At 41.0% G+C, this 72089-nt stretch overlaps 1 protein-coding gene across 1 annotated transcript; it reads left to right on the top strand.

The window, feature by feature from the left end:
• Positions 1-13916: 13916 nt before the first annotated feature.
• Positions 13917-62933, top strand: sntg2 (syntrophin, gamma 2). Its single transcript, XM_042073394.1, has 17 exons — positions 13917-14312; positions 33620-33757; positions 34378-34434; positions 34720-34777; positions 35426-35469; positions 36020-36061; positions 37176-37263; positions 37666-37757; positions 41539-41666; positions 45779-45908; positions 47086-47124; positions 47921-48046; positions 49489-49560; positions 50050-50259; positions 58832-58924; positions 60250-60360; positions 60488-62933. The coding sequence occupies exons 1-17, from the start codon at positions 14244-14246 to the stop codon at positions 60617-60619; spliced, it is 1629 nt and encodes a 542-aa protein (XP_041929328.1). The 5' UTR covers positions 13917-14243; the 3' UTR covers positions 60620-62933.
• Positions 62934-72089: the final 9156 nt, after the last annotated feature.

The following is a 72089-nucleotide window of genomic DNA, read 5'->3' as shown; positions in this document are numbered from 1 at the left end:
AATGACTAGAAAAGGAAAGCAATTTCAACAAATTTCAACATATACTTCTATTTATTTTCAAAGTCATTCAAGAATCCGTCCTTTTACAGATTCTGACCTATCTTGGCCCTTACAAGAAACTGACAAATATTGCTACCTAACCTACTAATAAACAGACTCATAAATGAACATGAATAAATAAGTCCTGAACTCCATTTTCTTCTATTTTCAGTGTACACCAGTGTGATATGCAATGAGATAAACCTTTTACCCAGGCTGTTTAATTAAAAACATACTGTAACAGTAAGTATGGCATTCAACAGATCTCTGTCTAACTCCCTCCAAGAGTGTCATTATAACTCTAACACTCCAAACCACTCTGGCCATAACACCACAACCCTTCCTCAGTTCTTTTATATTGCTTGAACACTAATCAGACTGGCAGCTACACATCAAATATCATCTATTGGGATCAGCCTGTGAGATCTACATTTGAATGTCTGCTATGTACTCACCTATCTATGCAAATATCTCTTCTGTATCTCTTCTATATCCTACTAACACTGTAAGTCTATCGTGATGGAAAAGGATTGCACCAAGTTCTTGAATAAATATGACATTTAATGAAGAAAGAAATCTCATTCAATTTTATTCCAGTGCGGGGATCAGTCTTTTAAAATAAACTCCTGGTACACTTACTAAGTTATTGATGCTTCGTTTTATGTGTGGTGACCCTATTCATACTACTGCAGAAGTATGGTGCTATTTGGTGAGCATGATAAGTGGTTAATTGACTACATTTTATAGTTCATACAGTATTTGCTGATCTTTGCAGATATTTTTCTTTTATGCTAACATCATATTTTGTGCTATACTGTAGTGTATAGTGTGTTTTGTGCAAATTGTAGTTCATTATTCAAATGGAGGTGCCCTTTAGTGCTAAATTGATAAATACATCATGAGGTTCAGCAGGACTCATTGCAAAACTCACTGGACCACAACAATTGCTTATCACACTTGTGCATCAGACACCAAAACAAGAAAGCATATCACTCTGCCTCTTTGTGTACGTAAACGACATGTATACTGAGCCAAAGATACCTGGTCTTCACATTCACACAGAGAGAACACAGGACCACACAAATGCATTATTTAGATGGTGCTGAGAGAAAAGGTTGGTTAAATAAATAAATAAAGAAAGAAAGAAAGAAAGAAAGAAATCCAAACTCTAATGTAACTGTGTTTGCTGCCTTCCATACCAGAGCTGTTAGATGAGCTATGAGGATATTGACAAACCCATAACACACACACAGTTACTGTGACATAACTTATACAATTGACCTCTCCTGACAATTAAAGCTACCGATTCTAAGAGAGTTTTATTGCTTGTGGAGCCAATATCCCACTAATGCATGTTGGTGTACAACAGCACTAGGCTATTTATATCACTAAATATAAAGAAACCTTGAGATATTACGGACCCCTATGTACTCTATCAGCTGATACCTTTTCAACCCTTGGATCTGAAGAAGGCCTCACGGCCGAAACGTTATCCAATGTGTGTGACACACTCGTCTTATTTTTTCGTTTATCACCAAAGGGAGCACCTCCTTAATAGTGTTTTGGTGTGCGTTACTCTCTGTCTATACAGCCTGTCAAGACTTTACTGCTTCAGGCCTGTCTGATAGTCTGCAACCACAATCAACCAAACATGTATTGTCTCTCTAGATGCATAAGTATAAGTATATAGTATAAGTATATATACTCTTTTGATCCCGTGAGGGAAATTTGGTCTCTGCATTCATCCCAATCCGTGAATTAGTGAAACACACTCAGCACACAGTGAACACACAGGGAGGTGAAGCACACACTAATCCCGGCGCAGTGAGCTGCCTGCCTGTGGCGCTCGGGGAGCAGTGAGGGGTTAGGTGCCTTGCTCAAGGGCACTTCAGCTGTTCTTACTGGTCGGGGTTCAAACCGGCAACCCTCCGGTTACAAGTCCGAAGTGCTAACCAGTAGGCCACGGCTACCCAAGCATCACAGATTTAAAAGAGTACTGCTTTAAAGGTTTATCCCAGGACAGCACTAGCAGTAAACCTATAAGCTATATTCTTGCACACCATGATGCAAAGACAGACCCACTGATAGTAGTTTAAAGGCATAGATTGCAGCCAAGGGTATTTTTCTGAACAGGAATGCAAACAAGCGTTTTTGGTGTATTGTGAAGCCATTAGGCTGATAACGGAGTTTCTCATGGACTCCTCTTTTACATGGGGGGAGGATTTGCCCATTTGCTCCCATTTCAAATCTCAGTTGGAACAATGATACTTCTCAGCATCACAAGATAAGATAAGAAAAGATAACAAAGTTGTGTTTTTGTACTTTATTGACTTGTATTCACTCTTCCTTAAACCCATATAAAATTCATGAACAGCCTCCCACGTTCAACACAACAGAGAGAACACAGGAAATCAGGCGTCATCCCTCACAGCATGTGTATCAAAGTAAAATTTGACTTTGATGTGGATTTGAGGCTAGAGATCTAAAAGTGGCAAGTGTCACGTTAGGAGAACGTTGTGCCAAAGCTGGTCAATGGAACAATCATGAATGAACCCTTTTAAATTCACACTACAGGCCATTTTATGACACACAGGATTTATAAGACGTGTAAGTAATTATTGAGAAATGAAACCTGAAAACATCTTGCTTGGCACCAACAAAATATACAACCTCCCTGAAGACGAAAGCTATATGCACATGGCATACGCGTGCACATGCATTTTTGTTACACACTCCATATGCATCATGCTAGTTGGGCTTCAAATGTATAAGCCTCATTCCTATTCCAAATTGTGTGGGGGTTATATAGATTCATAAAATCTCTAAATTGAAGAGCTATGCCTGTTATGTGTAGCATGAAAACAGTGATAATGTGTCAGATGGAAATGTTGTGTCACCAAGCGAAGAGACCCGTACCATTGTTCACCTGTGCAGTAGTCACGAGGCTCGGCAGGTAGTCATGGGAGATTGGCTTCATCTTTCATCAGAGTGGAACAGCACTAGTAATCTGTCCATGTTTGGTGCTCCCCAGGCTTCAGGTCTCTGGACTGGGGGTCTTGTTTACCTCCTCAACAGCTCCTATTTACAATTGTGCTGAAAATTCATGGGTTCAATCCCAATCAACTGAGAACATTATGAGGGCCATGGAGAAAAATTGGCTAACAATCAACAATATTCAAAATCAACTACACTGTTCCAAAGTATTGGCAATCCATTAGGGTATATCACAATGCATTTTTACATCAAATTGTCTTATTCAGTAAAAAATACTCCCATATTCAAACAATGTGCACAATCAACATATATTAGCATTCATTAATGGATCATGCTGACTGAAATTTAACTTCACCAGGCCATTTTGCCTGAAGGGTTTAAGCAATGTTTTTTATTATAATTTTTAAAAAAAATTGTAAGCAGAAACAGATATTCTTTCCGTGAACTTTCTCAAATCTCAAGAACTCACAATAGTTTATTTGTTAAAGTTACTATTTAACAAACTGAATCTATTGCTACCCTGGTTGCCTGTTGAGCAGAACAGAGGCCTTCATGCGATTATAACACTGTGATCCATTAGGTGCCTCACAGAGGTGGAAAACTAGTTTGATGTTATCAGATGATGTTGGAGATATGCCTGAACGCAGCAAGCTGATGTGACTCCCACAAAAATGTACTTTGGAGGGATATTTCTGTAATCTTCTTTAATGGCCCTTCACAGGGGATCTTTAAACAGCTACAGTCTGAGCCTTCTGTTATCAGACAGTTGCAAGGGTATGTTTCTACCTCTCTTCTCTTCTGCGTGTAGGGTCTCAGAGATCAGTAGACTGACTTTTTGTGTTTGTCACCTGTGTGTTTGTGTGTGTGTGTGTGTGTGCATGTGTGTGTGTGTGTGTGTGTGTGTGTGTGTGTGTGTGTGTGTGTGTGTGTGTGTGTGTGTGTGTGTGTGTGTGTGCATGTGTGCGTGCATGCATGTGTGTGTGTGTGTATCTCAATACTATATTTGTGATGAAGGGGCACTGTCTGCATGGATGACATCATGACCTTCAAGGTTACATCACAGACTAAGGTGCTATTGTATTTCTTCCACAACTTATGCATAACATTTTTCCTAGAATACTCCAAAACGCAACAGGGCAGCAGTAAAAATTAGTCTTAAAAAATCTCCAGATGTGGTCTGAAGGTCAGTTTCCAATTTGCAGTACTTTCTGTGCAGTCTCCAAAGTAAACTCCAAAACACTACTTTTTGTCTGGAACAACCTCTTCAGCAGATGGAAAAATAAACAGGTGCAGTTACACATGCTGATAATGGTCTGGCTCCATGGTGGAATATTTCAGATCTTCAATTCTGCTTCTTATTAAATTGACCAATGTTGATAACAGAGAGGAACCTTGAAGTGACGGCCTGCTAAAGTGATTCGGTAACACTTTCCTTGAAGGTATCTACATAAGAGTGACATGACACTGTTATAACCCTAAGCCTAACCCTGACCCTAACCCTAACTTGTCATGACAAAAACCGAATGACACTTTGACCAAATTCGGAATGACAAAAACCTAATGATTATGTTTATTAATGTTTATGACTTGTTTATAATGTTTATGACACGTTCATGACAGTATCATGTCACTCTTATGTAGATACCTTCAAGTAAAGTGTAATCAGTGATTCTAGTAAAAGAATGCCTCAGCGAGAGATCTTATGACACATCAGTTCTGTGAAGCACATTAACACTGTTTGGCTGATGTGTCGAAGTTCCCCTAATTTGCCCTGACAAAAGAGCTCTGGGGCATTACATTCCTTTCTGCATACCAAATTTGCCCAGGCGAGCGCAGGCTAATTGATAGCATGTCTTTTGTTGTTAGGCATACAGCTGCAAACATAGTGACAGTCCTTTTCATATATCTAAGCATTTGCATAAGACACCACTAAAGGGGGAGTCTGTTCACTTCAGACAGTCCTTTGAGTCAACAGGAGCGAAACAAAGCCATCTTCAAAGGACTTTTGCTTGAAAGTTGTGTAGTTTAAAGGAGTTTTTGAAAATATAAATAGCCTCATTAACAAGTTAACGTGTTTGGCTCTCTGTTTCTGCCCATCAAGGGAATTTATTTACAGACAACCATTTTGCATTTTGGCATTTTGCAAAAGAAGGTTTGGTGAAAGTGATGAGACCTGAAAAAACTTTTAGTAACTTACTAAAATACTTTAGTACTAAAATACTTAAATACTTTAGTAAGTATTTATATACAGTTAAGGCATGCTACGTGCAAATTTAAACTCTAATATCAAGTAGAAGGCAATCACGCTACCTTTCCTCAAAGAATTTGCATAGATACTACTCAGCTTTCCAAAGTAACACTTCATTTTGCCATGACATGATCTTTGAACTAATGGCACCAGGCGGACACATTGATTGCAAAAAGGCATTTAACAACAATCACACTGAACACCTCGTGATGGAGATTGTGATTCAATGACGGGGTGAGGCACCCCAGTTCAGTTTGGCGGTGGGTCTTTGGTATTCATAATGAAGTCCTACTGTAGCTCTGCACAGTCATTATCCTTTGGTGCAGGCAGGCTTGTCAGATCCGCAGATTTCTCTCTTGTACGACCACTCATTCTTCAAAACCGCTCTCAAAAACCAGTAAAGGCAGCTTGTCAGCGCATTTCAATATGAAAGACAGATATGCAACATACCCAGAGTGATGGAAAGTAACCTTTTGCATTGTGAGGAAATAGACTGAAGGACTCTTTGACATCATTTGAATTTTTTTTTCAGGAGTTTACCTGAGCAGGGGGCTTGGACAGCAAGTCACAGGACCAATTGAGAGAGCATGGAGAACCTAATTTAATCCCCTGTGTTTTATCTCTTATGTGTGTGCTGACTCACAAAGTCATTCAAACTATGAGGAAAGGGTGCATGGTTGGTTTAATCTGAAAATTAGATTACGCCTGTGAGGACAACGAAATGGAAATGCATGGATTCCAAGCAGACTATTTATTTAAGGGATTGGTGATGACCAGAGTAAATGAGCTGTGCTGTGGGGAAGGGAAGGATCAGAGTGTCATTGGATAGCAAACAAGGATAAACAATTGGGGAGGGGGGGTGGGAGTGATATATTTTCAAAGGCCCCAAACTAAAACAGAACCACATGAAAGAGTAGTGAAAGCTTCCAAATGGCTGACGGGTAGAACATTAGGTAACCTCACGATTAGCATGCAAAGACACTCATCACCCAGTTCAACCTTCTCTTGGTGAAAGGAACCATGAAAGCATTTATTATTTTCATCTCTCTTCGCTGTTGGACACTGTCCAGTGCAGTTTATGTGAAAATCCTAGAAACTTGGAATCAAAGTCAACACCCTAGTGTGTGTCTCTCAAGCATTTTGAAATTCTGTCACACACTTTTTTCTGAAAAAAAGAGGAGGCTGTCCTGCTTCAGAGCGCTCAGGGATCAAAATTTCTGCGATAAACTGTTGGTCTGTTAAGGCTGAAGCACGACATAGCAATTTTACAGCAGGCATTAGTGAAGGAAACAGTCTCCATTCAATTTGGTGGTTGATTCACCAACATGAAAGGATGGAAATGCCAGGAATCATAAGCTGAGGAGAAAAACAAAGAATAGAAATATGTAAAATGAGACAGAGACAATGAAACAGAGACTAAGAAAGACTACTGACTTTAGAAAATGTGACGGTTTGAGCATTTTTCTGTAGAAATTATTATATGAATCACAACACAAAGTCATGTAGCCTCCAAATGAGGAATACTCGAGTGTTAACAAAAAAGTCTGTCAAAATGAGCATTAAAACTCTGCATTTCCATTTAAGCATGCACAGTATGGCAAGTGAAATAGTGCTCACGTTCTGACATTTTCAAAAGCTGAATATATTGATGGAGAAGGCATTTTTCATAACCTGGGAAACCCAGACGAACTTCCGTCTGGTGTCAACTAGGCTACATTTTTCAGTGAATGAATGGGCAATAACTACTGACCAATCATGCAGTAAATTTGACTGCTCTTGAATCAAAGAGCCAAAGAGATTCATCTGAGGCAACACCAGTGTGTACTGAGTTATCAATATTTTGACATGACGGGGGAAACACAGACCAATCTCATTCAGAAACAACTGCAACCCAACTTAATGAAATTTCATTACTCCTTAATTAATGTGATGTACTAGGAAAACCCATCACATGGTCAAATAAAAAATCCTTGATTTCTGCTCCATTTCAACCCTCTCTGATGAAATTTTACCAACTTAAGGTTCTGATACTAGTGTGGTGAACTGAGGGGGCAATGCCTGAAGATAATGAGGGAGCAGTGTTTGATGCCTAATTGCCCTAATTGGACTCACTTGGGTAGAAGACAATATGAGCATGCAGGTGAGCAACGTGCGAGAGAGAGAGGCCGAGATTGATCTGGAGCGTCCAGGTGGAACGCTGGGGGAGCATTGGTCAAAACCGGGTACGAATTGTGCTGGTCGCGGTCAGTAGGATCGCCGCCAGTGAAGATAGTTGTAGGTGGGAGGAAACCTTAGTATAGGCCTTTGTTAAAACCTAGACCAACGCCGCGACTGGCGGGCGAGTTGGACTACTGGACTCGTGAGCCCCTGCACGAACTCCCCAGAACTTTCATACTGTAATTACATACTAGAACTTTCATACTGGAACTTACACACTGGAATTTACATACTGGAACCTCGCTGGCCACCTGAAGGTTCGATTCGTTGTCCAATGCCATCAGGCCCCAGGGGAGGGTCTCGGGGAGCAGGGAGGTCTCCCTTTTAATAACTCATTTGACTAATATGTATCTGTGTCTGTTTTTATAGTTGAAAGTCGGGGAACTCTTGTGCAATATAATCTATTAGTGACGGGGGTGCGGGTAACCTTTTATTGAGAACACTGGAATGGTGTGCTGTGATACCCGAATGGAGATGTTTTCCTCTTTGTCGTGTTTATGAATTGCTGTTTTATTGGATTGCTGTTTTGCACGGATGGTGAGTAAGGATCCCCAAATCATCTGTCAGTTGATTAATTATAATGTCCGGAGCTGCCTGGCTGTGCCTGTGAAATAAATAAAGCTACTTTTGTACTGTCCGTGGTGGTGTGGGGTCTACCCATTCTCTGAGTTGTCTACCTGAGGGAAGGGACAAAGGGGGTCGCTAGAGGGGGACCTTTTTTCTACCCAGGAGATTCGTTACACTAGCAACATCCTGGATACCATCCTCGGAAAATCCTGTATGTTGCTACGTAGGATGGTATCAGAATCATATTTTGGTGAAATGTCACCAAGATCCATCACAATTTTCAAACTAAAAAAAAGGTTCAATGTTAAATAGTTACGGTTACATGCCGTACTTGGCATGTGGGTTACTTCCAGGCAGCCCTCTGTAGGGCCTGGGTGGTCACGTAAGCAAGCAATTTAGAAAATGATTCAAAGTCATTTGCAGATCCATTAGAGGAGTGACCTAATTCAGAAGAGGTGCTGAGTGTCTTACAGCTTCAAACCTGCAAATGTAACCATATGGATATCCCACAATGCTGTTTCTTTAACTGCATATCAGATCTGTTTGCATTAGCTAAACGATTTCCCTCCTAGACATGTTGACTCTACCTTTCATAAGCAAACAAAAAGGCTACTTCCCTACCCATGGAGACTTATAAACAACAGAGAAGTATTTGATATGCATGGACTTTTTGGGATGCTCGCTGCTTGCCCTACTCCAAGCTGACTCACACATATTTACATATTTTTCATTTACACAGCTGGATACACTGGGGGTATTTAGGTTCATTACCTTGCGTAAATGCTCATGGGTTTTGCCTCACACTCTAACCAACATTCAAGTAATTTTAAACAAAGCCAAAGTTTTGATTTCACTGCAGAAAAAATAAACCAGCCCACTGAATCTGTCACTTTGAGGTTATACTCATTTTTCTTCAGATCTGCTTTAACATAATATGACACTTTCTTAAAATATAATTTGATGCAATAATTATCTCTGCTTCCTTGAAATATTTCCAAAGAGTGACTTATAATTAAGCTCAGGGTGAATGCCATAAATCAACAGAGTCTCACCAAACTGGCACTTTGGTGGCCTATATTTAGAAACTGATGCTTCGTAGATGTCTCACATGTATACATTTCACATACTGTATATTTTAGGATGTATAAAACGTGAAAAATCTGCCAAATGCCGTCCCATTACTACAATAAAATCATTAATACACACCCATAAAAAGGGCACATGTATTGCAAGCTGATGTCAAATTCTTTCAAAACATAGCTATCAATAGATCCATCGTGCATTACATGGTAAGTGTAAACATGCGCACACACACACACACACACACACACACACACACACACACACACACACACACAGTGTTCAAGGTTGCACAGCTGCAGAAATGTGCAGTGCTCCGATGGCTCCAGCCATTCTGCTCTATAAAATCTCTCAGTGGATTATTGCACCTCTCACTCTGTCACAGAAGGAAGAAGCCTCTTGCCTGTCAGCACCTTGACGAGCACTGATCTGACTCAAGATCAATTATAGGAGACAGTGCTGAGGTTGCAAGGTGTTGCTGGTTAGTGGCTGATGATCGCTAGGCGTTGACACTCTAGCGGAGTGCCGCATTCATTTGCTCCTCTCCTTGCTGGCTCACCACGTCGTCTCTAGCCCTGGTGAGCTGTCGCCTAGGCTGCATGGCGATCAGCGGATGAATGGGATGCCAGAAGCGATGCTCATTCCCAAGGCTTAAGCAAGTCCTCTGCCCTGGTGTTGACACTCACACAGCTGGGGACAGGACTGACAAGCACTTTGATGTCTTTATTTATCCAGACCAGTGGAGATATTTATTTTCCCCATAGTCTCTCAACAGTCTATCACTTCCCAGGGCTGGGTTGTCTTACGTTATTTATTTATTTAGCTAAGGGTGTGTGTGGGGGGGGGGGGGTTGTTGGGGGTATGAGGGACACTTCTCAGCAATCAAAGTATCAGTCATTTTTTTTCATTATGTGCCTACAATTTTCTCTATGCTGTATGCTGTGGTCCCTGTAGGTCATATTTCATAACACATACCAATGCAGTCTGATTAACACTCGAGTATTAACTGAAACATTTCAATTTGAGGGAAAAAAGTCATTTTTACGGTTGATTAGTATTCGAGCTGTCATGTCTTGGTAGATTTATGTCAGAATATTTCTTGAGGGAATTTTAGATTTCAACTGACTTATATGAATAATATCAATCAAGAAAATAGTCAGCATTTGGGATGCTCCTTTAAATGAAATGAGTATTTTTTTATCTTGGTCAATAATAACTATCACAGAGTTGGATACCGGGTTTTAAATCTTAACAGATATCTCGTTCTTTGAAAAACTATAGCTGGCGCAGTCTGTCCACTGATGTATAGCTTGCAAATGGGTAGAAAATAGAGATGTTGTTTGCACTTTCGGGTCACTCCTCTGCTGGCTTGGCTGACTGCAGGCCCAATTGCTCATGACAGTCTCTGTGACATATACAGTAGGAGACAATCAGCCAGCACCCAACATAGCCTCTGGCCACACCGAAACAAACAGAGAGCAGACAGTAAAAGGTCACGTTGTGTACTTCATGTTTTCTACTTCATTTGCACATTATTTACAAATTACCATGTAATCTCTGTCTCTACCTTGCTTTATCTCGACAACAGAGAATGCTGGGTGGAAAATTCTATCCTATGGCTTACCTTAAACAATTTGGACAATCTTACATTCAGTTTATTTTCCATCACTATGTGGAAAGAGTCCCTGTTTTTAAATGGTGCACAGCCAGCCAGCCTTATCCGGAGTTTGGGTTGGAATCCTCTGAATTGTAATAATACCTTGGCTTATCATTTCAGAATAGAAATTATCCAACAGGTTTTGCTCCCAATTTTCTTTCACTGCCAATTCTCTGAGAAAGAGACACTAAGCCGTTTCTGTGTATAACATTTATTGTAGGTATCAGGCAACATTTTCTAATTAATTCAAGCTGACTACTAATATAAACTAACCACCAATAAAAAATCCTTTCATTTAAAATGATCTTGTGGCATGCATATTTTACCCTGAAATTTGGTCAAATGTAGCTCTACTCATCATTTACAATGCGACCATTAATATATCTGGAAAATGTCACAGCTTATGACCTGTTTCAAAATATAGGGTGATGGATTCCTTAGGGAGAAGAGAGAGTGAGAAAAGGAGAGGGAGAGAAGGAAGGAAGATGTGTGATCATGTCAGAGTGACATTTGGCTGCCAGTGTTTCATTTTCACTTCAGAAATCGAAAAATGAGCTTTCTCTACTTCATTACTTTGAGTGTCTTTCACAGCATTTCGATCCTTTATCAAATTGTTTGCCTTATATAGATAGCCCCCTGCTGACAGTGTAAATGAGAGCTTTGTTGCCGGAGTGCTGTTGGCTGTGTGAGGCAGGTCCAGTGTGTAAGACACTGTCTTCACTCCTTAACGTGTGAAAATGGTCGTTGGTCAAAAGGAGCAAAAGAGAACGAAAAACAAAATAAGGTTGGTTGTGTGTGTGTGTGTGTGTGTATGTGTGTGTGTGTGTGTGTGTGTGTATGTGCGTGTGTGTGTGTGTGTGTGTGTGTGTGTGTGTGTGTGCGCGCGCGCGTGCATGCGTATGTGTGTGTGTGTATGTCTGATTGGTAGCCTCTTCATCTGGAAACGCAGGTGTCACCTTTACCTCTAATGTGCACATCACAGAGTTAAACTTTACTGTTATTGGACACTACTTTTAAGCTAAATTTGGATCTTGTCATGATACTTATCCTACTTGCCAATCCAAATAAATAATTAAAATGTGTGTGTGTGTGTGTTTGTTGAAAACATGTGTGTGATGTAAGGGTACCCCAATCAGGGTAGGTAATGTGATGTAAGGGTGGTATACCCCAAGCAGGGTAGGTTATATGATGTAATGGTATACCCCAAGCAGGGTAGGTTATGTGATGTAATGGTACACCTCAAAAAGATCAAAACACATGGGAAGACACCATTCCCCACACAGATGTTGTCCTCTCACGGTGATATGAAAATAAGGTGAGGCTTATCAAGTTCCCAAAAACATGTAAACTTTAAGTGGCTGTCTCACATTCCTTCTGTCATGGTTGTTTTATTTTCCAAGACATACTTAAATACTATATTTATGTTTTAGGGTTTCCTAAAAAAAATGATTTGTCTAATTAATACTTATTCCAAACTAAAGCCTGAAGCAGCTGTTGTTTCAAAGTGTGACTGATGATGTTCTGTATTGTTGCTTTTTTAAAAGCTTTATTCAACAACTATACTTTGTCCTGATATGACTGCTAATATAAGGATAAATACATTTTTATCTTATCCCAGCACGATTTGAATAAAACTTGTCAATGTGCTGATCTAATTAATCAAACATGAAGAAGAATTTAAGCGTGAGGGGGATTGTGCTTTGATGCTAAATTGTTGATGCAGCTTTCCCTGCAAATGTGAAAATTCCTCCTCAGGGTGACCCGCATCATGACATGCGAGGAATAACAACCACATCAGAATGCAAGCGAACAAAGCTGCCTCTGAGATTTCTGGGAAGGTGTCATCCAGAACCTTGGGTAACTGCTTTGTCATGCTACATCCTATCGAGTAGATCTAGACTCGGGTGGTGCGACATGTCTCTCTGCCCCCACCTCCATTTTACTGAGTTGATGTCAGGCTCCTGTTGCGTTTAGCCGTCCCCCATGTGTAATGAATGCTTATCAGGGGGTCCATTTATGCGACGGTGACCAGCTCTGTCTACAGGAGCCTCTCTAGATGTGCTGCTGGCTCAGTGCCCAGACACTTTAGCTGCCTCCCCCATATCTCCAACCCCTAGGATCACTTCAGTCAGGCAGGCTTTGCCATGCCAAAAGGTTTAAATCAGCTACATTATTGTTTTTTTGTATTATATATTCAAATAGGCAGGGATTTTGACCTTGCTTATAATGTTTGTTTGAAAGGTAGAGGGCTGTTTCGCCATATCTTAAGGAAATGCCTATTGCATGGATGTAGCAATTGACTAATAATAAAAGTGTGACTTATTTTCTATTGTCAGATATTAGCACTTACAGATCATGTTTTTGAATAGAATCGTCCTCCACAATTGATGCCATTGAGAAAGACATGCTGGATATGAATATCCATGCAAAAGCAATATATTCTGAATACTTTTTGGTAGTACACAGCAGAAATGTCATATGGACTGCTGGACACTGGACAGATATCTGTATGGTTGACAGATTGGCAGTTTTGCAGAATGTTAATAGTTGATTACTTTATAATTTTCAAAAGAGGCTAGTTGGATAAAGAAATTATGTTGTCAGAGCGCCCACTGTGTTGCTGTAGTCTAGATATGTCAGTAAGGTGACTTAGCCTATAGAGATGTGTACAGTAAAATGCTGCAGCTTAAAATGAAATTTTCTTCAGGGGGCGGAGACAAATAACTACAGCGAGCTAACTAGTGCCCTCTAGCAAACTTAGTACTTTTGCCAAGGGGAGCATGGCATATCTGAAGACACCACCCCCTTCAAAACTAGAGAGAGAGAGAGAGAGAGAGAGAGAGAGAAATCTTACGAAAATGCATATACATTTTCTGTTGAAAGCATATGAAAGGGAAAAAAAGAATTCAACCCTTACGATACAATCAGATTGTGAACAACCGTGTTTTTCAGACATTTAACAGTTAAGCACTGACCTCGCCGGATTGCACTCGTCCTGGCGAATAGGAGGGGAGCGCGAGCGGCAGCAGGTGGAGGAGGCAACATGCTGCACAGATTGCGCTTCGCGCCTCTGCGACTACATCGTTTTCTACAGAGAGCAGCTGGCATCAGGGTGCAACGGTCACTTCAAAGCAGCCTCTTCCAGTTGTTTCTGCTCCACGACGACCATGCTCTGAAATATATATATTTTTTTCTACTTCATCGTTGTCTAACAATGGCAAAATATCGACAATGTTGAAGTATTGAGGACGTCTACCTGACAACTTGTGCTGACAGGGTAGGCTTCGTTTGAAGTATTTTTCGAAGAGTACAGAATGCGCGTCCCTCCGCCGTTGGACCACGGAGAGACATCGGCGGACTGAACTTACCAGTGACTGTTGGATAAATGACTGATCAAAGTCTCTTTGACTTCAGGGGACAGAGCCTGCGGCTGAATGGGCAATGAACGTGGCCGGCAAGCACCAACCTGATATTATTGAGCGACCAGCTAGTCTCTTAGTGCCAACATGGGTGAGCACAGCCCTTTCCTTCATCTCAGAGGCTACTGCCCCAGCTGTAACCACCGTAAACTCCTTGGGTTTGATTTATTGCGCTGCCCTATGCTTTAGTATGGCCTAGATTTCGTATTTATTTGACATAAATGGATAAATAAGGTAAATAGTGTCTTACCTTGTGGTCTTGAATGTTGATAGCCTACATTTTGTGGAATAGTTTCAAGCGACGGCACTTTATTAACATCCTCCTCACTAACACTGCTTTGGCAACTAACATTTCGCATTAGGTAAGCCAAATGACTGAACATATTCTCTCGAGTAGGATGCTGGTACTTAAACCTTTAATTTGATTTCACTAGCCAGCTGAAATAAAACTATTATAAATACTGATTTATAGCAATACCGTTTGGTAGCCTATGTCAATAACCAGATATGCATGCAGTTGCAAAGAAAAACATCTATTTGCTATGGCGTCTATAGCTATTATGCATGTCTTAGTGATAGAATGGGTTTATGTGATTTGACTTGACTCGATAAAGTAGACGACTGGCGGAATGACCTGCTCTGAAAGAGGTATTCACGCGAAGTTTGGGGCGTCTTATCTGAATTATAAAATGCTAACTATTTATCATTTATTCTGATGTCGTATATATTCCACGTAAAAGACCCAGACTCAACGGTGTTTGCAACTTGCTTGGTTAGGAAGAGCGGATACAGTATACAGTATGACTGAAGGCATATTTCTTTGGGCCATTTTAGGGCTTCGGGCTTCTTCTTTTTAGAGAACGGTTGGATACAATGCTTTATCACTCTGCTTCTCATGCCCTCTTCTCTCTCTCTCTCTCTCTCTCTCTCTCTCTCTCATTTTTGTATGTGCCTTTGCGCGCGCTCCTGTGTTTGCAAGTGGATAGTGTGTGTTGAAATAATGTCATCACATCTCTCTGAATCTATTTAAATATAGTATACATGTATGCGTTCTCTTCATTGTTAATTCAGTGCAGCAATAGGTGTGTGACCATGAACACTTACTAATATTAGAAAAAATAGCTGAAACATGATTAGTAGAATGTAAGTATGTGCTTAGGCAACTGGGTGATGCTTTCTGACTTCTTTCCTGTATTTACCTTTGGTATGTTTGTATTTCAGTTTGAGTATTGTGTAGTGAGATGTTTTGAATGAAAAATCTGTTGGCTTGGGGGATTTTATTCTTGAATTCTTCATACTGGTTTCTTCTGACTTTTTTCTCTTGCATTTTTTTTATTTCCCAAGTCAAGACCAAAGTGAGAGATTTGGCTTTGTATAACTATAAGAAAATCATTTGGTCTGATGCAGCTTCTTTCCACAATGGTATGATCATTGTACAACAGTGTTGACATCAGTGTCAAGTTCCTAGAAAAATCAGTCAATTCATTCTCTAGATTTTGTTTTTCATTGTATACTCTCACAATTTAACGATGGAGATAGGTAATTTTATCATACTGAAAGAATGTCCACTGAGCTGTTTTGTCCTTGGACACTGCCAAACTGAAGTTGCTATTTGAAAAAAAAAATAACAAAAGGAAAGATCACTCCTACCAAGATGAAAAGATAAATAGTGAAAATTGTATTAATCTGTCCTGTCAATTTCAGAGATTTAAATCAACACCAAAGTCAGGGCCATGTACAGGTTATTTTATGAATAAATCATACTGCTACATCAAAGCTGAATAATAACAAAACATTATACTCTACTTATACATAGCAAGAATCTATACTAGTGCTGCTTTAAGGTACACTGATAATGAACTAGTAGCGATAATGATCATAGACTGGTGATCAGGGAGGGTTTATTCTGCAACTTTACATTTAGTGCCTTGCAGAATATTATATATTATCTGATGGATATATGATTCAAAAAGGATGAAATTACAATGAACGCGACATCTAAATGAGTGCTGCTCTGATGCTGTATGTGTCACGTAATGGGATATGGTAAGCATGGGACCTTAAGACTCATTCAGTCACAAGCATAGCTTATTATTATAAACAACTGCATCAGTTGTTGTGCCGTCATGGCTTTGATTTTTAGACAGCAACAGCAGGCCAGCCAACGTTTGAGTATGTAAGTGAAATGAAGGACACTGGCTGTACCTGTTGCCTACTGAGGTGGTCACTTGAGACCAGATTGCCCGAGTTTCTTAAAGAAAAAATCAATGAATGCTTCAGTTTTAGAAGGCAGTAATGTATCAATATCCTCCTACCCCAAATGCACATTTAAACCTACCCTACTATTCCTCTGTATCTTTCTTTTACATTGATTTGTTTGCTCTTGGCAGGAAAAACACTCATCTTTAATTATTGACAGATGTAGCAAAGATGTTGTTCAAAGGTAAATTTGGTGTCCTGTAATATAATATTTATAAGAATGTATGGCTGTTTCTTCATTATCATGAACACACACATCTCTTTTAACAACATTGTCACTGAAGAGTGTGAAGGGGAGTGCTTCCTGGACTCAAAGCTGTATATTTGAGGTGCTCTTTGGATGGAAAACAGATTGTGTGTGATATCAGTTTACTGATAAGAAAGATTCAACAGGAATCAACAGTGGTATCTCCTGTGAGATGTTAACCAATGTCCCCTTCAGTTGTATTGTCTGGTGCTGTATTCCTATGAAATCCCATTCAAATTTAACATTGAATCAGATGCCACCACCAAGACATTGTTATTGAAACTGTGTCTATGAAGATCATAAACCCACCCATTTAACCCATCCATTCTTGAGAGTAGATTGGATACTGGATATGACTGTTAATCATTCATTCATTATTCATTTCATTTTCATTATTCAGACCATATCCTTTGAATGGAAGTGTCATGAGAATCTGTGTGGTCTATTCTTTCTATTGATTTTGGCATTTAGATGGTTGGACAGTGTTGATCCTGTGCCTCTCAATGTGCTAATTCGGAAAATATGTAATAGAAATTTAGTTTCAACAAAGAATGTATAAAGACAAACTTGTCAGACTTATTCATCAATTACTATTACCACAAGAGCACGTTCTTTCTATATACTGGTAAAGACTAAATTGAATTGTGTATTGTATTAGCCTGACGTAGCCATACTCAATTCTAGTCAGAATATGAGTCTGCTCTATTGGGACGTAATTATGGGGCGTGTTTCAACTGATACAGGGGGGGGGGGGGGGAATTCCTCTGCACTCAATTGGATAAACCTAACCAATCAGAGCAATGAAATAACTCACCGTGAGATGTAGGAAGAACACACAAACCATCCTTCTTCTCCACAAATGCCTTAACATTGTTTTCTGGTCTTTTGTAAAAGTTATTGTGCCGTCAATATCTCCTACATCACTCATTAGCGAAATCTAAGAGATACAGTACGTAGTAGTATAGGCTATTTAAGCAATATAGCACGAGTGAGAGTGGGATTGGTCATGGATATTCCCACGGGTGTTGTTCGGCAGTAGCCACGAGGCCGGAGGCAAAAAACAGAAACATAGTCTACATTGCAGAACCACTCAACTTTATTAATTTATGGTGATTTATGGTGAATAAATGTTACACTACTGTGCACAACCCCATATGCTTTTCTGACGTGACGCTGCTAGCACGTTAGCAGCGGTTAGCTAACTACGCTAACGTTAGTTATCTACAAGTCTCCTCCAAGTGACAATCATATTATATACAATGCTGGCAATGCTGAGAACAATTAGCATCCTCGTTTATCTTACTTACATTGAATTGACTGTGTGGCTTAATCCACAGATGTGGTGAAGACAAACCTGTTGAACAAACCCTACAAACATGTTATAAACAGCTGGCTGTCGCAAATCCCTCTAACAGGTGGTCAATCAGAGATTAACGAACGAGGGAACAACATGTCACAATGCAACATGCTGTTTTCCCATGATGAAAGTGAAACCATGAGTTTTCCCACATTTCAACTTTGGCCAAAGTTTTCAGAACTAATCGTTTTCAGTGATAAAACCTCATTGAAATAATATGCATTTTCCATATAGGTTCTTAGAAGCCATCTGTCTTTTTCTAGCCACAGCGTTTTTGTTGCAGACATAATCAACCTAAGCATGCTCGGATGACATGATAGACGAGGCGCTATTGCTCACCTGTCCATCATCGTAAAGTCCGATTTGATTGGTCCGCCAGATTTGGGGCGAGCATAGTTGCTCCACAACGGAGCAATGCCAGACCGACTTCCCGATCTCAAATGTTGTGGGCGGGACTAAGTTTGGCTGGCACCCAGGCTAGTATTGTTTGGTATTCTACTCAAAATCAAGTGAGTGGAACTTAGCAAACACTTAGCGATAGAGGCCTACAACATTTAGGTCTCACACCCGGGCCCACCATTCTTAGCAAGTGACACTACTGCTGTTCTTGCCTGTTTTTAAGTTCTGTCCTGATAATTATCATTTTTTCAGTAAAGCCATGTAAAACTTTTATGACATATCCTATTATGTTTTACCTACTTGAAATAGCATTTTTTGTCTGTATACAGCTGTTCTAGGGAAAAGTTGGAAGTGTTCTAATGTCGTGTCATATTTGCATTATACAAATAAAAGTGAATACTGAGGAACAATGAATGAAATCTGTAAAGGTCAGGGTGCAGGGTTAGGTGCATGCTTCTGTCAGAGGCATGCACAGAGGAGTGAGCAGAGAGTGGCAGAAGATGGATCATCTGAGTGGGCTTAATGAGGCAGTGAAAGGAAGTTATTGCACGTTGTTCATACAGTGAATATCATGGTTCTACCAATGAAAGTTGACTGTCTAAACAGTGGCTTGCCAGACACATCAGCGGTATAATGATGGCAGATTGTGAAACGTGTCCATAAATGCCGTCTTGTGATGACTGTAGATGGCTTTGCAATTTTCCCTTCTGTGTTGCTAATGTGCAGACACACAACTGCCTTGCACAGACTGGAAAAACAAGAGGCATTTAATTGTGCGTTATGTGTACCCTTTGATAGCAATTAAATGTTTTGTTCAGATATGCTTTTCTAGCCATGCCAATCTTATTATGCTTTAAGAGCAATTTCCTCTCAAGGTAAATGCACTTTTACAGTTTATTGTGTTTTATGCCTATAATTCATTGTTTTACCAAATCATTGGGTAATAATGGGTATGTATCTTTGAAGTATCATTAAATATAGTCTCTCACTAGGACATGTGTCATTGCAAAGACAACCAAATGGTACCTATCAGATTTAAAATGTGAAAATATAGTATCAGGTCCTTTGACTTAAAAGAGGAGTTTGTGGTTCTAACTCAATACTCTTTTGTGAAATTCAGCAAATTGTACAGCGCTGGCTCTTCAAATGGGAAACACATATAGTGGCTTGAAGTCTGAGCCGTAAACTATTCATGCCAATCAACACGTTGCTTCAGGAATACTGAAGTGAGGAGTGCTTGCATATCAACAAGGCTTTGTCAAAATCACTCACTGCACAGTGTTTCCCACAGAATTGGATTCAATTTGTGGTTGACTTGGACAATGGGGGGGGGGGGGGGGGGGGGGGGGGGGTGCCTGTCAAATTAAGGCGTTCGTGAGGGGACCCTTGCAAATTGCAATTGTAACACAGTTTAAAGGCTGCTGATGTGTGGATGCAATTCATAACGTTTTCTACATAGCCTTAGTTAAAATAAAGGTTCGTACTTCTCCTTGGGACAAGCACTTTTGAATTTTGGAAAACATAACTTAACTTAGTTTAGTCTCTTCAATGTAGCCTACTATGTTGTGATAAGATCTTAGCAGAGTTAACTTCAATGCAGCAGTTTTGAACAAATTTGCGCAGCATGATCACGATGCTAACCGGATTTAATAGCAATTTAGCCAGACGTCTTCTATGCAATGCACCTATGTGGCAACAACAATCCTTCAACAATCGTGAATATTTTGTTAAATGCACATGCAGATGGGCAGCGGGCTACGAGAGAGAGAGCAGGGCGGGACAAGGAAAGGCTGTGTGCGTAAAAAGCGCAGCTCAATGGCAATGCAAGGATTTGATCTTATATTTAATTTAAATTAAATTAAATTAAACATAGAATATTTATGTGTGGCGGCCGATTTTTATTTCGTGGCGCCCCGCCACAGATTAGTCAATGTATGGGAAACACTGCTGCATCTTCAACATTTAATGACGACCTCTACTTATCTGTATCCCTACGTATGTTCTTAAGTCTGTCCAGTAATTTGAAACTGTAGTCGTGACCATAAAAGACCATAAAAAATAGAGGGTGTGTTAGGTGTTTGATATAATTCACTGACAGAGGATAGACTTCAGCAATTTTTCTGAAATGCTGTCTTGTCAGTCACATGAGTCAGTGAAATTTTGAGCTTTGTCTACCTCCCCTGTTTCTTCTCAGTTATAACTTCCCTCCCAAACGAAAGGTCTACGATGTGGAGTACCTTTGGGATGTGTTGGCCGTTTATAAAAGGAAAGCAGTGCCCTCTATTATGGCTTAGAGAGACCTTTGTCTTTGTGAGGGAAAGTTTGTAAACTCTCCCAAGGGTTACCATCTGTGGTTGCTATGGTCACCGGAGTCCTTCATCTCCTGCGGATGCAGAGGGTATTCACTCAGGGGAAGAGAGGTTGTGAGAGTGAGAAGTTTGCAGTTCTCTCTCTCTCACTTTTAACCTGCTGCTGAAACACTAGTGCAGGTACAGCTTCTGCTCTTTGTGCTCTGAACAATGAGTGTGGACAGTGTTACTGAAACAACAGATTATTTGAGAGATCACTTATATTAGCAGTTAAACATGTAAAAGGGCTTTTTTTCCCACTTTGCCTGTTTTTATTTGGAGTCATCGTTCTGCAAAGAACACAGAAATATATTTATTCAAAATGTGCTGTAATTACATTATTTGTGAGTTATTTGGATCAGAATCGGAAAAGCAATCTGTTTGGTGTCAATCTGCATAATTAAGCGATAATGATGTGACATGACAAAGTCAGGAAACACTCTGTTGAATGCTCTGTTGAATGGAGTTGTCTTTGGAGGTCAAAGTTCAAGGTCACTGTGACCACATGTTTTCGTCCCGCTCTTGTAAATGCAATATCTCAAGAATGCCTTGTGAAACTTTCTTAAAATTTAGTATGAATGCTTACTTACGTAAGGGATAATGTATAGAACGCCAGTCATTATTGGGAAATTAAGTCCCAACAGGGCGAACCGGACCCCGAAGCGCAGCGGAGGGGTCTTGTTCTGCCCTGAAGTGGCATTTGCTGAGAAACATAGTTCGCAAAAACAAACGTTGAACTTGAATCAAACATTCTTTAGAACACAGTTAATCAACCGTCTGCTTTCACTTTTGAATGAAGTTCCAGTTCTTGCATAGTGATATGAAATACCTGAAGTAGAAGCACAAACTCCGTTGCCATTGACAGTGGTAATTATATGTTTGCAGCGGTAATTACATGAAAATATTTTACCGTAGAACTTTAGGAAAGCCCATTCAAGTCAATGGATCGTTCTATTTGCCTTGTGAAGAGCCATGTAATAATGAACGGTAAGATGATCTGATTTGATTTTGAAGTTCAAAAGTTAAAGTCACTGTGACCACATATACTGTATGTCTGTTTCTTGTGAATGAGTTATCTTGACAATGACTTGAGGCACGTTCTTCAAATCGGGTCAGGTCAACTGGTTAGATTATTTTCAACTCTATGATCTAACCTGCTTGAATCCAGACAAACCTGTGCAGGTTGTTCTGAAAAGGATGCCATTGACGTCTGTGTCCAAATCACCAAAAACTCAGGAATGTTTATTTTCTGTGGAATTGAGTAAACTACTGTATTTAAAACCTCTGATTACAAGAAAGATGTGTCTGCTGCACTTCTGAAACTGAAGAGTTTAATGCACCAGTTTTAGTTTAATTTCAGTGCTGGTTAGACCCTGGAAGTCGTAACGGGTTGGCAATGGGGGTCAATGGGGTCCTTTCCAGACAGACCTGCAGAGCAAATTGTGATTTGCTAACAGGTTTGTCTGGGTTCACCCAGGTTATGATCTACGTTTTACATGCCTCGCCACACAAATGTATGACAACCAGAAAATGAGTATTTATATGGAATGATTGAGCTTTTGTGGATCTATAGATATGGTTGGTAAGTTGGTCTTAATATCTGAAAATAGCACCAACAAGCAGTGAGAAATGAGTGTGATATTTTATTGCATACCAAACAGAATTATTACCTAATATGGAATTTAGTTTACAGAGATACACAACTGTGATTTACAAAGCTGAACAACCAAAAAGACCTTTATGTGTCAGATCTCTAATCAAGCTCAGACAAAGCGTTATTGCAAAGAGTATAATTTGATTGTGTTTCTTTGCTCCAGTAAATCAAAATAGTTTCTCTCACAGGCCCAGTACACAAACGAATTGGGGACTGGGACCCTAAAATAAAATTATGCCTTAAAACTTTGCAGTGCTTTTGGACTAAATATCCAAACTGATGGAAGGCATCTTGCAAACAAGATTTAGAGTTTTCCCATGACGATAGGTAGACTATATAAAATGTTGTCAGGAAGTAAAGTTTTATGGTAGGCACTAGGCAGATTAATTATATAGTTTGTGTGAATGGTGAAGCCATTCTGTTCAGGCAATTTGCACAGAGGGGAAACATTGTGTTTAGGCTGATGATTGAAGTGAAGACATTGCATTTACAGTAGGAATGAACCTGACATGAGGCCAAACCTACAGTATTTGCATTGTGGCCATCTGCATTGCTACAGCTTTACAGATTTACAGGTACCGTATTTGAGACAGTATTGTCTATTGTAGTGCGTAAGATAAACACTTCTTGAACAGGCCAGGCTGCAACATAATTTTTTAATCAACACATGGCATACAGTAGTGGACAGAGTCTAGATAGCCTATGCAAATGTTACCAGTTAAAATTCTGTTTTCAAGGGAAGTCATACTTCTGATTATGTGTATGCATAAGGGATGCAGCAGTTGGGTGTTGACACTTATGCGAATCTCCCTGTCAGACCACCAAAATGCAGTACAAAGTGGAGAAAAATACTTAAGAGACTGATATGATAGCATCCATAGTGTACTTTTCTACGGGGTTGATTAGCTTTTTGAAAACCTTATTGCACTTCAGAAGAAGGTATAGGAAATGTTATGTTTTCTGTAAACCTATAAGTTATAATAATGTGACAACAGAAACATTGGCTAAACCAAGTCTGAGAATATCCTCATCAGCATGGGATAAACATATGTTTAGCCAAGGCAATGTCAGGGAGTGATTTTGTTCTGGATCCAAAAAGCATGTCTTAGGAACATGTGTGCCATGACAGGTGTACTGTATGGACAGCTTAGTGTTTTAGCATGATGTTAGCATCAGGCAGTAAGATCAAATTGAACACTACTTATTGCCCAACATGAGCTGCATTTTACTATATTTACAATCATACCAATTGAACAAACAGGTTGGAAATATACTTGAATGACTAAATAATACTGAATGCATATTGTTTTTAAATTTGACTCAATCCAGATTATACTCAATCCTGAATAAATTGAGTTGAATTGAGAGAAAGAGATGAGAAGGGGGGGTACAGAGGAGAGAGAGAGAGAGAGAGAGCACAAAAGTAGAAGAGTAGTGTTAAAAAGATGTCTCGTTTTATACCTCAGTAGGTCATCTGGAGTTGAGTAGGACACAGATTAGTATGCAGAACTAAAGCAAGATTCTTGCGTATGAGACAATTATCAGACTGCTGACCACATCAGGGAGGTCATTTTTAAGACTGAACATTAATATGTTACATTACATTGCATGGCCAAACTCTGTGGTGTAACCTCATCAGTGCACCAGTGCAGAAAGCAAGTTGACTCCCTCACCATAGAGAATGTGGCCTATTTATCCAGATGTGTTAAGCCCTTTGCAGGGTTGTGGTCAGTGGCGTAACTATAGTAGGTGCAGCAAGTGCAGTCGCACCAGGGCCCGTGACCTCCCGGGGCCCGTCGCTACCCCCGCAATGCATTTGCTGGAAAATTCTATACAGGTCCTTTCTGACTACCGGCGTGCCTTTGACCAGGCCAAGGCTACAGCGCAGACGCTCGCAAATAAATGGGGGGTTCAGAGTACATTTGAAAATGTTAGAGCACGGAGAGTGAAGCGTCACTTTGACGAACTATCGGAAGATGAGCGCTTAACCGATGCAGAGAGATACTTCAAAGTGCAGGTATTTAATGCAACTCTGGACATCATAATCAGTCAGCTCTCCCAAAGATTTGCAAGTATGCGGGAAACTTGTCATGTGTTTGAGTCTTTATGTCCTATGACCCTTCAACTCGCAGGTGATGATGAACTGCTTGAAAAGGCAAGACGTTTGTCAGACCATTATAGCAGGGACATTGCACCGACATTCCCAACACAACTCCTCTCATTCAGGTCTTGCTTTAAAGCAGAGATTTCACAGAAGTCATCTATTTTTCAACTTGCCAAAATGCTGGTGGTAGATTATGACAGTGTAACATCCACATTCGGGAAAGTGTGTACTGCTCTCATGTTGTTTCTGACATTGGCTGTGACTGTGGCAACAGCTGAGCGATCTTTTCCCAAACTCAAACTTATTAAGGAGCAGCATGGGGCAGGAGAGGCTCAGTGGGTTAGCTATCCTGTCCATTGAAAATACGAGAGCCAGAGCATTAAATATTGGGAACATCGTTAACGATTTTGCACAACGAAAGGCTCGTAAGATGGCCTTCTTCTAATGGCCTAGTTCACGCATATTGGGGATTGTATGCATATAAATGATTTTATTTGGTTTCTGCACGGTTACATAAGTGAGGCTACATTAAGTTTTGTTTCTGCGCAGTGTGAGTTTATAAGCAAGCAATCTACGCTTGCAGTTTCAGCAGAGGGTTGAAGAGGCGCATTGAGTGTTCCGCATAAATGCGAGTTGATGTTAATGCAGTAATATTAGATTACCCTGGCCTGCAGGCTGTTAATAAAATTATTTTTAATGTTTTCACAAATAATGGATCCTATGTAGTCGTGTGTTACTACTACTAAACTACTTCGGTGCCTCAGGCCCTTTGCAGTAAACAATTGAAGTCACCCTTAATGTGTATTGCATGTATCAGAGTTAATTCATCCTGGGCCAATGAATGTCGGTATGGGGCCCGCATAGCACTCTCGCACCTGGGCCCACCATTGGGTTGTTACGCCACTGGTTGTGGTTGCTGCACACAGTGACAATTTTGTTGTGAAAAGATCAGGGAGTACTCTGTCTCTTTTGCCATCTGATGACATTGAAGTACAGCGTCTCAGTTTTCTCAATTTCATCATTCTCAGAGTGAAATTTCTTTCCGTAAAATATATGATTGAGAAATGGGGTGGAACATCATGGGTCCACATTAATTAAAAAAAAAAGACATGCATGCAATACTGATCCAGGGCTACTGACTAACTTTTTATATTGGTGCACCTAACTTAATGTCCATACAAAACAAATGTATTTTTTTGTGACTTTTGTGGCTTCACGTTTGATTGGTTGACAACAGTATGACTTTATTTGATTGGTTGACTACAGCACAACAGTATTTGATTGGTTGAATAACAGTACAACAGTATTTCTGATGCAGATTACGAAGCTGTTGTGTCCTATCTTGCAGTCCTGTTTTCAAAGCGCTTGTTTTGTGATAAATGCTTACAATGTTGTTGTTAAGTTCATGATCATGGGGCGGTGGTAGCGTAGTGGTTAAGGAGCTGGGCTAGCATGCAGTAGCTCTGTTTCCCTTGCCATAGCGTGAGGTATTGTTTCTGTTTGAACGTACCAATCCTTGTTAGAAGAAATAAGATTGTCCTTACTGTTCCGGCACCTGACTAGGATTTTTGGACTTGTGATTTTGGATTGTTTTCCTAACTCTGTAAGGCCCTGTATGACCTGGATTGTGTAACTGGATTTTTGCCACTGGATTTGCCCTTGATTTTGTCTGAAGTAAAAAGTCTGTTCTCCGCACCTGAGTCTAATTCACACATGCAGTCTTCAGTTGGCATGAAGACTGTAAGAGAGACCAGGTCAGAGTTGCAGTCTGAGCCTAAAGTGTTGAATGGATTTTGAAAGATGATGGGCTCTATTTTGACGATCAGAAACACGGCGCAAAGCCCGACGTAAAGCTTACATCCAGTCAGTGGTGGATTTTCGTGCCATGCGCTTCACTTTTAGCTTTCACTTTTCACTTTTATTAAGTCTTGTGGCCAGGGATTTGGCAGAAGGTGTGGTCTGGCGCATGATTCAAAAATCGCTATCTTACACCCTCTAAAAATCATTATGCCACTGACCAAGAAAAACCTTGTCTATAGCGAAAGGTGCATACAGTATAAAGCACAGCTGAAGACACACTGTCACGAGATGTAAGCAGCAACTCCTCTGCAGGATACATGTCCATAGGTTTTTTATTCAGTCATTCCAACACTCTGCTAGTCACAAACAGGTTTTAGTTAAACATGGTTTAGTGGAATACCTGTTCCATACGGTCTTGTGTGCAAGCTGATTCCTTCAAATGCGCCGCTGACTATCAAAATACAGATGCACTGTTTGAAGTTGCGCTGCTTGCTGTTAAAGAGAATGACAGATGTAATTCTCATTGGTTTAAAGGATGTTAAGCCCAAAACACACCCATGACTGATTAAGAAACATAAGAACAACCTTTGTTTACATTTTACATTATGCATTGCTGTTTGGTGTGTAATTTGTTTTTGTTTTATGTGAAAGCAATAAAAATATATTAACAAAAAAAAAGATCAACCTTTTTGCGCCAAGCGCCCGGCATTTGATAACAAATACACCCCTAAATGTATTTAAGCTTTTTGCCTCTGACCATCCGTTTCTGATCGTCAAGATAGAGCCCTACAGTATATGTCAATCAAAGCTTAACTGTTTTGAACATGGTATCCCTTGATTTCACTGACTGAACAGTTATCTTTTGAGATTCATTTCCACTTCTAATCAAGGCCATCGTATTGAAGTCATGCTAATCATGCCATGCTCTCACGCCAACCTGCATACTTTAACAACTCTACAATTATATTTTCTTTTTCTTCTGCTGTGTCCATTTATTGCAATAGAAAATGGCTAGGAAGAGAAAATGCCCTTCAGATACATAGGATAAAGGCCGAGCTGGCCCTCCATTTGGATTACAAAGATAATTGCGCTCTGGCGAAGAGTAAGCATCGACAAACTCATAGGCAGGCCATCAATCAGGCTTAGCACACAACGAAGCAGGTCCTCTCAGCTTCTGGCTTTATCTCCGATGCCTAATTCCCCACGTCCGGGCTGTGCGATTCCCTTTCTGGTGCCACCAACGACGAATTCCGTAGCACTCTGAGAGTGCCAGAAGAGATTCCGCAATTATTCCTCCAAATCAGTTGCACCCTTACAATATTAATCCTGGGCTGCTGGTGTTTACTCACCAGATAAACGGCTGTTCTTCCTCCCTCCATTATCGCCTGGCGCCCCACCCCTGCACAGACACCCCATTCATTCTCATCTCCATTCTGATTTAGGGCAGGTATGAATTTTAATGATGTCTCATACACAAAAAATGATGCTATTATATCTGTCTTCTTCAAGTGTCAGGGTGCAATACCACAGTGCTTTGGGCATAAAGCGAAGAATAGATACTCCCCATCCACTGCTAATGATGATGATGATGATGATGATGAGGTGGAGTAGAACTTGAAGTGAACTTGAAATTGGCTCTCAATATTGATGCACTGCCTCTGTGTAGTCATTGTGATTTGCAAATAAGTTTCAAAGCATGATAGAACAGGGGTGCCTAGAGAAGTCGGGGACTGTGATCTCATATTAAAATATACGTTATATATAAGTTGTTCCATTAGGGTTTATCTTTAATGGGATTATAACACTGTAATGATGTTTGATATCATAGTGTGAACCATTTTAACTTGATATGGCTGTTGTGGGCTGAGAGTCCATAGCAGCAGCATCTGTGACAAGCACAGCCAAGCAGATGCATCCAGAGAAGCTACAGCTGGGGGGGGGGGGGGTCAAGAATAAATAAATCTTTGCAGGTTTGTGTATGTGGATGGAGAAAGGACACGTCACTGAAAGGCTGGAGGATCCATCAGGGAAGGCTAAAATGCCTGGATATACAAGGACTCTGCATTGAGAACTACTTGGTAGAAACTAGCTGATATCAGTCTTTTATTGAGGGGCAGGTTGAGCAACAAAGACCGTAGGATATCAATACCCCTGCTACACTTGAAGGAGGAAATGGCATACTTGGCTTTGGATGGTGGGGATCATGCAGCTACTGAAGAGCAGCGACAAATCAAGCAGAACAAGAAACAGATATCTAGTGTGCAAAAGACCAAGGTCAAATGGCCTGAGGCCACAGACACCAGGAAATGAAGTTCCATCAATGATGATTTAAAGAGAAATTTAAGAAGGATCAAAAGGGACAACAAAAGATAAACTGAATGGAATGGGTGAGGTCAACTATAATTATGGCATGAATAGACATGAAACCTGTCTTAGAGCTAGAAAAGAGATGGCTGGTTGGTTTGTTATGAAGGAGCTGTAAAGGAGTTGTCTGTGGCTGCTGAAAAGGTAAGCCAATTGTTACGGCTGAGGTACTCACAGACTACTTTGGGTCTTGTTTGACTCAGAGATATGTGAAATGTTGTCTCTGTGTTTCTGAAGGGGTACTCGTGGATGTTTCTGTTTATAATATGTCCCGGCCCATCATGCATGTCGAGGGTGGTGGGACCGGGACGCCAGACACCTATACTGAGCCTTGTGGAGGTGTTGTGGGTCTAATCCAACCAAACACAGATGAACGAAGGTGCTTGCTTGATAACCCCAGTGAAATGCTCACAAAGGCAGCTCTGTTGGTGATGTTTTTTTGGTTCTTTGGTTAGGCATTCAAGCTACTGGTAGCACATGTTGTGCTGTTAAGGAGATCCTTTACAGATCTCGGGTACAACATGTGGCACATTTGCAACTGCCTCCAGCCAATTGTGTATTGTTGCTGTATCTCATGTCATTATGTGTGATGTGAAATAGGCTTGGTTGTTGATCACCAACACCTTTCCTGTGTATATCTGGAAAAAAAGGCATGTTTGCATGTACAGTACATTATCATACTGTAGGTGAAGTTGTTATAAACAAAACGTTGAAACTAGAATTAATTTTATTACTCTTCAAAGTAATTAAAAAGTCATTAAAAGTGCTTAAATATGTTGGTATGACCTTTTTTACATGACTAAGATGAGCTTATGACAAGATGGCATCAACATTTTAAGACTAATTGTGACTATATAAGCATGCATTATTTTTTATGAAAAAAAGAGAAAAGAAAATGTAAAAAGAAATTCACGTAAAGGAGGCAACATATTGTACGGAATCTGATCTTCTTAAAGATCACAGTATCCTGTTTATCTGATGGCATGTGCAGCAGTTTGATTCCTGTGTTGTATGTGTCAGGACCTGTAATGTGAGGAGTAGGCTTCATTAACCTATTGACTGTTTCACAGAAACAAGTTAGTGTTACATATTGAAAGCAATAAGGTTTTGGAGGAAGAAATAAGCTCATATTTGGGTCCATTTTGGGCTAATTTGGGTCATGCCTTGCAATCATAAACAGCCCAGTATGAGGTTGATATCAGTGTTCTAAGAATTCAAGCATTTGTCAAGTGCTACTATTGCAGTACAGTGAATGGCTCTTTACAGTGAATGGAGCTTTAGCTTCTGCCAAGAAATGAATGAACTAAAAAAAAATGAATAATTAAAGACAATGCATTATAAGGGAGAGGATAGAATAATGTGTTGCCCTTCTTTAGATGGGCTGTGGAGAAACAGAAAGTGGATGGGAGGAGGAAGGAAGGATCGGAGGAAAGGGATAGAGGATGTACACAGGGGAGATGGAGGTAGAGGGCAGTGACTAGGGGCTAGGCTGGAGGATGGCTTTCAGAGCCTAAAAAATGTCATATTAGTGGCAAGATATGTGCACTGTCATATCTGTCATACCATCATACTCATTTTACGCATTCTCAGATCTACGTGAATGACAATAATCGATGCCAGAAGTTTGGGTTTAACCTCTGAAGGTATAGTTAGGTATGCATAGGTATGCGTGCTCATTTAACAGAGACTCTGGGAAACACACACAGAAAAGTAAACAACTTTAGTAAGGTATACTTTCAAAGTGTTTGTGACAACATTATTGGGAAACCTGACCATGGTCTTTATTCTTTTATCATTTTTCAAATTCCTCACCTTCAGCTATACTTTCCACTACTATCCTTGTAGTAGCAACATTTACGACCTTTTTTAGCATCCACCATTTTATAACTACACAAGATTCTCTTGTCTTTTCCTAAGCCCCAATGAATTCTCCCTCTGTTGTCGTTCATCAAGGTCAAGGATAAGGTTAGGAAAAGACATGGGGTGTATTTCTTTGCCTGTTCACTGTAGCCTAAGACTATATAAAAAATGACACTAGCAGACGGTTCTTTTTTTGCTTTGGTATCATGTTGCTAATGCTAAGTATGTGTGAATTAATTTGAACTGAACTTTTTGTCGCTGAACAAGAAGAGATAATTATCACCCAATAATGATGTACTACTCTTGAAGCATTCATAACAGTTGCATTCATCTCCCATTTAGCCTGGTAGGAATATACCGGTACACCTGATATCTAAAGCCCTTTCATTCTTTTATAAATAATTGTATGTGATCTGTTTGAGATACATACTTCACACATTCTCCTGAGTGAATGCATCATTTCATCTATGACTGACTCACACATGTGCTATTGTTTGTGTATAATAAGAAAGAATATGTAGACATATGTAGTATGCGGCATTAGACCTGAGTGAACCTGCCTTGTATGAGCATAGGTACCCTCCAACCAGGGGAAATGCTGTCATGAAAGGATAATCCATGTTTCATCACTTACAAGTGTTGTGTTTGTTTGTGCTTTGTAGTGTTATTCTGGATAGGGAATGAAACAGAGAAGAGAAAGAGAGAGGGATGAAGAGATAGATGCAAAAAACAAAAACAACAAAACAATAACAACTGGGAACATATAGAGCTTGTCATGTGACCATCATCTTTAGGAAACACAGATGCTTGTGTGATGTGTAACAACAGCCACAGTAAGCTATCAAAGAGTCTCTACCTCTCTACCCAAGACTATCCTATCAGATGATTTGCCTCTTAAAATATACCTACTATTATTATTCATAGTATTCATATATCAGGAGACCTGCACATTTCTATGTAGATCATTGCACAGTGCTTTTACATAAACATGCTGGAATTACATAAACAAAGCTCTGAACACAAATAGTATTCGGTATTCTGACTCATTCTACTAACTTTGAGAATACTGCATTAGATGTACTGTATATCATAGACTTCAGATTTGTAATGTGTCATCAGTGAAGGAAGTGCAACCACTATCTTCAAATGATCTCTGTATGTTGTTGGACGTTTTCACAATTGGATCATGGATCTATAAATGTTAAATATTTCGCTGAAATTTTGCAAGAAGAATATAAGATTGGAATTACAGACTACTCCTTTAATGGACAGATGTTCTGCAGATGGACGATGCCTTCTCACAGGCCCACGAGGTCGAGCAGGAGCAGGAGGGCCTTGCCCTGCACTCAGGGGCACAGCGTTAGCGTGTACTGCCACCACCACAATGTGGTTTGATTAATCATTCTGGCCCTTCGGAGAGCCAAAGGGAGGGTGCTGCGACCTAAATCTGTGTCTCAGGGGGAAGAAGTCGAGGTGCGTTAGAGAGCGAGAGAGAGAGAGAACTAGGGCAAGTCTGAGAGGCTTTCACTGTGGTCGAGTTCCCCATAAAATAAAAATAGACAGAGGTAGCTCATTTGTGAGAGACAGAAATATGGAGAGGTGAACATGAGGAGAATGCTTTTAATAAAACTAACCTATACTGTATATCTCCAAATCACTGCTTTTAATAAAACTAACCTATATATCTCCAAATCACTGTGGGCCTCGTGTGCTGATATGTGGTCATCAGGTCAAATGTAACGTGTATTGTAGCCAAATTGCGGAGTGATGGAGCTGTTCCAATAGTAGATGTTAGAAATTGAAGTCTGAATCATGAAAACAGTACTTGCCATGACCCTACCACATAGAGGAGACATGGTTGAGTTGGCATTCATTTCCATTCCTCTGTGTCCTTACTTATATTACAGCAATTTGTTACCTTGGAGATAGAAAAGGAGCTGTGGCCTACGGTTTGTTTTTTATTTGCTCTCTGTGCGAACACAACATACCTGATCGTTTACACACATTCCGAGCACAGATTTCTTTCAATTTAACAGCCATAGGAATACACATGTGGGAATTTTCAAGTGTAACTAAATTACCTGAGCTCTGAAGAGTGTTTTTTATCTGTCTTTAGAATTCCTCTTTTTCCCTTCCTTCCTGAAATAACGTGCCTAAGTATTGTGGGGCTGAAAATAACTTTCTCTGGCACATATTCAATTAACCTAAGGGTGGGGGAAAAAGTCTCTCTACACAAAGCTGAAATCAATCTTCGGAATTGCATTGTGCTCCTGCTGTTCTCCAGCTGACAAAACAAAGCCAATTCATCACCTTTAGCGTGCCGTGCCCACCCTATGTATATGCTACTGCTATCACCGTAAAGCATTCCTGCCATAACTGATGAGGACATTATTAACTATCTTTACATTTTCGTTTTGATGTGTTCCAATGATAAGTAGAACATAAAGCCACATGAACTTTATTTTTCAGGCAGAATACAGGACAGCATAAGCTTTTATCATCCCCTGAATGAAGATTCACCTCTTGGAGCATTACAATATGAAGAGTTTGGTTCCAAAACACTATATCTCCATTTTTAAAAACATTAAAAACATTAAAAGTCTCATTTAATTGTGTATTCCAGGTAATATCAATAAAATTGCAATTGTTGTTTTGATTTAGTTAAGATAAATGAAGCAACAATACCCAATTAAAGTTCTACTGAAATTACTTAAAATGATTTATGAAAATTCAGTAAAATGGAGGATATAGTGTTTTGGAACCAAACTCTTCATATGTAGTCCAAGAATAGTCTTGATTTCTGTTTTAAGAAAGGGACAGTCAGTGATTCTTTATTGTTTTCCCTTTTCTATTGTAGACTGTTCCCCTAGGGCCCATGTGTATTCTCAGCGTATCCTCGTCAGGTGTGCTTTAAAGATTACAGGCCTGCTGTGTGCTGTGGGAGTAAAAGCCTCAGTCCAGCGCCCGCTATCACGCTAACAAATGTCCAATATCCTTTATCAACAGACAAAATCCGGCCTTGCCCTGGTGTATAATGAAGATAGTGGTAATACCTATGATATCCGTCTAAAGCTGTCGAAAGAGATGCTAACCTTACAGAAACAGGATGTGGTCTGTGTGCATGGAGGGGACCCCCACTTAAATGTAAGTACTTAGGCTTTTCTAGTAAGCTCACCGGGAGAATATGATTGTGCCTTCAGACATCTTTTAATTTTTTTTTAATATATATATATATATATATTTGCCTTATTTAGAATTGACAGACATGTTCATTTTTCATAAGCTGGGTTTGTTTGTTTTTGGAGTAATTCAGTGTTTTCAGGGGAGGCATTTCTCAGTGGGAACGTTGCTTAGAATCAGTGGAGTGAGAGACATAAGAGTATTTTTCATTAGATGTGACATCCCATTTTCAATGCTTTATGGTTAGGGCGCAAACATCATGTGGAGCTTGTGTCTGTTATTATGTATTCAGTGGTCACGCCACTGGGGCTTACTGTGGCTCCAGCACCCTTCTTGTTGACTTTACTGCAATGTGCTGGGTAGAGCTGATACAGATTTTACTGAGACGTACTGTCTCTCAGCGAGCATGATTAAAGGTATGGGTGAAGGCATACTTCACTCTTTATAGATAGTTTTTGACAAGCTATTTGTCTCAGGTTACCTTCAGCACACACGGGCTGGAATGATGGCCGTGCATATATTTGCATGCATAGCCTACTTATGTCTGTTATTATTTTGCCAAACTAAATTCCCATTTTTTAAAGCACAGAACTGTTGTACTTCGAAGACAGCCGACTGGAGGTCTCGGACTAAGCATCAAAGTAGGTTTAATTTGATTGCTTTTTATCTTTCCTTTTGTCATCCATTATTTGGCCGCTCCATTCTCATCAGCCTTAGCGCATTCAGAGGAAACGTAAGTCGACTGTGTGTGGCAAATCCATTGGGTTAAAGATAGAGCTACAGACAGAAGATCAAGATCCATTACTCTGTTGAAATGCAGCTTTGATAAAGCCATTGATCGGAACTGTGGAGTGGTGCATGGAACATCTTTGGCTGTGGATCTGTCAACAGTATGGTGCAGTGACTGCAATTCTTCTGTCTTTCAGGGGGGTGCTGAACACAAAGTGCCTGTGGTTATTTCAAAGATTTTTAAAGATCAAGTAGGTAAGGCCATTTTGCAGCTTCCTGTGTCAGTCCAGCCCAGACAGAATGAAGGTCAGGAGATTTTAGTATGTTTAGACACTTCATCAATAGTGGTAAAGCAAGTAGTGTAAAAGGCTGTGGGTAGCCAACATGAGGCAAACTTATGGTACCCCAAACTCCAGCAGAATACGAATCTCTTGATGTCTCAGATGAATGTAATGTAATTGGTCTCTACCATGTCATGTTAGACGAGTCGTTCCCCTTTGAAATATCCAGAGGTTTTGATTATAGTGTTCTTAGAAAAGTTTCCCATTTTTTTCCCGCACTGAAACTATTGTACTGACCCAGCTTTCATTAGCTTAGCAGGGCTTCAAAAGATTCCATGGTGCGTTATGGCAACGCATCGCCTCTCAGAGTAACACAAATCCGTTCCAAATGGCTAAGAAGTTTCATTGTTTCCATCAGTCATGCTGAGATGAGTTAATATCCAGATTTGTTTAATATTTAGTCATGGATTAGCCTGTTCCTTGTCAACCCAGCCTACTTGCTGTTATAATTGGAGACTAGTCAGATGCAGGCATTGATTGCTATTTCCAGCCTTTTTCAATGTATGAAATAATTCATTCTGTGTCAGTGCCACCATTAACCTTTACCCCCGTCCCCTTGCAGCAGATCAGACAGGGATGCTGTTTATCGGTGATGCCATGTTACAGGTTAGTGTATCCAGCATGATGATCCCTCTCTCGCTCGGACTTCTGGGGGGTCATAGGTGCATGTCAGAGGAATGTGCTCCTGCATTTTAATAAAGCTCTTCTCCTCATCATTTTCGGCGACTCTGCCACGCTTTTAACCTCTGCTCCCTCTGAAATGGGCTGAAGAGCCACACTAATGAAACGCTCAGACATTATTTTGTTTCTTGACCACGCTGACTGGTAGGGGCCAGGTGAGGACTTAATTAAAGGTCATCTTGTCAGTGCTTTCCATTATGCACCCTTTCAGCAAAGACAGGTATAATACTATAACTGTCTGTATTATAGGTAACATGTACAGTATACTGGGGAATATAAATTCCATTCGTCATACCCTGTTGTCTATTTCAGTTTCAGTATGACTTTTTGCCTGAATTTGGATTAGATAGATAGATAGATAGATAGATAGATACTTTATTGATCCCTAGGGGAAATTCAAATTCAATTAATTTCCAGTTGATCTTTATTTATGTAATAAACTGACCTCTGCTTTGACTTCTGTTTTTCTTCATAGGTTAATGGCATCAACGTTGAGAAATGCACTCATGAAGAAGTGGTGAGTATTCCATATATATATATATATATATATATATATATATATATATATATATATATATATATATATATATATATATATATATATATAATAGTGTTATTGAATCCTGTGCTAAGTTATATTTTTGATGCCACGGTTCACAAAAAATCAATTAGGAACAAATTCATTACGGGAAGAACTTGTCAAATTTAGAAGCCATGGAAGGGGTGCTCTAAAGGTTGTGCAAGCCTCTCTCACTCCCCCTGCTCCTCAAGCTCCAAACAGCTGTTCTTCATTCACTGGGAGGAAGTCAAGAGACATGATTAATGATTTCTGTCCTCCCCTTCCAAAACGAGAGCAGTTTAGAAAGCCTGGCTCTCACAACTGTTTCACAGAGGAAGGAGGGTGATGGCTGATTCCACCAAGAATACAGGACGGTTCTTGTTGGAGGGCATCACCACATATGACAGGATAGTCCAGGGGAAAATATTTAATCAATTGTCATATTTAGTTGAGCTAATTCGAGTGAGTGAAGAAATGCTCTTCAATTTGCATTGGCAGTATATTTCTTGTATTGTACAGAATGGAACATGCCTTTGCAAAAAGAGAAAATTGGATCATGACATTTCCTTCATCACAATTTCCTGATGCAACCTTGTCAGATCTTGTAGAAATCGGACGAAAGGACTTGTAGCCGGCAGATGGTGAGAGGGTAATTACTCGTCTGAGAGACAGTTAGCCGCCCTCTCACAATCACACGAAGACTCCATTTAAGGTCGCCGGCCCCTTTGTAATTATTCATTGGCAATCGCATGATCCTGCATGTTGAGTGAGATGTTGGGTCCTCATTGCAGATTGCACTTGAATCCCATCTACTCAATTAGGCGTGCAATGAGTGTGTGATGGGGTCTCATCGTCTGTATCATTTTTTTCTCTGAGGAAGGGCAGTATTTATTTCCATGATCTCCTTCTCACCACAACCACTCTCTTGTTGTTTTTCCCGCTCTTCTGCTCTTTTCACTATTCAACAAAATGTATCTCCCTTTTTCTTTATTGTCTTTCTTTTCCCTCCCTTTATTTTCTTTCTCTCTTTCTCTCTCTTGCTCGCTTTCTTCTCTCTTTCTTTGCGATGCAGGTTCACCTTCTGCGTACGGCAGGAGATGAAGTCACGCTCACTGTTCGGTACCTCAGGGAAGCTCCAGCTTTCTTAAAGCTGCCATTAGGTAAGCGCTCAGACAGGGCGGTCTACACGGCAACATGAAACAGCCCAGCCGAGGTGTCAGCGGCGGGCGCTGAGGTCGTTTTTCACCATTTGACTAAATGCCTAGTCACAGCTAGTACAACACATTTGATGGATGCTTATTTAGACAAACTGACTGTTTGCATGAACAACAGTCCTCTCAGTATTCATGTGGGTTTCTCTGTCCCATTTACACCCCTACACGGAAATAAAATTAAAATTGGGAAAGGCTAGAACACACACAGAGAGAAAGAGAGAGAGAGAAAGAGAGAGAGAGAGAGAGAGAGAGAGAGAGAGAGGTCAGACGATGCCCTAGAGCATAAAGGGTTTTGTATAGCTATTGCTGGAGACAATGAGGCATTAATGGGGCGTATGTGCTTCTCAGGCTCTCCAGGACCTTCCAGTGATGACAGCAGCCGAGCGTCCTCCCCTCTCTTTGACAGTGGTTTACATTTAAATGGGAATTCAAGCAACACGGTGAGTCTTTTCCCCCACAATCCCTTGCATTTCTGCATCTGCCTTGGGGCTTTTATTTACCCTTAAAAAAAAGTCATTGTACCTTTCATTGGGGTGGGAGGGGGGGGGGGGAGTTTGTGATGAGACTAGAGAGGCTTTGTTATGACAGAATCAGGTTGTAAATACAGCATTAGCATCGTAGGGTAAATAAAAAGCGAGCTGATGTTTACCTCGAGTGCATGGCGAGATGAGCCTGGCTGGCTAAATAGCAGCTGCAGTGGTCCTGATGGCTCATCCTAGTGTGCTCTAATGTTGTTTTTGTGTTGTGTTTTTGTGTTTGTGTTTTTGTGTTGTTTACTGTGGCAACTGCGAGGGTGTTCACCATGGATATTGCTCTTCTGCTCGGTGCTCAATGTAGCTCTAAGTTTCCATTAAATATACATTCTGTGTGGCTCCACTGACGGGTTCAACATCAATTCAATAAGCTATTAGTATTGTGCTTTGGGACAAGTTAACCCCTGTAGTTTGCAATGTGATTGCATAGGGTAACACTGAAATATAGTTCATTCAGCTGTACATCCAAATGCCTCTGGAACTAGTGTGGTTTTCTTGTAGATAAAATGCAAGCACAGTGTAACATAGTGTAGTATCTTGTTCATTCCGTTTTCATCATACATTAAGAGAGTTGGCCCTGGAGCCTTGGGCATGTGCAGTGGTGCACATATACACTTAGCTTATCCTCCCAAAGGCCCACTCTAAAGCCTCGACCGACTGTCATCTTGAGCAGTTAAATTAATGTGATGTGTTTAATTCTTTGGCTCCTCAAAGGTTTGGGGCTTGAGATCTGCGTTTGAGCAAATTTGCACTGACACCGCACGTCTACCTGGAGTAGTGGGGGAGCTAATAAACAAGCAGGAATTGAGTTGATAAGGTATAGCAGGCAGTGCCAATCGCGGGGCCGTGATTTGCGATTCTCTGCTGCAAATAGCGCCTCTGACGGGGCAGGTGCCTGACACAGTCTATTAGGCGAGCGAGGTATCTCGATGAATACGCCCTTGTGAGATTAACGACTCGCGTGGCCAGACTAGCCTCGGAGTCACGGGCGCCCCACACATACACATACACACACACACACACACACACACACACACACACACACACACACACACACACACACACACACATACACACACGCACCCGCTGAAACGAGGCGAGGGGCGCACACGGGGGAGTCATTAAGCAGTAATTAATCGGTCAGGAGAATGAGACGTTATGCAGGCAGGAGAAGCGCCATGGAGAGAATGTGACATTTGGGTCTCGAGCGCCGAGGCGCCTCTGCCCCCACAGCACGCCACGCGCCACGCGTGATTCTCCAGCCCATTTTTCATGTGTGCGCTGCATGTGCATTATGAATGACAAGGCCTTCGGAAGGCCTCCCTGATGAAGTCGCGTGGAGGAAGCACGAGAGTTAAAAGAGCGGTCCACGGTAAACATGCAGGAATGATGAGACAGAATGCCTCGGCTTATTTCCCTCATATTTTGTTTATCTAATTTTGACGAGGAACAATGAACACAGATTCTTCATTATTAAACATTGGAATGCCGTGCCGTGTGTCCAATTACTTGGCATCAGCCGCAAACAAACGATCCTCGCTGGCTCACCCTCCTTCCCGGTTGGAGGATGTGCGAGTGTGGGTTTAAGACAGGCCATGCTTTCTCCATAATTGCTGAGTCAACAGAATCAGTGTACTCCTGTATTTGCCAAATGAGCTTTTTCATCCTCTTTTAGGCCTGCTTATATCAGCGCCTGCAGGTGATTAGAATTCACTAAGCTTGTCATCCCCTCTAGGCTGCTTCGACATTGAAATGATTGACAGTGTTTTCCTTTCCAGAGAGCCCAGGAGGGGCCCCGCATTGATTCATTTACATGCCAGCAAATAATTAGAGTCGCACCTCATGCTGCGAGGGGACACATCTTGAAGTATGGCAGAGTGAGTGATAGGAAGGACAACAATGTCAGCTTAGTTCTTGTTTGGCCAGGTCCACGTGCCAACACTGACACCGCATCACTCTAATCTGTCCTGACATCCCGACAATATTTTATTCCTTGTCATCTCATCTCTTAGCCTGGCATGGCTCGACATGAAAGTCAAATCAAGTTTAATTATCTAGCATGGGCCTGCATAAACATGGCAAAGGGAGAGGATCGGAACATGGGAAACGGAGGAGATGTAATTGGCTTTGGCATCCCACTTTTGATTTGATCAGAGGGAGGGGGTTCCACTTAGGAGACCCTGTGTTCAAGCTCCAGACCAGGGATCTAATGACAGTGTGTGAGGAAGGCTTTTCCATGGTGGCTGATTTCCAAACAGCTCCCTGTGGTGTCCGCAGGAGCATGGCATCAACGTAGTCTGAAGGGGCCTTTTTTATGATCAGCCATGGGTCAGAGTCAGGGAAGGATACAGAGCCATGGAAACGTCAAGTATACATTCATCTAATGGCAAGCGAAATGCCCTGAATTACATTGAGGCATGTTCAATTTCATTAAGCTAAGCTAAGCTAATGTCAATGCTGCGATTGCCTAGTAATTAACTTTTCGAGGATAGATTGAGTGAAGAAGCATCTTAACACAATAAAATGTCTCCTTCCCTATGCTGAGCCTGTGGAAGATGTTGATCTGATCTGACTGAGGCATTAATGCTGACTGGATCGGCGGATCCCTGTGTGTTACAAGCGAGACTTATACCATTTGATTTAGTTGGGAGTAAATGCTTTATATCTCTGCAGAATTGGAGGTCAGTTTCATGGACAAATCACACAGCATTGAACACACATAAGATATGAGAACATCTACTCTCATAGCAACACTTACAACAAGTCTTACTGATCCTAGCACTCACCAGCCGTTTTAAACTGACAAGTAACTGTTAAAAACAGCACTCACCGACACACTTATTCTTACTGTACTCTAATGTTTTTTTAAACTGTCCTAAAATTGTGAGAATTGTTCTAAAACTTACTGTTTACCATGTTGTTAGTCGCTTTGGTTAAAAAGCGTCAGCCAAATGTAATGTAATGTAATGTAATGTAACATACCCTCACATGAAGAGGGGTGGGGGCTAATCTGTGTGTTGTACATGAGAAACATGTCCATGAAAAACAATTTTTTTCATTTCTGTTTGTTCAGTGAAACAGCCCACTTTCGGCAAACACTAGCAGAATTAAGGCCACATCTTTATAGCAGTATGTCATTGTGATAGGCTTACAAGGAGTGTTTAAAGAGTGAATGTGCGTGTTTCCAAATGACATGTACACATAATGCACGCACACACACAAACAAACACACACACACACACACACAAGCTGTCAACACTCCAATCAACATTAGCCTGTGCTAGAGGCATCTGTGATAGCCCTGAAGAAACGTTGCCCTCAGTCTGAACACAGTGCAGTTGTTTAAATGAGTCTCATTTGTCATTGAGGGACCCTCTCATCAGCGCTTAGCATAACTCCCCATTTGTCTAAGGCGCCATGATCCCACTAATGAAGCAGCATGGTGGGACGGTTGTAGTAACAGAGCTAGAGCAGCACACAGCCGCTGCCACGTGAGAATGGAACATTTTCACCATAAATGTTATTGGATTGCAGGTTGCTGTTGAACTCTAATGGCTCTGCACTGATCAGAGATTAAATATTTATCCTCTTGCCTCTCTTTTTCTCTCCCTCTTCTTCTCCTCTCTCTTTCTCTGTCCATCTCCCCATCTCTCCCTTTTTCTCCCTCTTTCTCATTAATTCTGTGTAGGCCCCGTCGTCGCCCTCCTCGCCCTCGGCTAATGAACCAAAGTATGAGAAGCGCTGGGTGGACGCAGTGTCCCTCCCTCTGGCCATGGCCCGGGTCTCCAGACACAAAGCCGGAAGCCATAAATTAAGGTGCAGTAATCCCGTGCCCCCCCTCTATCTCACCTGCACGCCCCATCCTTCTCCTTCCAAACAGTGTTTACGTAGCCACAACCCACTTGGGCTCTTCGCTGACCCCCCCCCCCCCCCGCCACCCCCACCCCACCTCCATTCCATGGGCGAGGGCGAGAACAATGGGTGTTAAGCTCAATATCTATGCACAAGCATGATGTATGGAAAGGTCAGCGAGCCTCCACCAGCACAAGGAGGTCCGTGGGTTAATGAAACCAAGTCCTTCCCTGCTGGTGACCCATCTGGGAGGAAGACAACGAGGAAAACATTGTGCGCCATTAGATTTCTTTTATATCCACCAATTAGCTTTGATGATGGAGGACAGCTGAGCATTAACTAGGCGCAAATCAATGGAAGATAAACATTCGAGAGAATAGCTGACCAGAGAGCGTTGAAAATCACCACAGTCTGTGTACAGAAGGATGAGCTACTGATGAAAATGTCCTCGAAGTTCCATCCTTCATTAAAGTAGCTGCTTTTGCCATATACTTTTTCTGAACTTTAATTTAATTAGTTGGCACTTGCAGAGGAATCAATGTATCATTTATTTGCTGAAGGCATCTTAGAATGAGGTATATTTCTTAGATCTAATCTCTTTGAGGTGTAATTAGCAGTGGGCTTGTTTGCTCCAATTAGTCTCTATTTGCAGTTTGATATTCTGGATGTGTGACTGCTTACACGTCATTACTGAGGCATGGCCCTCTCCCTCTCATCCTACTCATTTCACAAGTAGACTTAGTCATATTTAAAGCCACTCTGGGCTGTATTTTGGGTCACCAGGGCATGGCGTAGGCCTAAAGTTCGCTTTTCACCCGCGCAAAGTTGAATTCGGTATTTTGCACGTTTATTTTTTAAGCATTGCGCCCAGGGGTGTGGCAATTAACAACCTAGGGAGGGGACTAGCGCGTTGTCTAAAAATCGCTATTATACACCACCTAAACCTAAACCTAAAGCATTACAAATTGCACTATTACAATGGGAAACATAATTAGAATAAAGATATTACGAAATACTGTACATCTCATGATGAGTAGTTATTCACCATCATTTGCAAATTGGTAATGACGGTTAAAAGTGATTTTAGAAGAGGCGAGAGACACATATGGAGCACAGCTGATAACGCACTGTCACGAGATATAAGCAACTCCTCTGCAGGATAAATGTTGTTTTATTCAGTCATTTGAGCAACATTAGGGTAAGTGTAGCTTTTTCCAGCCATGTTTTCGGTGGTAACCCATTGTCAGTCAATAGTGAAAGTAACTGCATATAACTGTCTTGTCGTTGACTGACTCCTTGGTGAAGTTAGTTTCACTTTGCCAATGAGTTCAAATAATAGAAGAGTGCAAATGCGTGAAGGCTATGCTAGGTTTTAGTAAAGCATGGTTTAAGAATAACTATTCCATACGGTCTCGCAAGCAGCCTCCTTCAAGCCGTTGAATGCCAAAATATTGATGCATTTATTTGACATATCGCGCTTTGCGCCGGTAAAGGGAATGACAGATGTCATTTTCATTGGTTTAAAATGATGTTACGCCCCAAACACACCCATATGACTGATTAAAAAACCTAGGAACACCTTGTTGCGCCATGCGCTCCACGTTTGACAACGAAACCCCTCCCAATGTGAACTGGACATCCTACTAAATTTGAATAGACTTTTGACGAGTGACGATGCACTTTAGAATGTCATGATAGACAGTGGCGTATGCCCCCTCAGATTTTTCCTCCCTGATAATTTTTTTGATCATAACTTTGTTTCTATTATGCTCCATAATAAGCCAGAGCCTATAACGGCTCAAATGTATTCTTCTGGATGTGTAGTAAACCGTAGCAAAATAGCCGAAGACCGGTCAACATCAGCCCTTTTCCTAAAAGTAGTGTCTGTGTATGTTCCCGTAACAACTCACACACGCATTGAGCTCGCAATGTTTTGCTTGTGTTGAACTGTTACAGTTAACTTTTAGGCTACAGTTTGAACAGTTGAACTGTTACAGTTACAGTTTAAACAGATATCAGGCAATGGTGTTGAAGTGGTAAGTAGTCTAGCTAAGCAATAAAAAGTAGTGGAATTATTTGTGGTTGACCAGGAAATTTTGACTTGATCAAAAAGTTAGAACTATGGATTTGATGTTGGCCGCGAATTCAGAGCATTACTGTACGTTAATGTTAGCCTACATGGTGTCAGTGTAGCCTAGACTACTCTTACAAATTGTACAAATATTTGGCAAAGTCTCCTAGTTTAATTGTTTCCAGTTTCATAGAAACGAGGGTGTTAAATTTGCAGTGACTACAAAATCCAACCTAATAACATTAGGCCTACTACCAAGGTATCGCGTTGGATGTTTCTCCACTTCATGTATCTGGCAGCTAATCCATGTAGTGAAAAGGGATAGGCTACCCGTTCAAAAGGAGGTCTTCTGTGGAGAGCAATGTGCTTATTCTGCTTAGTGGTCTGAGTGTATGGCTCTTCTTCTTTTTTCCCCTGAACTATCTACCAAGGCTTAGCCTTGGCCCCCAGGGCTGCTTACCAAGTCCTTTCCTATTTCCTCCTTGCCTGCCCCTCACAGCAGGTTTGATGTAGAGGTAGGAGAGAGCCCTGCTGGAGTGCTGTAAGGTCCAATCATAACCTCTGGCAGACTGACTGACACTCTGCCACCTCCAGTACCAGTATCAAATATAATCCTGCCACACACTCCCACCCATTCCCATACTCAACACAGCCATTTTCATTCCCAAAACGTCTATTAGTCTTTGTACCCCTGCAAGACACACACACACACACACACACACACACCCCTTCTCAATGTATGCGAGAACCCAATGAAAAGGGAACACTCTGGACTAATGGATTTTTTATTGTTCTCTGTCACTCACGATGGCAGTTCCATGGTTTCACCGGCTCCAGCTGCAGTCCCCTGTGAGCTCAAGCAGAACATTACATTCTTGAGGCAATTTCTCTCAGAAACAGGCCAACCAAGCAATGGTTGTATCTCTCACCCATGACTTGGATTAATTGAAATTATGCCTCTGAACAAATGGCTGTATCAGACTAGCCCTGCTTTCACAATGTTTCTATAGATGTAGCACACTGGATATCTGTGACCTAATTCAGTTCTTTGGACGTGTAAACCCCTGTCTTCAATCAAAACAAATAGATTTTGATGTCACTTCAAGTAAAACAAAAAAGTCGGGCATAAATGAGAGTGTCATGAACTAAATAGCAGACTTCCTAGAGACTGGGGTTATTGTTGCTTTGCTGGACCTGTCTTTGGACCAGTCTCATCATAGCTGGACAGTGTGAGTTGTAGGTTTGATAACTACATATTTAAATGCTCTATCCACTGTGTCCTGTCCTTGTTTTGAAGTGTAAAAAGCACATACCGCTGTCCTTGATCTGAGGTTCTTAGTCATGTAAGGCTTGACTGATAAATGTTACTCCTCAGCAAAGAAAACATTACTTGGCACTGCACTCAAATAGACCCTATTGTTCATGGAGGACAATCGACAGCTGCCATTAAACTACACAAAGAGGTATTCTTTCACAGTGTGTTATCAATACACAGCAACATAAAGTGTCAAAATACATGTACAGAAATACAATAGATGTTGGCAATTCATACATCTTATTCATGTTCATTCTGTTGAGTTGTTTGTTGTTTGGCCATGAAGTTTTTGATTATTTTTAAAAATGTATGTCTTCTCAATCTATATTGTCTCTGAATACATGCTTGCTACACTTTATTAAAAGCATAACAATCCGAGACATTTTCACAATTTCACACTGCACGGTACTTGCATAATAGGCTACCTTATTTGGTTGCGGTAATGGCAAATGATCACTGTTGTCCTTGGAAAAACAAATTATATTCCAACATAACACACAGGATTTACTGAACTTTTTGAATTTGTAAGCTTGTCAGCTTCTCTCTCGCTCTCTCTCTCTCTCTCTCTCTCTCTCTCTGAAGCTCTTGATTCTCAACTCGTGTTATTGTTAATGATTCCACATTCTGTTTCTCTCTCTGTCTGGTGTCTCCCTTTGCCCTTCCTTTTACCCATCACACTCTGTGGAACAGGTCCAACAGTTTTGAAGTATTTGCCTTAGATGGATCATGCACCAATGTTCTACAGTTTTGCACAGCAGCAGAAAGCACAGACTGGCTTCAAGCAATATCAACCAACATTAACGATTTGACACAAGAGAATGTAAGTGTTAAGAAATGCAAGGCAGTGCAGTGGCTACAATCCTATAATTCACTGATTTATTGGCTTATATGTGTATTGATAGGAACTAAGGAATATAGGTGCACTGGAACCTGTGCACAGGCACTCAATAACAGGCACATTGGATTGCACTGCGAGCACGATCGTTATTACTGTGGTTCACCTACTGCAGGGTTGTATTCGCTCTTTTCTCTTGGAAAGGGGTTAAGACACCTCTCTCAGTAACCCAGATTCAGACATGAGGTACATGCTCTATAGGTTCATCCCTGAAATACCTTAATGGGCACTAATAATGAGCTTGTCGCAGGAGACATTGTCACTTAGAGCTTACACTCTCTCTTGGATGCCACCAAGCCTGGTGTGCCACCAGTGACAAAGCTCCAGTGCTCCGTATCCATCCCAGAACACCGAACAAAAATTCCGCCTAACGATCTTATTTCTTATATACTGTGTTTGGCTTTAATTGCCATTCTGATGATCCAAATGGGTCTTTTTCTCCACCAAAGACACAAGCGCACACTGATTTACACCCGCACAGCTGCTTTTTTTTCTTTTTAAAAAAAAAAAAAAAAAGAGCAATTACCTCACTTGCGTCACCTAATCATGAATGCAAAGACTGATTGCTAAATGTCCAATTAGGGCGTGATTGTACATCAGTGCAGTGAAAACAGAGCTGTGACTGGTGTTGACCTAGAGTCTAAAAAAAGACACGGCGACACGTGTGACTTTGATACCCTGATGATGACGCCAGACTCTCTGCCATAGACAGCTGATGACCAGCACTTTTTCCCTCGGAGTGATAACAGGGTTTAAATTGAACTGAAGTTGACTCAGATCCTCTGATAAAGCTTTTCAGTGCTACTACGTCTGTGGACGTGCTAGAAAATACTGAAAATATTATATTATATTTGAATATAATATAATATGCCAAACCATTGAAGATTGTTTCATAATGTTTTTAACCTACTAACTGCCCATCTTACGTAATGTAACATAAATGTATTGTCAGTGTACACCACAGATAGTTAAGATAGATAATATTGAATATGTTATAGCAATTTTATTCGATTTTATTCGCTTGCCTCTATAAATCTGTTTTTTTTATGTGATGTGTAACGGTTAATATTCTTAATGAATTCCTACATTTCTCCACTTGTAGATAAAAATGGCCAACCAGGGCTTCTCTCCTGATGATCAAGTATGTAGTTTTTTCATAAGACAAGCTCTGTGTGTATGTGTGTGTGTGTGTGTATATGTGTGTGTGTGTGTGTGTCTGTGTGTGTGTTTGTGTGTGTGTGTGTGTGTGTGTGTGTGTGTGTGTACTGTATGTGTATGTGTGTTTTAGTATGTGTACTGTATGTGTATGTGTGTTTTAGTATGTGTACTGTATGTGTATGTGTGTGTGTGTGTGTGTGTGTGTGTGTATGTGTGTGAATGTGTATGTGTGTGAATGTATGTGTGTGAATGTGTGTGTATGTGTGTGAATGTGTATGTGTGTGAATGTGTGTGTATGTGTGTGTGTGTGTGTATGTGTGTGTGTGTGCGTGTGAGCGCTCGTGCATGCGTGCAAGCGTTCGTGCGTGCGTGCGTGTGTGTGTGGGAGAGAGATACAGCATGTCGCATTTATAGAGTCGCTGGAAAGAGAGCAAAACAAAGTGCTGAATTAAGCTCACATCTGCCTTTAACTGAAAAGCAAAAACAAAATGAAGTCAACAGAAAAAAATGAATGAACATTGTAAATGGTTAGTTGTAATTCTTGAATAAATTAAAATATATTGAGAATCACATCCATGTTTCAGTTAGTTAATTAGCCCTCTTTGCTATTGTTCCCAGTTTATTATGACTAATCAAACTGCAGATGTGGAAGATTTTACTCCAGACACAATAAAATGTTCAACTTCTTTGCTAGAGAACTAGAGAAACCCCCCCCCCCCAAACCCCCCTCTTTTTGCTGAGGTATTGATTCTGCCTCTTGTGCACAATCTGTCTTGCAGATCATCCATATGGGTTGGGTCTGTGAGCACCTCCAGTCACTCCAGTCAAGCGACGCCAGCCAGACTCACAGCTACAAGTTCCTGGCTCTCAAAGGATCCTCCCTCTACGTCCTCAGGAGTCCGCCTGTAAGGCTCTCACTTACTGTACGTCTTTATTTCAGCTTCCCCAAGGACCAGCTCTAGGTGTTTTTAGGTCAGCAGAAACAGGGGAAAGCCAATCCTCATGGAGGAGAGAGACACTTGTATTATGTGAAAAAACACAGTTTAAGTTGAGTTGTTAATGTTTTATGAAGAGGAAAGGACTTTTCCTGCTCCAGAGTGGTGTGGCTGGCCATGGGTGAAATATATCCAGGAGCAATGGCGAGTCGGCGTCTGCGCCTTAAGTTTGTGATGTTTTGCCTGGTGCGTGAACTCCAAGGTTTGAATACAGTAGGAAAAAAAGCAGAGGCACACTCAAGGGCTTGATTCTAATACAAACTAATACGATAATGGAGACATTGATAAAGGGCTAAGCCCGAAACGTTTGTTTCCCAGTTTTTTGTCTGTAGACTTGTTGAAAATACCTCGGCTCTCAATACAAATTTGTATTAGAATCAAGCCCTTGAGTTTTTTTTTCTACTGAAATATATCCAGAAATGCTGGCCAATTTCTTCTACTGCTATCACCCTCACATTGCAGTTCCAGAAATCACCTGCCTATACAGTATGTGCAGAGAGTTGACTAGAGCTTGTACAAGAAAGTGCTGTGGATGATGTTTCTTTACTTTTCTTTTTTTAATCACTGAATTAATGTGGAGAGGAGTCTTAAATGTATGCATCCAGTGTGCCTTGTGGGGAGGGGAAGAGTTCCTACTTATACATTAGCATGTCATTAGCGAGGTTATATACAGTATTAATTGTGGTCCCTGTGAAAGAATGGCAGTAGCTGAAGTTTCTTTTATCACTGAGTCTTGACAAGTTAAATTGCACTACAGTTCGAACAGGAGTTCATATGTAACTGCCACAGAGTCCAAATGCCTAGAGGTTGGAATTAGTAGTTTGACTCATTGTGCAAACGATTAAATATGCTATAAATTTTAAGTTGTGGGTGAATAAGATAATGTTTTCTTTATAATTCAAACAGGATATGTTTTGCAGATTTGTCTGCAGATCTTACTGTCTCCATCTATTTCTTTAATCACACATAATCTCCAGATGCTCTCTTAAATTTGTTCAAATGCTTAAATCTGTATCATTGAATAAGTCAAAGTTGAATGTGTCTTATACCCCTAAGAAATCAAATGATTGAAAATCAGTTGAATGAAATGTCTGCTTTGCTGTTCCTGCATAATTTCCCTGTTCCCAGACATTATTTGCTTGTATTCACTAAACAGCTCGCTGACATTTCTAGTTCAGTTTTGCTTACCGTATATGCCACTTGTAGGTGTAGGGGATTGTGTTGTTGATCTAGTTTGCATGATTTACCAACCTGACATTTGCTCAGCATGGGATTAATTATGGAGAGCGGAGCTGTACAGGAAGAGCCCACAGGGATGTTTTGAAACGTTTGTGTTTATTCTCTTCCACCAGGTCAGTATGTCAGACTGGGCTCAGGCCGAAGCGACCTTCAACCTCTGTGAGGTTCTCTTTAAAGTTCACAAGGTATGGGGCTTTGCTGTTTGCCTAAAAAACTGACAAGATGTCTGTCCAGTAGCATGGTTTGAATCAGAGTGAACTATTCCAAAGCTAACTACAAGGCTTTCTGGGAAACATAAATAGGGAGTGGTGTAGAGATGTGTCTGCATTAGAAATAGTTTGACTGTTTTAGACTGGAAATAGTTTCTCTCGAGTAAGTATGTCTGTTGTTTACCTTGTGCTATGAGTTGGTGCTCCTCTGCAGTGTGACAGTGAGCATAGCAGCTTTGTTGCAGTCCTTATCCATGTGATGGTTGAATTAAGTGTTTTAAAGCCGTCTTTTTTTCTGTCCCTATCTTTCTCTGTTCTATCTCTTGCCTTCCTCCTCCCTTCTGCTCCTATCTCTTTCTTACCTCCTCTGTGTCTTCTCACTTCTCATTCTCTCTCTTAATTTCTTTCTTTTTTTCTTTCTTTATCTCTTTCTCTCTCTCTCCCCCCTTTGTCCATCTGATTTAGCTATGGATTGCGGAGGACTGCTGGATCCAGGCGAAGCTGTATCTGGGCTTGCAGCAGGACTGCGAGCTGCGGGACAACGAGCCGTTCTGCTTCAACGTGCTGGTGGGCCATGGCCAGAGCCACTCCTTCAGCGTGGAGCTGGGCTCGGACCTGGCGCTCTGGGAGAAGGCTTTCCAGAGGGCCGTGTTCGCCGAAGTGCGCCGAGTGGGAGTAAGTCCCTCTTAATGAAGCGCTCAGGGTATATTAATCTCTCTGCGTCACATGCAGGAATGTCTGCTATGGAGCTGATATTACTGTCACAAGGATGAAATGCTCTTTAGCTCTCCAGAGTGGTCAAGCTTGGGTATCCTGTTTGTGTTTAACTCCCCTCAGGGCTCTACACTAACATTTTTTTTTCAGGAGCACTTGTGCGCCCAAGTTAAAAAATGTAGGAGCACAGACAAAAATTTGGGCGCACAGTCAGTTAAGTCACATTAAGAATGACTGACAACATTTAGGCTACAGGAAACAGGATTTTAAAGATCAGTGCCTACTTTATTTTCAGTCTGTTCTATTTTCCTACATGTTGTTAATGTAAAATAATATAATACATTGCCATATTTGCATTTAGCCTGTATATCAAGTATCCTGCCAAATGTAGGCTAATTTATTTATTTGTGAATCCATCTATAGCTAAACCAAATATGCCCATAGTGACCTATCTGAATGCATACTGCCTAATATTACTACTAAAACAGTCCATTTTCTCTTCCACAAAACCCAACATAGGCTAATCAAGGATATATGTTTTATACTTTTAGTTTTTATTTGACATATCTGCATTCACTGGCGCCTTAATGCAGGGGCCTCGACCAATGAGGGGCCTCCTAATAATAATAATGATAATCAATAATATTAAATGGCCGTGTCCGTATTTGCGGCGTCAGTCATAGCCTACTCTGGAGCTAGCCTAATTGAGCACATCGCACTGCTCTACAATGACATCCATGCAGAGGCCCCCTTTGTGTTCTCTTCTGTGTAACAAAATGTAACAAAACTTAATAAATTCCAACGGGTGTGTAGAGGAGCTAGAGGAGAGGCTGAAACTGACTGACAAACTTACAAACTCTGGAGATAACTGGGTAGGCTAGGATTGAAGCAACGATAACGAATGACGTGGATTCCTGTAACTGTCCATGAAAACAGCAGGTAATTATCGTAGCAAATAGCCTGACAATGAAAGGGCTTTAAAAGCATTTAACTGGTCTCACTGGAATGAACGCAGAACATGGGCTGTTGCGCAAAGAAATGAATTAGTGTTCAGCATTTCCGTTCACCAAAAGCTAAGTTTGTGCTAACCCATTCGCACAAATAATAGCCTATGTTATGTTTTCTCCATTGTTAACGTGAGATATGTCTCCATGTAGGGTAGTATAGTGATAATGCATAGGGTAGCCAATGTTCACGTCACATGAGCCAGCTGCTTGTTCTGTAGGCTAAAAGTATTAATGTCCCTCCCAAGCTGCGTTAAAATGGTGTGTTAAGTGGACAGAATTTCAAAAAACCTCCCGGGGAACACCCCGACACGACAAACACATGCACTTTTGAAAAGCTTGAAACGTCCATGTAGCCTAACGCATCTTTTAACTTAGCCAGCCAGTGTAAGAGTTCAACGCTTGTTTTCGTGCAGTAGGCTAGCCTTTTTGATAAGCGATGTCAGGGGTAGGCTGACGTGATTAAGGAGGGCTTTCTGTTCCTGTTTATGTAAAGGTTTTACATAGGCTCAATAATGATAGGCTACACTGCATGTTATAGGCTATATTAACCAAAAGCGCACGTTATGTAAATAGGCGGGTCAGATCGCGGGCCGGGTATCATTTAATCATGATTATTTTTTGCGGTTGGGGGGGCTTAAAAACATATAGCCCAGGGGCCTCAGGTGGTATTAAGGCGCCACTGTCTGCATTGATAGGGGCAGTAGGCAAACGTTAGGTCTACTTTCGTTTTGCACTTCAGCTTGTATTCGGTGTAAACAAACAAGCATGCGTGGAAGCCTGGAGTTGTCAGTAGCGTTCTACCTTTGAATAAAATGGGAGTATTACGGGAGGCTACTTTTGTGCCGGTTCGCTACAGCTATATTTTGCATATTGCAGAATACGTCAACTGGGCTGAAAGGCATGTTAGGTTACCTTTCCTTCTCTCACTGCATTCTCAGAATCTCATCCTGTTCCTCCTATATCCAATGAATTCGGTGGATAGAAGAATTAATTTCTTCAATCTTTGCATCTTGGCTGGCTAGTCTAACTTTCCGCTTTTTCTGCGCGCTCTTGGATTTGATAGAAGCGACTACTAGCGAGTCACAACGCGAAACTGCTAACGTTGATGGGAGGTGTAGTTTTTATGCTGCATTCGCGACGTGATTCTATGGTTTGCACCAGTAATGTTTCTCGATGCTGCGGTGTATTTTGTAGACAAACATTGACATGGTTAGAAGTCATTCGCACCAGTGCTTCTAAATATTTTTTTGCACTCGCACGGCATCATTTTTACTCGCATGTGCGAGTGAAATGGGCGCACTGTAGAGCCCTGCCCCTGTACCTACAGTTTTGTTGAGTCATTGACAATGTAGTGGCCTAGCACGACTCTATACAAATATAATATATTTCAGTGCCATATTCAGTGGCAGTGAAATACATTTCATTTTGTTATTAGTTTTGTCCTTAAAAGTGACTTTTAAAGGCTAAATAGACAGATGATATAGTTTTTGGAGATGGAGTAAACATTTTTTGTGGGAAAACTTGTGTGTTTCTTGATCTGACTGACCCTCTCAACAGACTTTATTAAGAAATGAAACTTGATGGTAGCCTTCACCGTTATTACCTTTTTTTAAAACACTCTCTCTGACTGGATTGGATTTCTGCCTCAGACCTCATCTTGTGGCTTGTGCTGTGTGTAATTCAGGGTTGCCAGGACCTCTTGCCAGGACATCTTCAGTTCAGGAGGCTTCAGTCTGTTTATAGTAGCGTGTAGGCCGTATTGTTATTAAAGTGTGAGGGCAGTGGGGTTGGATGCCAGAAGAGAGGAGCAAAAATAGAGAAGGTCATAGAGGCACTGGATTTAAATAATATAAGTATGGATTTCTGTTGAACATGAAGTATAAATAAGGCATTCACAATGAATAGATAATGTAAACCATATTTCATTATTCTTTTTTAGTTTGGGATTTTGTATGAGATGGATGAGTCATTGGATAAAACGTTGAGAACAGAAGCCACTGAAACTAAGTCCAACTATCTAGCCTCCCTAAACACTGATTAGAATTTGAGTTAAACTGAGGAGGTGTCTTCTCTATGTGGATGAATGTGTGTGTGTCAGAAGACTTGTTCCCATTGACTTTGCATGCTAATCAAAACTGTACCAGACCATATACACTGCATCCAACTTAGAGTTATTGACAGATATAAGGTTGCTTTTACATCAATCCAAATACACCCAGACAATCACAATATCTTTATTCATATCCAACACAGAAGACAAATATCGGGCTGTTGTTTAATAAAGAAGAAAGAAAGAATCTGTTCGACATTTAGAAAACTAACAGCAGCTGTTTACAAAGGTGACTTTCTGCCGAGACAAAGAAAGAACTTCAATTACAGGTAGGGCATTGCTTTTAATTTACCCATACAAGAAGAAAATCCATGGCAGGAGGCATTGAAGCCAAGATGGTGCTCTGTCTCTGATTCGTTCCTTTTCAAACATTATTATTAGTTTAATTAAATTTTACTGAAGAACCTGTTTTGTAAGTCCTCTCCTCATTGAGCCGTTAAATTGCCTTGCTCACACTAAGGTTTGAGGCATTGCAGCTTTATTGATAAACTCCTGAGTTGAGCATCGAACATGCCTCGTCTCTGATGGGAGTACAAGAGGTGAGTCCACTAAATCTTTTAGTGGACGCAGGGACCACTCCACTCCGAGTTTAGTTGGCAAAGGTCAATGGAGGTCAAACTAAGTGTAACAATTAAACCTGAGTGAGTGAGCGGGCAAGGAGATGAGCCGTAGGCATTTTGGGTGAGAATGGCGAGATCATGTCAACGTGATGTGAGCACTACCACTGTGAACACATCCATTCATTGAAAATCCTAGGTCCAAAAATAAATATAATTTAACATGCAAAACAACTAAATGAATGCTAATTTAAAACATTTTTGTTCATTGGACTATAACCTACACAGCAGGGAATCTGGATTTGATTTTCTTTTCTCTCCTGGGATGCTGTGAACACATTTAGTGCCACTGAGTTATGCAGTGTTACCCCTCAGTGTTAATAGTCATGATAGGACTAAGTAATAATTGGATGGTCACAGTCCAAAATTGAGAACTGTAATAGAGTGCAGTAGGTATTAACACAGCACAATCATCCTTATCTGTGGAAAACACCAATGGGCATGACAACATGGCAATGGCTGTGTCTGCTGTGTGGAGGTTTTTCGTCTTTGCTCAAGCAGCTTATGGCGAAGGTGAGGAGGTTGGCTGGCTGGCATATTTCAAGAATGGGATTCTGTGGTTTGTTAAGCAATGGTCCTTTTTTACATTTTCATACAACTGAGTCAGTACAGAGGCTATGCGTTGTGTCAAAAAATTCTGAAAATGGCCCGCAGTGCTTTATACTGTATGTATTTTTTATTTCAGTCTTGGACTGAATACTGCCAAAATTGAAATAGGAAACGCACGAACAATGCCCCTCTCTTTCTCTGAGAGAGAGAGAGAGAGAAAGAGAGAGAGACCCAGGGGCTGTGAAGCAGGGAACCCTTAACTAGAGACATTTCTAAATAATACAAAGGGTAGAACCTGTCAGAAGAGATTTAAATCATAGCTCTGCCAAGATACAGAGGCAAGGGCAGAGTGTGAGACCTCCCCTCCTCACCCCTCCCCCCCTCCCTTTGCTCCCTATCCATCCCCCAATTCCTCTATCTGGTCCAGCATCGGTCGTGGCCACAAAGCAGAGCCAGATATTATGCCAGCAATTATCCGAGCCATTCTCTCTGTGCGCTTCCATATGTGTCCGCTTTAAATTCCCCAGTTACATGGAACTGTGAGATGACAGCGTGACGCCCTTTTGAGGCACTGTGTGAGAGATAAAATAATCACATTAAGGCTATAGAGGAGGGATTCTACGGGGCTGAAGTCACCCGGAGTTCAGGATCATGATTCCGGGGAGTTCAATTTAGTTTCCATTGAATTTTGTGGACAATCATTCATTCCTTAGGCTAGTTCTTAACAGAACCCGGAGAAAGTGTCCACACGGCATGTAGAGCTGAGAATGATGTCGGCAGTGCTCTTTCAAAGAGCATTAGGCAAAATTAAATCGCGCCTCGCTATTCATTTCTACCAGTCGGATCCCTGAGAGCGAAGATGAAAAAAATTACAGCCATCCGCTCAGAAACCTAAGTTCAATGCTCCCAAAGTGGAGTTGCTCTATCGTTCAGATGTAATTTACACTACATGAAAGATCTGGAATGAATTTTGTGAAGGCAGCGGGGTTGCTAAGTAGTACACTCCAGCATGTGGGGCAAGAGTTACCCTTGATTAGTTACAGTTAGTGACTCTTTTTGCTATCTCTACGACTTATCACAACAGTCAGAGTGAGGTTCTGTGTGTGTGTGTGTGTGTGTGTGTGTGTGAGTGAGTGAGTGTGTGTGTGTGTGTGTGTGTTTCTTGTGTGTGGCACAGCTATGCTAATACAGTGGAAGAGCTGACGTGTGTTTGTGCATGAGCCTTTGGATCTGTCCCAGGGCGTCTCTCTTGGACTGCAGCAAAGGGGCCAGAATGCAACTTCTCCTCTGTGATCAGCAGAACCCCCTGTCATTCAACCACCTCTCCCTTCCAAAAAAATGCAAACAGAGAAACAATTTTTCCCTTTTTTCCCTTTAATGATATAAACTCGGGACCCGGTCCTTCGGGAGAGTAATGAATGTGATGGAGGATTTCAATTAGCCAGTGATTCTCTGTTCTCCAGCCAATTAGCCAAGCCTCCCGCTGTCTCTGCGGAGTGTTCAACAGTTCAACTTCAGCTAAGTCGGCAGCTCAGCACAAGGCCGTGTGAAATAAACATGAGCCACTGAAAGAGAGCACCTGCACAGCTGTGCAAAGCCAGGCTCTCAGGAGAGCACATATCCAAACATCAAGCGAGCAGAGCGTTGGGCATTCCTGTCCTGCCATTCTTGCACTGCTTGCCTTGACCTCCACTTTAGCCTAAACTGTGAATGTGGTGGCGAGGGTGCTCTCTTACTGTGTTCCAGTAAAGATGATTTACTCTGAGAATGCTCTGAAAGAGATAGACAAGTAAACCCACACACACACACACACTTTCCAATTCGTTGTTAGGGAGTTGATTGATGTGGAGGTAATTGTGCACGAATCAGTTGGCAGGCAAACAAGCATTGCTTTATGGAAATCATGCTCATTAGAAAAAAAGTACTGTTCTTTCAAGGTATGAAATCACTCTTAATGAAGGTACTCCAGGTGGAGTTAGTTTAATTCTTTAGCGCTAAAAGCTAATTTCTGTAGTCTGATTGCTTCAACAAATTATGATTATCATCATGATCGTGATTAAAAAGTTCTCCTGTTCAATATTATTCCAGTCACTTGCAGGCGTTCCACTCCCAGCTCATACCCAACTCAAGGCCACCACAACACAGTGGATTTTCTGTGGCGGTTATTGCAAGGTTTAGGAGAGTGATATTAAATACGACATGGGTGCTTGCAGCACATGCAGCAGGGTAGCTGTGAACTACAGTATTCAGAGTGACAAGCTGCACAATGTGTCCTGCCTCATCCTCGGGGGTTGTGTTTCTTCTGATGCATACTGATGCAGAGAATCAGCCCAAGACACAGCATAGTATTACTGGTGGTCAGCGCATCCAAACATGACAAGGAGTTTCCGAGAAGCACAGCACAGCTGTGCACCCCACCCCACCCCCACGTCCTTGATCCTCGAGAGGAAACCCGCCAATTAGCAATGTGTAGTCCGCGCTTCACGTGCCACATCGAGCGCTCATGCAGGGTGACAGTAAGCATCGCAAATCTGCCTCGCTGCCGTTCGCATTCTTGGCAGGCAGGCAGAATGCTCGGGCGTCTCTCGATCTGAAGGCACATCTGCCAGGGGAGTGCTCTGCTGAGTCCTGGCTCGTTTAGCACTGATGGTACATCACAATTAAGGACATTACAATGGGCCACACTCCCTCCGAGCTCCGACGCAAGCAGAGCAAGAGAGTGGCAGTGTATTAGGGGTGGGGGAGTGAGTAAGACGCAAGTGAGAAGTTCCCCAAAGTCTTGGGATTTGGGAGATTGCAAACTGTTTATGCACTGAAGTGAGACAGAAGTTAGGCCTTGGTGCAGAAGCCTCACAAGAAATATGAACGGAAGAGTGAAAGTCGGTGAAACAGTAGAGTACAATTCAGAGCTATACTCGGGTAACTCAACTGATATCTGGAACAGTAGAGTACAATTCAGAGCTATACTCGGGTAACTCAACTGATATCTGGAACAGTAGAGTACAATTCAGAGCTATACTGGGGTAACTCAACTGATATGCGGAACAGTAGAGTACAATTCAGAGCTATACTGGGGTAACTCAACTGATATGTGGGAGAGGAGTGACTGCAGGGGATGGTGATTGAGTATCCTGTATGGATTTTCAAACAGTGAGTGTATTTTGAGACAGTGTGCAACACAAAGAACTCTTTTGAGAGACAATTATGTCATAGTAGGCTAAGTTCATTAGTTGAGGCTCAAAGATATAAAGGTGTTAGATCTTGGCTGAAGGGCATGATAAGAAAACATTAAAAATGTTAGGTGCAAGGGAAAATATTCCTTGTTTTTTAAAGATGGAAGGATTGTCAGTGGGGCTCTCTAGGTTTCTCTGGGCTCTGTTTTGAAGGAAACAAAGACAGAACTTACCTGGACTGCCAAATGCAGACTTGAAGAATGGGTGTGCCTCAAGTCATAGGCATCTTGCGAGGCTATGTAAGTGAGCTCAATTGGCAAAGCCTGAGAGAAATGTCTTAAGCATGACATCAATTCTCAGTGGTACAGTAGCTCTGTGCAACCCAATTATGCAGCCTCTTGCTGTCAGTCTCTCTAGAAGGCCTGCCGTATGTTAGCCTAGGGCTCCAAAACAGAATGCCTGTCAATCTCCTCACAGCATGGCAAAGTCCACTTACTGTGAGTTCATTTCTTATTGCATCACCGCCTTTCTTGCTGCACAGACAGCAGTTACGGGAAGAGTGGGGTGTAAGTGTGTGTGTGTGTGTGTGTGTGTGTGTGTGTGTGTGTGTGTGTGTGGTGATGGTTGGGGGTGCTGTATCAATTATTCACAAATTACACCAGTGAAATATCTTCCTAAGACATTTTGTCACTATAATGGCAAATTGTTATCTGTGGACCCCATAATATATGCATTAGATTTTAAAGCCTTCAGATTTTTCTAATTTCCCTCTCTGCTAAGAAGAGACCTGCATAGCTGTTGCCATAGTGATGGGATCGTACCTGTCCAATTGGTAGAGAAAATAGCTGCGGCAGTGACAGCATGCGTGCAGGAAATACCCACCCATTAACATAAATACTCATTCCCATAGAACCGCCGCAAAGCAGAAATTATACACAGGTGATTCAAATGCCAGCACAGCGCATGGTGGGGTTTGGCATCATCTAGTTAAGCTTTCTAAAGCCTAATTTGTGTGTATGTGCGTCTGTTGGGGGTGTTTATTCTGCCTAATTAAGAATATTTGTCTTCTCTTCTCAGTCGAAGACATACATGTGCAGCAGTCATGGGAGAATACTGTGTTTCACCATCGACTTTGACGCCGGCTTCTCTTGCTCAGAGAGCATATCAAAGGTGAGAAGTCAGAGGGTAGGGGATCATCTGAGATGCACATGCATCCCTCTCTGGGACTAAAGCATTTTTCTTCTCTAACATTTAGTCGAGTTTCGTTAGCTTGTTAGGGCCATTTATAAAGCCACAACAAATGCTGAGTGAAGAGTCAGCTATGTCTGCAATGACAGATACCTGTCACTTCCAGCTCCGCAGGAAGGGACAGATGGCTGGAAAACTTGCTGACATAAAAATGGGCCGATGCCAGGGGTTCCCCTGCTGACGTTTAACGGCCAGCATTATGAGTTGGGCATGCCTGGCATCCTCACCGTGTCTAGTGGCACGCCGTTAGAGTGTTTAGCACAGTCGGTCGTTTAGCGAGCACCTCAAACAAAGAGTGGCCTACATGGCTCAGTCTCCATACACACATGCCTCTCTGAAAAGTTTCAGAATGAGGAATCAACCAAGAGCTCATTTTCCCTTTGCCTCCCTGCCCATCCGTCCGTCTGTCCCACATTAGTCTATACAAATATTTCCGCAGAGTTTCAAGCCCCCCTTGTGAAGTGAGTCATTAGTCGGTACTTCTTATTATGATCCTATTGCGGGTGGTGAGCCAGTGAATGTAAATGCACAATGCTGTCTGATTTGCACTCCGACAGTCGGCCATTAATTGTACAGGGTCTGAAGTGATCATTGTGGAAGCAGTAGGAGAATGCACTGCACCAAGACTGATCCCTCTGACTGTGTGTGTGAGCTGATTGGCTTTTTTTTTTTTTTTTTTTTGAAAGTCAGTGCGGGAACTGTCACAATGTACGGTTGTGAGGGACTGTACTCTATAGCCCAGATCTGTCATCGGAATTGCCTTTAATTAACTGTCTTTCAAGACAGCAACCAGCTGTCTATCTTTGTGTGCGGCCCAGTCCACCAGTCAAGGAAAAAGAAACATGTACAAAACATCCTTTTTAGAGGTGTCAGTCACTCAACAAAAGGCATTGTCTACGCAGGCTTCAGTCACCCAATACCCCATTAGGTTCATTAAACAATACAGGTTCAAATGCTGGTCGTAGACAGGACACTTTGTTTTTTTGTAGGAAATGCTTTATGTAGCTGCCAGACAAATTAATCTCAATAGGATGCTTTCAAGTTGAATCAGGCCCTGTGGGTGTTGAAACCAAAACAAATACGCACACAGAAATAACTTATTTGGCTGTTGTTGGGAACAACAACAAAAAGGCCCTCAATTCTTTTCAGAAACACTGCGAGTGTGCTTATTTAGCTGGGCAGTTTTGCCGCTGCCATTTGTTCTGTGCAACCCAATAGTTTGTGATTTATTCCTCTCCTTTGCGCAGAAAATCCTTTGGAGGTACAAGTTCTCCCAGCTAAAAGGCTCCTCTGACGATGGCAAGACGAGAGTGAAACTCCTCTTCCAAAACTCGGAAAACAAACAAATCGAAATGAAGGTAACTGAACACTCCCTCCTAGTCCCCACACTGCCTCAGCATCTAATAAACCTGCTTCTCAATTACACCACTCATCTCCCCAGTTTACATCAGCGTTCATATCCACCATCTCTGTCCCTTTTGATAGGAGTTGGAATTTGCCAACCTGACGGCAGTGCTTCATTGCATACATTCCTTCATTGCCGCCAAAGTGGCCTCGGTGGATCCCGTCTTCGTCAACAATCAAAGCATCACCAGGAAATACATGGGCAACAGCTAGAGAGTGTTTTCATGTACATGTGACATCCTTTCTCCTAAGTCGACTGACTATTTTATGCACAAATTCTATAGATATATTTAGTTCTTGTTATTTTTATATGACTTGTAAAATAAGATCAATATGTGAAAGAAACAAACCTTTTAGGGTAGAGGATATTTTGACATGCATCAACTAATAATTTGGTACTGACTTTTTTTCCCCTTTCACCAGTCTGCTCCAAATGGTGGTCATGTAGCATAGCAAATATTGACACAAACTTGGTCAGATGATTACTGAGAGCATGTGTTGCATTTAACAATTAATGAAAGACACAAAAGCTAAACCTGAAAATGTGAACAGTCTGGGTGGTGAATTTAAAGACTTTTTTGGAAAAAATGGAAAGTCTCTGTGTACAAATGGATTGTCCATACCTTATGTATTTTGTTCGGATTTGTCAGAGTGGTGTTCTCCTTGTTTTATTTTTATTTAATGACATTAATGACTTTGACACTTATTTCATCATTCGAAAATGCTGTTTGTTTTTTTAGTTTTCAATTGAAAAGTGAAAGTATGTTTCTGTGTATGTGAGAGTTCCCCTGCAAGTGTGCATGTATGGAGAAAATCAGAGTATGCCCACTAGTATATTAATATGTCAAATATACAAACGCAAGCAACACAGTATTTTAATTTCACACAATTCCATTTCCATGAGTATTATGCATTGAAAAGTCATGGAAGAAATATTTCACCTCAAAACCCAACAAAATTTAATAAAGTATGATAATGCGTCTTTCATGTGTTCATAATATCCAGGTGTAATTTAACATAATCCTGAAATCCTGGGCCAAAGCAAAAGGAAATTACCAGTTTATTTATGAGTAAGATTTCAAAGATGTAAATGTAAGGATATCAGTGCTTTCAAAAATGTTCCTGTCACACAGGTGTCAACGCTGTGCTTGCATAGAGCGGAAAGTTATTTTATTTTATTTTCCTAATTAACCCTGCGTCAGTTAATGGATCTTTCTCTCTTTTCAGTGTGTGTTAAAGCTCTTCATTCGATCCCAGCCCAGATCAAAAACAGACTAATAGCACTTTCTCAAACCTCATTAGCCCAATCTCCTTCATCAAAGAAGCAATTCAGTGGGAGACTAAAACACATTTGCATGTATGGTTTGTGTAAAAGTTATATGAGAGAAAGCATCAATCTTTGTTTCCCAGTTAGAGGTGCTTTTGTCTGACATTATTTCAGCAGTTTGATATTTGCATTTTCCCTAACGAAAGCATTCTTTCATAGCCACAACTTAAATGGAAATGATGGAATTCACATCAACATATCCTATGTTAATGTTAATTCCATTACCTTCCGAAAATAATTCAGATGTTCCAACTGAAAAAGAAAACTGCTTCCTCTAGTGAAAATTCTTTCTCTATTAGTTATATTCTTCAATCCTCTCGTTTCCTCCAAGGAGGGAGAAAGACATGGATTTACTTTTTGATGCAGCTGAACTATTAAAAATCAGAGTGTTCTTGACACTTGGTGAAGTACTGAATTCTTCATTTGACTTGGAAGACCCCTAAGAATTGGCTCATTAGTTACTGACTGAGCCATTAATTACTCAGTGAATATTTTACCACCTTCTTGGAACTGGTTAACGCACGAATGGGGGTTTTTTAGTCCTAGGGGGTATGTCCTTTCGCAGAATCATAAATGTGTTGTGCATCTTTGCAGCTTTGGCTGACCTTTTCCACACAGTTATATGCAGAATCCCTTGACTTCTGAAACGTCATATAACATGGCCGGGACATTTGGCTGTCTGCAACCGTGGATTTTAACAGTGTCTCCGTTTAGCTTGACATAGATCAGTCACATATGATGTTCGTCAAGGGATTTTGCACCTGGTTTAGATTTTTTATGTAGGACACTTATACTTATAGCACAGATAACAACAAAACGTTAAGATTGAAAGGTCACCGTAACAGATGTGAATACTAGAGTTGCATAAACACTCCTGAAAATTCATTTAGCTCTTTTTGCTTTCACCACTCATCATTTTGGAAATTTTTCATTATTCAGAATGGGTGCAAGTAGGGTTGCTTCTGTGGTGGCAGTGTATTGATGCGTACGGGTGTCTGTGTGTGTGTGCATGCATGTGTTTTCCACATGAAAGATAATCATTCATAAAAAATGATTTGTGAACTTGAGTGGCTTGTTTTATTGTTTAATTGCATTGCAGTTATTTTTGTCTTCAAAAGATTCTTTATATTCCACTGCCTCCTCATTCAGTTGCATAGTACTTAAAATCAAAGAGAGCCCTTGAATTTACAACTGTGTTCACATGTGATTATACCTATTGTCTTTACAATAAAATAAATTTATTGGTATGAAATAGATAAACTGATTACTGCCTTTTTTTCTCCATGCTGGATAAAATATATAACCTGACTCTCGCCAGATGAATTTCGTTCCGCCTAGCTCCACCCATCCATCTGGGATCAATCCATTGAAGTGTTGCTTCAGAAGGCTGGGCCTAATCAAAAAATGCTTGCATATGATTGGATAAGCCACTTGTCCGTCATCTATTGACGTGCTACTTCAACCACTCACATCGAAGCCAACCCGTGACGCTGATAACAGTCTCACAGTCGCTTCTACGCTATGTCCATGGAGGTATTATGGCTATGTCACATCTATGAAGCTCCCGCCCTGCGTCCTGATTGGCTCTACCATACAATCTCGTGATCGTGAAATCACTCTCAACAGAAGAGGTCCCAGATGGATGTGAGTGAAGCTAGGCGGAGCTAAGCGGAACGAAATTCATCTGGCGAGAGTCAGGTTATAAAATATATACATATCTTTATTTTATGTCATTGTTGCTGATTATGTTGTAAATGATCAAGTTGTCTTCTTGATTAATATTATCCACTGGTGTTACATTTCACTGCCATCCTCCAGTGGATATACACACGTGCACTCTGTATATTGGCAGCAGAAGGATTTAATATGTGAGGCACCTCTGCCCTGTGACTACATACTGGCAAATAATCCATCAACTGACAAATGATCCTTACTAATGGACTTTAATGATAATTTTAAAGGTTTACTGACTACATGAACTTTAAATAAAAAGTTCACTGGTAACGGCTTGGCAACAGCGTATTTACACATTTTAAAAGTGACAAACAGAAATACATTTCCAGTTCTTTGTGCAGGTTTTATTTTTTAATGTTTTCCTTGCCAGGCAGGCCTGATGCCTCTTTGACAATACCCCAGCCACAAACCAATCATAGGTACTCAAATCACACTTCATGCCCCAAGGCATCTTTAGCCTCAGTGCATGCACAAATAAACATGATATTGATTCTCAATATTTATTACCATGCCTGACATTGCTTCATCTGTCCCCTTTGGACTTTTCACAAACATCCCTCGGGTTATGCATGATTGCTTTGGTATAATTTACTGCAAAGAACATAAACTATTTTCTACTCTCATACCCATAATCACACTGCATATAGAGAGTACTGAAGCCATGACATAGCATTGCCATGGTAGCAATTTTGCTGGATCTTCACAAATCAATCTAACCATAGTGGTGACCATATAGTCGTGGCTTTCTTAATCTATTTAAATAATTTCACAATGTTTCACTTATGCTTGTATACTTTTTAACATTGTAAGAATCAACATATATTCATGCTAGGGCTGGGACAAAAAATACGTCGATGCAAAATCGATTCGTCAAGCATAACGTGTGCCACTAAATATTTTTAATTTTACACCTTCAGTGTTTCCCATACGTTGACTAATCTGTGGCTGGGCTTATGTTGTACTATTTAAATTAAAGATAAGATAAAATCCTTTCATTGAGCTGCGCTTTTTACTCACGCAGCCTTTCCTTGCACCGCCCACTATCTCTCGTAACGAGCCCGCTGCCCCCCCTCTGCATGTGCATTTAACTAAATATTCACGATTGTTGAAGGATTGTTGTTGCCACATAGAACCATTGCATAGAACACAGCAAGCTTAATTAGGGCCCGAGCACCGAAGGGCGCAAGGCCCTATTGTTTTTGTAAGGATTATTTTTTTTTTCACTATTATTATTGTTTATTATTATTACTTTTTTGCTTTCCTGTTTTTGAGGTGGTTAACATGGTCAAAAACTCTTGAAATTTGGCACACATGTCAGGTGTCACGCATCGCAGTTAGGCTTGACCCCGAGCGTGGACTTGCTAGCGCCCCCTTAGGTGACTGATCTCGTGGTTGGAATATATTTTGAGGTGGTTAACTTAATCGAAAAGTCTTGAAATTTGACACACACGTCAGGTGTCACACAAAGCAAAAGCTTGGCCCCGGGCATGGCCCAGGGACTCGCTAGTGCCCCCTTACGCCCCCTTAGGTGACTGATCCCGTGGTAGGCATATACTTTCAGCTACACACACCAAATTTGGTAGGTGTCTGTATCTCCCCAAGATGAACGACTTTCGTATTTACAATGCATTAGCCACGCCCAACAGGAAGTGAGGTATTTGGGATTTTGTGCAGACTAATATGTGATGAAATATGTGCTGAATTGTGATCCCAAAAAAGGTGCTTCCCATGTGTGAAAACGCATGAAATTTGGCACAAACATGAAGTGGTACAGTGCATAGACAGGGACAAAAGCTTGGCACCAGGCGTTGGCCAGGAACTCCATAGGGCCCCTTATGTCACTGTGACTTGTGGTTGGCATATAGTTTTAGATACACACACCAAATTTGGGGGGTGTATACTATGTAACTCCCCAAAACAAACAACTTTTGTATTAACATGCCATTAGCCACGCCCACAGGAAGTGAGGTAATTCAGATTTTGTGCGTTGTGGACATGATCAATTTTAACATACTCCTCCTAGACGGTTGATCCGATTCATGTCAAAGTTGGTATACATGACGCCGAGATGTTCCTGATTATAAATTGTGAAGCTTTTTTTTGATATGTTGTAATTTGACGAAATGGCGAAATTATTCATTTTAATACCCTTCCACATAAACAATAAATGTGTCATAATTCACCATGCATGGCTTGTTTTAAATTTCATTTTTTGATATGTTATATATTTGATATGATTTTAATATCTCACCACATAAAGAGGAAATGTGTCATAAATCACAGTGCATTGAATGAATGGTCTGAAACTTCTCAGGTTAATAGATATCATGATTATGATGATATCCAGACACCCAATGGGCCTGCCTGGCATAGCGCCACCACCTGGCCAAGCAGAAAATGTGCCAGAAATGGACAATGCCTTAAGTGATTGATCTGAAACTTTATAATATATTGGATATCATTATTGTGATGATATTCACATGCATAATTCACAGGCCTAGCATAGCGCCACCATCTGGCCAAGCCGGAAATGTGCCAGAAACGCTCTATGCTTTGAATTAATGGTCTGAAACTTTTCAGGTTAATAGATATTATGATTATGATGATATCCAGACACCCAATCAAGCAGGAAATGTGCCAGAAATGGTTGCGGCCCGCAGGTGCTCGGGCCCGCCATTGCCGCTTGCAGCTATATTTGCTATTAAATCTGCTTAGCATCGTGACCATGCTGCGCAAATTTGTTCAAAACTGCTGAATTTAAGTTAACTCTGCTAAGGTCTTATCACAACATAGTACATTGAGGAGACTAAACTAAGTTAAGTTATGCAATCAAGCAGTATCTCAAAGCTAACGTTAGAATACTGTTTGGATGTCAAGTTTAGCATGTTTACTTACAGCTGCTTGTCAATTTCGTTAGTCATACAGGGATAATTTTATTGACTCTGAATGTTTGCAAAATCCCGATGTAAATGGAAAAGTGTTTTCCAAGACTCAAAAGTGTATGTCCCAAGGAGAAGTACGAACCGTTATTTGAAGTAACTACATTATGAATTGCATCCACACATCAGCAGCTTTTTGAACTGTGTTAATGTTAATTGCAAGGATTCCCTCACGAACGTCTTAAAGTGACAGCACTCAATTAGACCTAATACACTACTGAACTTTATTGAATGCTACCTCTGACTAAGAATGCATTACTTTGCACTTGTATAGTGTTTTATTTTGGAATCTTAAGAGCAATAAACATATATTGCAATGTTAAGGGATTCATGTTTTTTCATTCAGATATGTAAATCAACATGTATAAGTTGCTATTAATCAATTAATGGGGAGATAATCGAATCGAAATCGAATCGGACTGAAAAAATGAATCGTTAGATTAATCGATGCATTGAAAAAATAATCGCTAGATTAATCGTTTAAAAAAATAATCGTTTATCCCAGCCCTAATTCATACCAACACAATCAAATCTGTGACTTTCCATATTTATTGTTAACATTGGTTTCCTCTGCATTTAAAAGTCACTGACATGTCTTGGCTTTACTTTTGAGGCAAATAAACATGATTCCTATAGTTGCCAGCTTTGATAAGACGTGAAACATTCACTGGGCCTTCTGGTGGGCCATCCTGACCATACTGGGCATTCGGGTGCCGGCCATTGGGAGGGATCTGTCATCACTCACTCTTGCCCCCAGGGGCTGCCATCTTGCCCTGGACGTCCTCAACACTCCACTAGTTCATCTCTTGCTGTTGGCCTTCATCCATTTTCCCTCCATTCAGACAGAAGTACGGTAGCCTACATTATCACTTTGCTCTCAGATAAGGCATTACGATGGATTTCAGCTGTGTAGCAACAAAGTTCCTCCATCTGCAATGATGTGGATGCCTTCATGGATGAGTTCCAACTGGTCTTCAATCATCCTGTTTCAGGTGATGAAGTTAGACGATATCTAATCAGTCTGTGGCAAGGATCTCGTCCAGCTCCAGAGTGAAAGGACAAAATGGCTGGTAGAGGGGGCACAACTTGGAATAACTTATCACACTGGCTATAGCGTTGTTTTTGAGAGGGGTGCTGTCTTTATTGTAGACGGTTGGGGCATTGGAAGGGTGATTGTCCTGAGCTTTCAGGAAACGGTATGGCTCATTAAGGGAGGGGAGACTCTTAATGAACGGAGCCACTCTCTCCTCAACACCTTACCTCAACTAGAGCTCCTTGCTCAGTTTTCTTGGAAAGAGATGGCATGGACCCCTCACCAGGTAAATGCTTTGTGTATTCAGGATCAGTATGAAATTATATTATCACTGCTGCGTTGACAAATTTGGAATACCAACAGAGAGATCTAATGGGCACTATGAGTATGTGGCAATGCCTTTTGAGGCAGCAAAAACCCTTGTGCATTTCAGTGTTTGGTTACCAATGTACTATGAGAGATGTTGAATAGATTTGTCTTTGTCTATCTTGATGACATATTGATATTTTTGCAGTCCTTATCTGAACATATTCAGCATGTTCTTCATGAACTGGGATTGGGGCAGTGCTCTCACAAAGGTCCAATGAAGACAACAAGGTCTATCCCTGTGCTTTTCCCCTCAATTGGCTTAACCTAGCCGAGCTTAACTATGATACCGGAAACAGGAAGCTCCTAGCAGTAAACTGGTTTAGTTCTACCGAACTAAAGTTTAACACTCTTACAGATCTGGCTCACTGAACACTAATGCAGATGCCCTCTCTTGCCAATTTGATAGGTCTCCAATGGAACAGTCACAGATACCCATCCTACGTAATTCTTGCATTTCTACCCTGGCATACCTCACTCTTAAAGATACAGTCTGTCAGGCACACTCCAGCACTCCAGTGCATCCAGATGGCCCACAGGGAAACCTTTGTTCCCCTCCTTAAGTCAGGTCTCAAGTTCTCCAGTGGAGACATGGTTCTCGATTGGCAGGGCACTCAAAATTGAATCACACCCTCAATTTCATCCGACACAGATTCTGGTGGCCGAAGACGAAGAAAGAGTTACGGGAGTTCATCAGTGCCTGCACATTCTACACATTACAGAAGTCCCCACCTGCCATTTGTTATCAATAGATTTCATAACAGGCATAACTGTTAGATACCACAGTTTACCCATAATATATATATATATATATATATATATATATATTGTGTCTGATGGTGATATTAAATTGGCCTCTCAATACTGGAAAATATTCCCCGTCTGCTTGGTGTTTCTGTTAGTGTCTCTTCAGGGTTCCATCCTCAAAACAACAGACAAACTGAGAGGACTGATCAGGAGCTTCAGAAGTGCCTTCACTGCTTTGCTTCTAACAATCCCTCCTGCTGGCATGAACATATTCTCAGGGCCGAATTGGCACATAACACTCATACACTGTATGACGACTCATGGACTCCAGGAATTGAAGTTTGGGTATCCAGTATCTCGTCAACTAGGAGACTACAGCTCTGAAGAGCACTAACAGGTCCCCGCTCAACACATTCTGGACCCTGACTTCATCAGGACCTATCCTCAACGCTTTCCTGACCATCCTGGGCCATCGGGTGTCGGAGAGGGGTACTGTCATCACCCACTCTCGCCATCAATCACCTCAAACTTGCAATGGACTTGTCACTCCCCAATGTGAGTCGTGCATGCTCAGATTGATAGGTTTTACGCCATAACGCCAAGGGATCTGACTGAAATCCATAAAATAATACACTTTTCTGTTTCAAAAACGTTTTAGCTATCTAAGATTGTTTGATTGCTAACGTTAGCAAACGCCATTCAAGTGACAGCCTTTGTTTTGGTTGATTGCTTACTTACTTGCCAGCAGTGAACAAATTCATTATGTAGGTCCAGTCCATTTTTATTGTCATTAGCTGCTACATAAGTCTCTCACTAGCAGGCTGACATTATAGATCATGCCGTGAAAATGTGATGCCTTAGGCCTACGCTAAATAATACATTAGCTTACTATTATGTAGGCTAATGTACCTATGTTCTGTGGCTAACAAGACTGGTAGTCGCAAAGTAGCAAAGTGATGCACGACTCACATCCGGTAGCGACTCACATCGGGGAGTGACAGGACCTCCTCAACACTTTAGTTCATGTCATTATTTTTCACTTCCTCCTCTCATGGAATTTAATTTTCTGTTTCCTCCAAACTTTTGTATTCACAAGTTACCACAAGTCAAGTTTTGTTTTTACAAGCCACTCAGGTAAAAGACTAATCCTGAAACGTGTCTTTGCTACTTTGCTACTGGGTTCCTGCATTATGAAATGTATGAAAGATACAAATTGTGACTTGAAGGAATCACTCACCCATACACAGTATATACAAAATAGGTGTTGTTCATATGTATAATGTTATTCTGTGCCACTGGTAAAAAAAAGACCCATCCAGCGAATTATTAGCTGCATATTAGAATGTTGCATAGTGGCAAGCATGAGTTCTTTGATGAGCTGGGGCCACCAGAGGAGTTTTGGGAGCGTTACAAAAAAAGACGTGGAATAGGGGCAATAAATTCTATTACCCTCAAAGTGAATGAGAAAAAACGCATGACCCTCCCCAACAATTTATTGATGCCTTCTGTACTGGGTCAATTAGGGAGCTTGCATGCTACCACTCCTTCTTTGAAAAGGCTGTCGTTTGCACAATTTCACAAATAATCACTTCACCGGGACCGAAACATACCTGTTAACTTTTTCCGGGTTTATCACGTAGCCTATTTGAACTTTTTTCCCGCTGTCTTTTCACTTTCGTCATGCGATAGCCTACTACACGTAGCCTACCTGTCTGTGCATTTAGGCTACACCAGCTTCTGTAAGAGGGGAATTGTATAGCCTATAACTATCTGAGTCACATAGGCTATTTGGCCATAAGCCGTTTATCATACAGTAGGGCCTAGGCTACATCACGAAACCAAACAAAGCACTTTAACAGGGGGAATTCATTGGGCATGAATCATTGTGCTATTCAAACATTCAAACTATTGATAAGATGTGCTCTATGAAAACTGGTCTGTAGGCTAACATTGGACAAATAAATGACATTGACTCGCCATATCCTGACTCAGAATAAAAAACATTTTCTTGCTTACTTTGCTGCAAACTCAGCCATGAATCATAGGCCAGCTTGCAGGTATAAAAGTCTTTTTGAATTCATAGAAGGGTGAGCCCACCAGTCTCTCCTGTGACATGGAGGTGCGCAAATAGTTTTTAAAAGCCTGTTCAACTTCGAAAAGCTTCGTTCACCCGATGCCAGTCACTGATCGCAATTTAAAAGTTCGGTAAGGTTCATCTTTTTAAGTTTTAAGTGGCCTAGGCCTATCTGTCCCCTTTTAAATTATATCTCGAGCCTATTATGAGGTAGCCTACAGTGCGTTATGTCCAGGGATTCGGACGTGCTCCAAAATAAAGAAACAACTTCGGGATAGATTTTTATAGATGGCTATGAGGAGCAATGTGAGAAAGAAATGTGATGATCATTGATCGTTGTTTTGGGACGTTAAGCCTTCCATATGTGTCAGTGAAGGAGATTGAAGAAACATGTCACGTGCAGGTAACCTAAAGATTCTAGTGATTATGAGGAACAATATGAGAGAAATTTGGTGATCACTGATTGTTGTTTTAGGACATTAAGCCACGTTAAGCTTTTTGATTAGGCTACGTAGGCGTAAAGAATAAACGCTTAATGTCATCTTTGGCCAGACGCGAGGCCATGGGCGACGGCCCAAATATTGCGGTTTTCATGTATACAAAAGTTGGGTGACCCTCCCTTCTAGAATAAAAAAAAATGGGTGACCCTCCCCTCAACAAAGAATAAAAAGACATGACCCTCCCCTATTTTCCTCCGGTGGTCCATTCCATACCGAACGGTCCCTTAGCCATACACTTTAAATTTAAAGAACCTTAAAGGAATAAATTCAGACTGAGAATAAATTCAGAATCCAACTTCTCTGGAATGTTGAAAGACACCTAATGAAATATCACTGGAAGAAATTAGGCTTAGGAGTATTAATGCTAGTGGATATTATGTAGAAAGAAAATCACACATGAATTGCTGTAGGTTTCAGTAGGCCTACTTGAAATGATAATATGTTGGAATATCACTTTAAAATGCATTATTACACGGCTCTTCTGAGTGCTGCAGAAAGTTCAATTCACATGAATAGGCCTTCCCAACGTTCGGGCCTATGTTAAATCTATATAAATCACCGGCAAAGTATATAATCACCGCTGTCAATGGCAACAGGTTGATTAACGTCTTTCATATCCCTCCGCAAGAATCCCTCCGTTCTCTTATTGCAATGGAATTTCATTGAAAGGGAAAGTAAGCTAGTAAGACGTTGCCACGCAACACCTGAAACTGTCAAGTTCTATCTCTGTGGCGAACTATTTATTTTGTCAGTGGAAGAGACGAAACGGTAGCAAAATCATTTTTAAAGGTTTCTTTTCTAGTTTTGGCAAGTAGCCGTGTAATAAGCAGGATAATGTATTGTCCGCCGGTAATTATCAGAAATTATTACACGGCTCTTCAGAGTGCTGCAGAAAGTTCCATTCACATGAATGGGCCTTCCCAACGTTCGGGCCTATGTTAAATCTGTATAAATCACCGGCAA

Source organism: Alosa sapidissima, chromosome 19, assembly GCF_018492685.1.
Source record: "Alosa sapidissima isolate fAloSap1 chromosome 19, fAloSap1.pri, whole genome shotgun sequence".
NCBI classification, from domain to species: Eukaryota; Metazoa; Chordata; class Actinopteri; order Clupeiformes; family Clupeidae; genus Alosa; species Alosa sapidissima.
The sequence above is the reverse complement of the archived record's forward strand: the minus strand, read 5'-3'. Positions and strand labels throughout refer to the sequence as shown.

Bases quoted from the DNA above. Each gene is read 5' to 3' on its own strand.
- sntg2 (XM_042073394.1), top strand. From the start codon at position 14,244: ATGAACGTGGCCGGCAAGCACCAACCTGATATTATTGAGCGACCAGCT. The intron at 34,435-34,719 runs GTAGGTTTAATT...TCTGTCTTTCAG, and splicing joins GTCTCGGACTAAGCATCAAA to GGGGGTGCTGAACACAAAGT. The intron at 48,047-49,488 runs GTAAGGCTCTCA...CTCTTCCACCAG, and splicing joins ACGTCCTCAGGAGTCCGCCT to GTCAGTATGTCAGACTGGGC.